Source organism: Scyliorhinus canicula, chromosome 6 (genome assembly GCF_902713615.1).
Source record: "Scyliorhinus canicula chromosome 6, sScyCan1.1, whole genome shotgun sequence".
NCBI classification, from domain to species: Eukaryota; Metazoa; Chordata; class Chondrichthyes; order Carcharhiniformes; family Scyliorhinidae; genus Scyliorhinus; species Scyliorhinus canicula.
The window spans coordinates 21,321,439-21,382,386 of NC_052151.1; the positions used below are offsets into that span (position 1 = coordinate 21,321,439).

Consider the following 60,948-nt stretch of genomic DNA (forward strand, 5'->3'; position numbering starts at 1 on the left):
TTGGAAGGTTCTCCACTGTTCCTCAACTGTTCCACCATGAAGTCTTTGCTCCCAGTCTACTTTAGCTAGTTGTTTTCTTATCCCATTGTAATCTCCTTTGTTTAAACCCAAAACACTAGCATTTGATTTTACCTTCTCACCCTCGATCTGTATTTTAAATTCCACCATATTGTGATCGCTCCTTCCGAGAGGATCCCTAACTATGAGATCATGAATCAATCCTGTCTCATTACACAGGACAAGATCTAGGACCTCTTGTTCCCTCGTAGGTTCCATTACATACTGTTCTAGGAAACTATCGCGGATACATTCTATAAACTCCTCCTCAAGGTTGCCTTGACCGACCTGGTTAAACCAATTGACATGTAGATTAAAATCCCCCATTTCTACATGCATCAGTTATTTCTTTGTTTATTGCCTGCCCCACCATAACGTTACTATTTGGTGGCTGATAGACTACTCCTATCAGTGACTTTTTCGCCTTGCTATTCCTGATTTCCATCCAAATGGATTCAACCTTATCCTCCATAGCACTGATGTCTTCCCTTACTATTGCCCGGATGTCATCCTTAAATAACAGAGCTACACCACCTCCCTTACCATCCACTCTGTTCTTCCGAATAGTTTGATACCCTTGGATATTTAACTCCCAGTCGTGACCATCCTTCAACCATGTTTCAGTAATGGCCACTAAATCATAGTCATTCACGATGATTTGCGCCATCAACTCATTTACTTTATTCTGAACACTACGAGCATTCAGGTAAAGTACACTAATGTTGTTTTTTTTATGTTTTGAATCTTAACATCTCTAGTTTTATTCCTTTTAGTATTACTGGGCCTATTCACTGAGCTCCCCTCAGTTACTGTACCTTGTACTGTCGCCCTTTTTGATTTTTGACTATGTCATCTCTGCCTTGCACTTTCCCCCTTACTTCCTTTTGCTTCTGTCCCTGTTTTACTACCTTCCAACTTCCTGCATCGGTTCCCATCCCCCTGCCACATTAGTTTAAACCCTCCCCAACAGCTCTAGCAAACACCCCCCCAGTACATCGGTTCCAGTCCTGCCCAGGTGCAGACAGCTCCCCCAGAACCGGTCCCAATGCCCCACAAATTTGAATCCCTCCCTCTTGCACCATCTCTCGAGCCACGCATTCATCCTATCTATCCTGACATTCCGACTCTGACTAGCTCGTGGCACTGGTAGCAATCCTGAGATTACTACCTTTGAGGTCCTACTTTTTAGTTTAACTCCTAACTCCCTGAATTCAGCTTGTAGGACCTCATCCCATTTTCTACCTATATCGTTGGTGCCTATGTGCACCACGACAGCTGGCCGTTCACCCCCCCCCCCCCCCCCCCCCCCCCAGAATGTCCTGCAGCCCCTCGGAGACATCCTTGACCCTTGCACCAGGGAGGCAACATACCATCCTGGAGTCTCGATTGCATCCACAGAACCGCCTGTCTATTCCCCTTACGATTGAGTCCCCTCTCACTATAGCCCTGCTATTTTTCTTCCTGCCCTGCTGCGCAGCAGAGCCAGCCACGGTGCCATGAACCTTGCTGCTGCTGCCTTCCCCTGGTGAGCCATCTCCCTCAACAGTATCCAAAGCGGTATATCTGTTTTGCAGGGAGATGACCGCAGGGGACACCTGCACTGCCTTCCTACTCTTGCCCTGTCTTTTGGTCACCCATTTTCTATCTCCCTCAGTAACTTTCACCTGCGGTGTGACCAACTCACTAAACGTGCTATCCACGAACTCCTCAGCATCACGGATGCTCCAAAGTGAGTCCATCCGCAGCTCCAGAGCCGTCAAGCGGTCTAACAAGAGCTGCAACTGAACACACTTCTTGCACGTGAAGGAGCCAGGGACAGTAGACGTGTCCCTGAGCTCCCACATCGCACACGAGGATCATGACACAGGTTTGGGATCTCCTGCCATGTCTTAAACCTTAGGTAAACTTATACAACTACAATTTCAAAATATAAATAGATAAATTAGACAATGAAAAGAAAGACTACTTACCAGTCACTTATCAGGGTTAAAAACAGGGCAGGGAAGTTGGTGGTAGCTCCGGATCAGATTAATTGGGTGTTTGAGGAGTTCTACAAGAGATTTTATAGGTCGGAGGATCAGGAGATGCAGGAATTCCTGGATGGTTTGGAATACCCAAAGTTGGGGGAGGAGGATAGGGCTATATTGGAGGGGGCGATAGTGGAGCAAGAGATAAAAGATGCAGCTGATGGTGGGGATTTTTGAGGAGGCAATAGGGAAAGGGTGGTTGCCACAGACTTTGGGACAGGCATCAATCTCCCTGTTGCTCAAGAAGGATCATGATCCGACAGAACGTAGGTCGTATAGGTGCATATCACTTTTGAATGTGGACGCAAAGGTGCTGGCAAAGGTATTGGCGGGTAGGTTGGAAGAATGCCTCCCAAAGGGGGGAGCTGAAGATCAGACGGGGTTTGTGAAGGGGAGGCAGCTCTTTCCGAACATTCGAACGGTGTGGAACATGGTTATGGCACCGGCGGAGGGGAGTGAGACAGAGGTGGTTGTTGCATTGGACGCCGAGAAGGCATTTGACCAAGTAGAGTGCGGGTATTTGCTGGCAGTTCTGGAGCGATTTGGGATTGAGCCACGATTTGTGGATTGGGTAAAGCTGCTGTACAGGGAGCAGAGGGCGAGTGTCCACACGGATAACATGAATTCGGGATATTTTGCTCTGCATCGAGGGACCAGGCAGGGATGTCCTATTTCCCCCCCTGTTGATCACGCTTGCGATTGAGCTGTCGGACATCGCGTTGAAGAATTTGGAGGTGTGGAAAGGGATAGTGGGGGGGCTGGGTGGAGCATAAGGTATCTTTGTTTACTGACGAATTGTTGTTGTATATATATCGGAACTGATATATATTTAGTTAGGGTACTAAAGGATTTGTTTTTGAGGTGCCGATTTGCAGGACTGGAGGAGCTGGGGGTAAAATACGGGGGAGGCAGGGGGAGATGTATATGTATAGGTAGGTCCGAGTATTCACTGGGAAGGAGATAGAGAGCATTCCGGTGGCACCGGCCCCCCCACTGTTGGAGGTGCTGAAGACAGGGAGAATAGAGAGGGGGCTGGTATCGGCGATTTATGGGCCGATTCTGGGAGAAGAGAAGGCAGCGTTGGAGGGGATTAAGTCAAAGTGGGAAGAAGAGTTGGGGGTCAGCATAGAGGAGGGGTTGTGGTGTGAGATGCTCTGGAGGGTGAATGCTTCTACTTTGTGTACGAGGTTGGGACTGATACAACTGAAGATGGTGTATAGGGCGCACCTCACAAAGGCGAGGATAATTGGATTGGATTGGATTGGATTTGTTTAATGTCACATGTACCGAGATACAGTGAAAAGTATTTTTCTGCGAGCAGCTCAACAGATCATTAAGTACATGGGAAGAAAAGAGAATAAAAGAAAATACATAATAGGGCAACACAAGGAATACAATGTAATTACATAAGCATTGGCATCGGGTGAAGCACACAGGGGTGTAGTGATAATAAGGTCAGTCCATAAGAGGGTCATTTAGGAGTCTGGTAACAGCAGGGAAGAAGTTGTTTTTGAGTCTGTGTTCTCAGACGTCTGTATCTCCTGCCCGATTGAAGAAGTTGGAAGAGTGAGTAAGCCGGGTGGGAGGGGTCTTTGATTCTGTTGCTCGCTTTCCCCAGGCAGCGGGAGGTGTAAATAGAATCAATGGATGGGAGGCAGGTTCGTGTGATGGATTGGGCAGTGTTCACAACTCTCTGAAGTTTCTTGCGGTCCTGGGCCGAGCAGTTGCCATACCAGGCTGTGATGCAGCCCGATAGGATGCTTTCTATGGTGCATCTTAAAAGTTGGTAAGAGTTAATGTGGATGTGCCGAATTTCCTTAGTTTCCTGAGGAAGTATAGGCGCTCTTGTGCTTTCTTGGTGGTAGTGTTGACGTGGGTGGACCAGGACAGATTTTTGGAGATGTGCACCCCTGGGAATTTGAAACTGCTAACCATCTCCACCTCAGCCCCGTTGATGCTGACAGGAGTGTGTACAGTACTTTGCTTCCTGAAGTCAATGACCAGCTCTTTAGTTTTGCTGGCATTGAGGGATAGATTGTTGTCGCTGCACCACTCCACTAGGTTATCAATCTCCCTCCTGTATTCTGACTCGTCGTTATTCGAGATCCGGCCCACTATGGTCGTATCGTCAGCAAACTTGTAGATGGATACTTGTAGATAACACTCAAGAAAGTGGAATTTGAGTTTAGAGGAAGGATGGAGGGGTTCTGCAACTCATAGGCTTTGTTTATTATGCACTTTCAAGAATTGGATGACATTGAACATTGGGGGGTGGTTGTGGGGGGTGAGGGGATGGGGCGGGGGGCGTATGCTGGTGACTATGAATGGGGTGAGGGTGGATTCCTGATTCTTTTTCTTTGATGTTTGCATTTAAAATTTTGAGGGTTGTTTTGGGGTTGGTGGGAGGAAGGGATTGTTGTCCAGGGGATTGGCATTATATTTGTTACTGTTGATTGTTTGTTGGTGGTAGTAAATTTGGGTGAAAATGTGAAAAAGGAGGAAAATAAAAATATAGATTTTTTAAATCTACAGGGAGAAAGGCTCCTGCAGGCTTTGGACGAAGTAACTGCGGGTATAATTAACACCAACAGAGCACAAGCAAAGGGAAAGCCTCTGATATCCTTGCTAGAGATTCGATATATTAAATGTTTTAAAAGTAATCTTTATTATCACAAGTAGGCTTACATTAACACTGCAATGAAGTTACCGCGAAAAGCCCCTAGTCGCAACATTCCGGCGCCTGTTCGGGTACACGGAGTAGGAATACCGAATATCTAAGTTATCTAACAGCACGTCTAGCGGGAATTGTGGGAGGAAACCGGAGCACCCGGAGGAAACCCACGCAGACGCAGGTAGAATGTGCAGACTCGGCACAGACAGTGACCCAAGCCGCGAATCGAACCTGGGACCCTGATGTCTTGAAACGGGCATTGAGGACTTGCGATCGGGACTATCCTGCGGCACTCATTCACCTTCCTATATAAAGTATACCTCCTTAACATAAAAAGAACAAAGAAAAGTACAGCACAGGAACAGGCCCTTCAGCCCTCCAAGCCTGCGCCGACCATGCTGCCCGTCTCAACTAAAATCTTCTACACTTCCGGGGTCCGTATCCCTCTATTCCCATCCTATTCATGTATTTACCCCTTGTCAAATACACAGGGACAGGCACGAACTTGTGGTCACCAGCCCAAGCGGCAGGCCAGTAGAGGGAGGGATAAACTTTGTTATGGCGGTCCCACAGGAAAACCCATCCAAAGGAACCTTTAGAGACAGTTGCAGATTTGAGTTGTTGGGAACAGTTCAAGAGGGCTGGGTTTACCGGACTGTGTCCAGGGGGGTACATAGCAAATCAAGGAGACCTGGCAGACAGAAACAGCGGCGTGCTGCTCGGAGTCAGCACATTACATAGTGTGTGCCTGTAGGACTCTTGAACCCTTGTTCTGCCATTGAAGGAAGCTTTTAAAACCATACAGGTAGGCCCTACCCAGTGCTGTGTTACCACACCAGAGACAGAGATAATTTCCGGGGGCCTACTTTGTGGCAGCAGTCACAGCTTCTGCCTGCAAGTGACAGACTCTTTAACAGTGGGAGAATTTCACCTCCCAGGAAGAATGGGTCCTGATGGGATGATTACCTGCATATTGATGAAACACCAGGCAATATAATCCATGGACAGAGCAACAGAACTCGCCCAGGGGTATGTCAGGCATTCTGAGGTATGGACAAGCAAGGGATGGATCCAGGTGAACCTGGCAATCCAGACCGCCACACGGCTGGGATTCTGCCGGACACACCATTGGTGTGTCTTACTCATTCCAGGGTCAGCAGGCCACCTCCTAGCAGACGGGTGGTGTGGTGAAATGCATCATTGTAAATACACAAGGGGTTAATGTAAATACATGTAGACACTAGAGGGAGCACCAGAGACATCACACACACACACTCAACCAATAGATCAGTTAGATAGGACACGACCAATGGACATCCACGATACTCACAGAAGTGGCACGACCAAAGGAGGGCATTACACCAACTCATATATAAAGGACACCACACACATGATCTGCCTCTTTCCAGTGGAGACAGTCAGTGAGTAGAGAAACAGGGTTGATTTGATATCACTCCCACCACGTGGATTGTAGCAGTCTGGTTAGTCAGTCTGAATAGCTATAGCAGGATTAACAGTCATGTCGAACCCAAGTTATAGAAGTGTCTATAGTTTAATAAACGTGTTGAAGTTATCTCCACGTCTGATCCTTCCTTTGTTGAGTGCTCCACAAGGAAGCCGCTTATGCTACACCTAGAGCATAACAAGGCATGATACCAGGAGTGAACTGTTTCAATCCATATAGCCATACCTCAGCGTGCAGTGACGACCAGCAACAATACCCAGGCAAGATGTTCGAGTTCCGCAGCGGCTCCAGTGTCACGGCGATCTCTGCGTAAACTGGCAGGCATTCCGACAAAGGTTTGAACTCTTCCTGGTGGCAGCCGACCTAGAAGACGTGTCCGATGCTGAAAAGACAGAGCTTCTGCTCACCATCGCCGGTGCCGGAGCAGAAGAAATCATTGAAAAATTAAAGTTCTCCAAAACGCAAAACAGGAGCAACTTCCATGCAGTCCTGGACAAATTCAGCAAATACTGTGAAGAAAATTCACTCCAACCAGCCAGAAAAGGTAAGAAAAGCGTTTGTACTTTCCACGAGGCCAAGATCCCGGAGCAGAGAACAATTTTGATGGGTGGCCATTTTTGTGAAGGAACTGCACATGCGCAGTTGCGCGTCGAACGAGAAGGTCCGTTTCCGCATGCGCGTGTCGTCGCGCATGCGAAATGGCGAATACCACCCGCAGTCCATGGACAGCGATTTGCGCATGCGCAAACGCTTCCTACGTCTGACGCCACATGCGTCATGACGTCAGAGGCCCTGGACCACGCCCATTTAAAGGGGAAACGTCCCAAATCGGGAAAAAAATCTCTTAAAACCGTAAAACGACCCTCTTTCACCTGGAGTAACTGCACAATGAACCAACACATGAAACTTCCATAAATTCAACACATGAAACTTACCTCCAAAGAACCCTGCAACAAGCCGTTACCTGCGCCCAAACCGATGATTCCGACCTGGAATACTTCAAAACCGACCTTAATATTTTCTCTGGACCTCGCGAGCCCAATACCAGCTCCGGGCAGACAGTGATGATCTGGTCCTAGAAGACGATGATGAACCGTTCACCTTGGGAGGCTACCCCCGTACTAAATCCAACGCAGACGCGGATTCATTCTTCGCATTTGAGGATCTTCAGCCCAGCATCTATGACATCCCAACTCTGAGTGCAAGATTATGCTGCGGCCTGAAGCCAAGAGACAGACAGCGGTACAAGCCCACAGAGAGCGACCTGCTGCCACACAGAGCGTGGTCCACGCACCGCTGAGGGTTCCCGACTCTACGAAAGCAGACACGCAAGACTCCACACTGCAGTCCTTGTCTGAACAAGAAGTGACTCCAGTGTCACAAGCCTCCACAGCGAGCTCATGGACAGATTCCACGATTGCAGAAACGCAAGACTCCAGAGCACAGTCCTTGCACGAACAGGAAGTGACTCCAGTGTCACACGCCTCCACAGCGAGCTCGTGAATAGACTCCACGATTGCAGAAACACAAGACTCCAGAGTACAGTCCTTACACACAAGACGTGACTCCAGTGTCACCAGCCTCCGCGGCGAGCTCGTGGACAGCCTCCACGACAGAAGCAACGCAAAACTCCAATGCGCAGTCCTTGCAGGAACAAGACCATGAGGGTCTAGCAACTTCCTCTGACCAGCTAGCAGCAGACGATGCAAGTCTGCCATGCTCCAGCAAACAGCAGGAAGACCATGACAGCCCACCACACTCCAACGCACAGCAGGATGACCATGACAGTCTATCATGCTCCAGTGCAGAACAAAGCGACGGTGATAGTCCAAGCCCAAGTGAACAACAGCAAGACAATGACGGTCCACCCACATTGTTTGCGCCACCAGATGAAGACTGACAATTTACCCAACCCAAGTGAACAGCAAGCAGCTACTGAGGCTCTACCCACGGTATGTGAGACGGGTGACGGGAGCATCCCACTTCCCATGCCAGATGTGCAAAGTGACAGACCTCACCTGGTGTGCACAGAGGCACTCGATGATCACAATGACACCACTGGTGACTCCAGTGACACCACGATACTTCCAACCTCATTCACTCGAGCCTCTCTACAAGTCAATGCATTCCTGCACGTTCCGACTCCAGACGTGCAGCTTCAAGAAATCTCAGCGCACTCCAGTGAACCTCCTAAGATTCCAGACAAGGAGCACCGACAAACTACACCTGACTCAGGTGACACAAACAAGACTCCAGACGGGGAGCACCAACGAACCAACACTGACTCGGTTAATACAGACCGGACTCCAGATGGGGAGCAACCAAACGCTGACTTTGATTCACGTAAGCTGGACTTTACTCCAGACAGGGAGTGCTGCAACCTCAGTGATGGCACGCTCAGGGTGACAGCAGATGCCACAACGAAAGGAGATGGATCACTTGACAGTTATACTGGGTCAGTAATAACAAGCAGTGACTACAGTCCGAGAGGCATTCACCAATATTCCTCACAGCCAATGACAGCTTTTGCTGGACAAACCCAGCATTCAGGCCTGCAGCAGCCAGCAGTCTATGCAGCATCTTCTCAACCAGGCCAGCATCACGGATTGCCCACGAGTGGAATCAAGACTAAAGGAGGACTACCACAGGCGCAATCTGCATCACAGACTGGATGCCTTAGTTACAGCCCAGGATTTGCTGCCCCCCAGCCTGGCCAAACGGCATGTTCCTATCGGATGCAAGGCTCTAGTTTCACGCCAACACCTTATCAGCTACAAGATGCCATCCAACATCACCATCACAAACATCGCAAAAAGAAGGGACTTCAAAACAGACAGTGACCACTTCTTGGTCCTATGGCACAGGAACGTTGATGGCATTCATAGCCAAGAGAGACATTTGACCATGCTGATTGATGGTTTTTGGACTCACACGAATAATTTGGACTTATTGTTTAATCACTGCTCTCATGATTTGTATATACCTTAACTTATCTACCTGTTTTGTGTTCAATTTTCTTAGTGTACAGAAAATATGTAACATATAAAAAAGGGGGGATGTGGTGATATGTAAATACACAAGGGGTTAATGTAAATACATGTAGACTAGCTAGACAGTAGAGGGAGCACCAGAGACATCACACACACACACACTCAACCAATAGATCAGTTAGATAGGACACGACCAATGGGCATCCGCGATACTCACAGAAGTGACACGACCACAGGAGGGCATTACACCAACTCATATATAAAGGACACCACACACATGATCTGCCTCTTTCCAGTGGAGACAGTCAGTGAGTAGAGAAACAGGGTTGATTTGATATCACTCCCACCACGTGGATTATAGCAGTCTGGTTAGTCAGTCTGAGTAGCTATAGTAGGATTAACAGTAGTGTCGAACCCAAGGTATAGAAGTGTAAATAGATTAATAAACGTGTTGAAGTCTCCACGTCTGATCCTTCCTTTGTCGAGTGCGCCACAAGGAAGCCGCTTATGCTACACCTGAAGCGTAACAAGACAGGTGGGAGGAGATTAGAATAGGGATGACCATTGGCATGGGCATAATGTTGGTATGGGCAACGGTTATGTGTTGTCAACGACAAAAAGTGGGAAAGACTCTGACTGCCCCTTGGCACATCCCAGTGGCATCCCTCCACACACGGGAAAGGGAGAAGGTAGCGGCTGATACTTCCAGCAGGGTGGTTTAGGGCACTTTCCGTGATCTGGAGGGCTGGAAGGATCCGGTACCGTGTCCTCAACACTAACCAAAAGGCAGGAGAGCATCCATGGGAACCGGTAAATGATATCCACAAGGTAGAGTCCTAATTAGTATAATGAGCACACGGACACCAACTGATGCCTGTTAGTGGCCACCTTGGGTTTGAGCAAGAGCCATCGGTGGGGGGAGGTTTGATGTGGGGCGAACCCAGGGAGTGTGGGCTGCAGCAGGAGAGGAATGAATGGAAAGGGTTAAACAGACAGCCTGACTGTAGTATTCACCCTCACTGTGGACAGACAGGATAAATTACCACATCCCAGACAGCAATACACAGGAGCAACCCAGGTGAGATCTTTCCGAGGCTACAGCTACAGTAGGAGAATCGATACCCCTTAACGAAGCCTCTGGAAACTAATCAAGTATCAGGGAAATGGGGACAATTAACACACCATCAAAACTGGCTTGGCAAACACATCACTGATATCGTAAACAGGTCGACAGGATAGGTCCAGAAAATGATTAAAGTTAAAGCTCACAGGCCAACGGATCTGCAAAATGTGATCAGAACAGAACTGTAACAAATTCAAAGTAACAAATATGATGACCTAATGTAAATGTAATGCTTTGTAACACAAAGGGTTTAAGAGGGCAAGATTCTTTGCGAACTGGCGGGGTGGGCAACTCCGATGCGAAGGAGTGGTGTGAACCACTCCGGCATTGAGCCGCCCCGAAGGTGCGGAATCCTCCGTACCATCAGGGGCTCGGCCTGCACCGGAGTTGTTTGCGCCCCGCCGTCCGGCGCGGAAGGGGCTTGGCGCCACGCCAACCGGCGCCGAAGGGCCTCCGCCAGCCGGCGTAAGTTGGCGCATGTGTGTTCGATCCCAGGTAACAGTTTTGCATAACCTCAAATTTATGTACTGTGGAAGATAAAAGATAGTGAATGCTTCAGAAGTGTCATGGTATATGCTGTACTTGTCTGGATAGGTACAGCTCCAACAACACTCAGGAAGCTCAAATGGCTCCATGCCCTAATATCCAGAAATAAGGCCTGATCTGACAGGTTCCCGGGTCATGAGTTTAAACAGCCATTTCCTACAACAGTGGTAGCTAGTGTGCACAGTTTACAGGACACATCACAACAAATCACCAATCTGCTTCCTCAGTAGCTCCCAAACCCACAACTACCGTTGTCCAGAAGGACAGAGCAACTGGTCCACAGGAGTAGCGCCCAGTGCTCAACAAAGATACACAATTGACATTTATTCATCTTCACTTGGTCAAGCTCCTGGATATTCCCAGTAAACTGTTGTATCTTTGGGATACCAAAATAAATAGATTGCCAAAGCATGTGGGGTTGATTCAAGGATAACAGAGGTTTATTGAATATGTCGACATTGTATAATGTTTGGTACTAGGCTCCCCAAAGGCATGCGGAGCAGTCAATTACCTCATGTAAGCCCCCTGACTCCTTTCACAAAGAGACCTTGCCCACAATGACAATAACCAATAACACCTTCATAGTCCAGACTGCAGCAGTTCAACAATGTGACTCACCGCCAACTTCACAAGGGCACCGAGGGACGGGCAATTCTATCAATGATGTTCACATCTCAAGAAGGAACAAACAATGAGAACACAATCCGTAATTATCCAGCCAAATTTGTTCCTTTTAACTTACTGGATATATTGACAAGAAAAAATTTTCAACTTAAAAATCAGCTCCACCTATTCCTCTGAAATGTGGATCCTGTGAATGTCCCGATGGACAATGGAAATGAGGTTTCAGATCTGCCTTTGGAGGCAGCTTTACTTCAGTGGTCATTGGGTGGTCCAGATCTCACCGACATTTCCAATGACCTTGTTTTGAGTGAGGCACTCAGCTGATTTGATTACTTTGCATTGACAGAGCCACACACCATCTCTTGGCCTCTCTTCACAGTAACATTTACATGGTGCTTTGCATCTTTTGATGCTGAATTCCTGGGAGATGAAGAAAAACATTGTCACAAGATCAAAGTGACTTCATCTGCACCTGGACAAACCAAATTCCTGAATTTTACTAACTTGAAATTTTCTAACCTGATATTCAAAATGTACCTTTCCTTTTATTTGTTCATGTGATGTGGGCATCGCTGGCTGGACCAGCATTTATTGCCCATCCCCAAGGACATTTAAGAGTCAACCACATTGCTGTGGATCTGGAGTCACATGTAGGCCAGACCAGGTAAGGACAGCAGATTTCCTTCCCTAAAGGACATCAGTGAACCAGATGGGTTTTTACGACAATCAACAATAGTTTCATGATCACCTTTAGACTTTTAATTCCAGATTTTTATTGAATTCACATTTCACCATCTGCCCTGTGGGATTCGAACCCATCACCCCAGAGCATTACCCTGGGTCTGTGGATTACTAGTCCAGCGACAATACCTGCAATTCTCTCTGACTCTTTCTTCCATGGCCTTATTTTCAGTTTGAAATGTAAGTTCCACGAAATCCCATTAGTTTAAAGTTATGTATCGGTAGAAAAAAAAATATTGGTGAATTTTAAATAAATGAAAGTCAACACATCCCTTCGACCTGATGGGCTGCATCCCAGGATTCTCAGCGAGGGAATTACTGAGATCGTGAATACACTGGTTATGATTTGTCAAAACTTCCATAAATTCTAGAATCACCCCAATGGTCTGAAGTGAGCTAATTTTACACCACTATTAAAGAAAGTGAGGAGAAAATAAAACAGTTAGCATGACATCAGTCGTCAGGAAATGTTGGAATGTATTATTAAGGAAATATTGCTGGAAACACAGACATGCTGTCGAAAGCTTTTCATTTTATTATTTTTTTCTTTTCTTTGTCCCGGGTTCGATCACATCCCTGGTCACTGTCCGTGTGGAGTTTGCACATTCTCCCCCACAACCCAGAGATGTGCAGGTTAGGTGGATTGGCCACACTAATTTGCCCCTTAATTGGAAAAAATAATAATAATTGTGTATCTAAATGAAGGTGGCATGGTCACAGTGGTTAGCACTGTTGCTTTACAGCACCAGGAACTCGGGTTCGATTCCCGGCTTGGGTCACTGTCTGTGCAGAGTCAGCACGTTCTCCCATGTCTGCGTGGGATTCCTATGGGCACTCTGGTTTCCTCCCACAATCCAAAGACATTTGGGTTAGGAGGATTGGTCGCGCTAAAGTGCCCCGTAGTGTCCAATGTTAGGTAGAGTTGCTGGGTTAAGGTTGCTTTCTCAGGTACAACTATAGAAATTGGTAATAGTCAATGTGGACATGCCAAATTTCCACAGTTTCCTGAGGAAGTATAGGCGCTGTTGTGCTTTCTTGGTCATAGCGTCTATTTGGGTGAACCAGGACATGTTTTTGGTGATGTGCACAACTTGGAATTTGAAGCATCTCCACCTCGGCACCATTGATGTAGACTGGGGTGTGTACGATACTTCACTCCCTGTATTCAATGGCCTGCTCCTTTGTTTTTCTGATGTTGAGCGAGAGATTGTTGTCGTTACACCACAACACTAGATTCTCTATCTCCCTCTTGTACTCTGACTCATCCATGTTCGAGATCTGACCTATTTCGCTCAGATCGTCAGCAAACTTGTAGATGGAGTTGGAGCCAAATTTTGCCACACAGTCGTGTGTGTGTGTAGGGAGTATGGTAGGGGGATAAGTACGCAGCCTTGCGGGCACCAGTATTGAGAACTATCGTGGAGGAGGTGTTGTTGTTTATCCTTACTGATTGTGGTCTATGGGATAGGAAGGTGAGGATCAAATTGCAGAGAGAGGAGCCAAGTCCTAGGTTTTGGAATTATGATGAGTTTGGCTGGGATTATGGTGTTAAAGGCAGAGCTGTGGTCACGAATAAGAGTCTGACACAGGAGTCCTTGTGTTGAGATGCTCCAGAGATGAGTGTAGGGCCAGGGAGATGGTGTCTGCTGCGGACCGGTTGTGGCAGTATGTGAATTGCACTGGATCAAGGCATTCTGGGAGTAGTGATTTGAAATGTCTCATGACCAACCTTTCAAGGCACTTCATTACGATTGAAGTCAGGACCACCAGACGGTCATCGTTGAGGCACGTCACCTGATTCTTTTTTGGCACCGGTGTGATGGTGGTCTTCTTGAAGCAGGTGGGAAGCTTGGAATGAAGTAGGGAATGGTTGAAGTTATCCGCGAACACACCCGCCAATTGGTCAATGCAGGATCGGAGTGAATGAGTAGGGATCCATTGCTTTCCGAGGGTTCACTTTCAAGAAGGCCGATCTGACTTTGGATGCTGTGGTGGTAGGTGTGGATGTGTGCGAGGCTGCTAGTGCAGTTGACAATGGTTTGATGGTTTCTTGCTCGAAATGAGCACAGGGGTGTGGTGTTTGACATTGTAAAGGTGAATGAAGGGATTTAGTAAAAGGGTCAATAGATCTAACACCCCTGCATTACAGTATAAACACATGATAGTCAAATGCTCCACCTCAAGGACTAAAGACCAGCAGAACTCACCAGCAAGGTTGATCACTCATTAGAATGACAGTGGCTAACTGGGAAATAGCAGTTAAGCTTTTGGGTGAAAGGATTGATAATACAAGATTGAAATTAAACAATGTTCTGTGTGCTGACTAATAATAATAATAATACTCTTTCAGACTTATTTCTGACAGTCTCTGTTTTGTGGATCTTCACTCCAGCTCCTCTCTGTGAAGCCTCTTTTGCTGCTCGCTACACTGACATGGCAATTTCTACTGCTGATTCCAGGGTTCACACGTGTCCTGTCAGCAGCTTCCTCTGAAATGCTTCACTGCTGATTTCACATCCTATCCAGCGACAATATCATTGTACCACTGCCTCCCCTATTGCCTGGGATGGAGCATCTGAGCTGGAAGGAGCGACTGGTTAGCCTTGGATTGATTCATCAATTCATAGAACATACAGTGCAGAAGGAGGCCATTCGGCCCGTTGAGTCTGCACTGACCCACTTAAGCCCTCACTTCCATCCTATCCCCGTAACTCAATAACCCGTCCTAACCTTTTTGGTCGCTAAGGGGCAATTTAGCATGGCCAATCCACCTAACCTGTACGTCTTTAGACTGTGGGAGGAAACCGGAGCACCCGGAGGAAACCCACGCAGACATGGGGAGAATGTGCAGATTCCGCACAGACAGTAACCCAGCAGGGAATCGAACCTGGGACTCTTGCGCTGTGAAGCCACAGTGCTATCCACTTGTGCTACCGTGCTGCCCAAATTGCTTTCGTTAGAGCAGAGAAGGCTGGGGCTGGTGGGGGAGGGGGATATGATTGAGGTATATAAGATTATGAGGATGTTTGGCCACGTACATAAAAAGACGCTGTTCACATGGTTGAGGGGGTCAATCACAAGGGGGCATTGTTTTAGGTTGAGGGGAAGGAGATTCCAAGGGGATTTAAGAAACATATTTTCACTCAGAGGGTGGTGAGAATTTGGAATGCACGGCCTGGATAGATAGTGGAGGCTGGAAACCTCACAACCTTTAAAAAGCATTTGGATGGGCACTTGAAATACTGTCAAATTCAGGGGTATGGGACAAGTGCTGGGTAGTTATTGTCAAGTAGAGTCGATGGGCTGAAGGGCCTTTTCTGGGCTGTACGGCTCTATGAGTATTACTGGAGGCAGTTTCACTCGGCTGGGTTTTGGTGTTTAGGGGGTGCCTTGTGAGAAACACTTGAGAAGGTTGGGCCTATACACATTGGAGTTTGGAAGAATGAGACCTTATAGCAACCTATAAAATACTGAGAGGATTTGACAAGGTAGATCGTGATAGGAAATGCATGTTTTTAATGGTTTGAAAGTTTCCCAGTGTGCAGAGGGCAAGAGTGGACCCGTTGTCCCATAGAGTCTGTCCCTCCATTCAGACCCGAGAGTCTATCTGAGCGCCAATCAAGGACCCACTCAAAACTGTTGCCTACTTCTTGGCACCGGCCTCTCTCTCTTCATCTTTCTCAGGTGCATTCTGTCTGAAAACTTTCCCTCACCAGTTCCCAATATCAGGTATCATCCCTCCTGCCTCAGGTAGTGTCCTCACGCTGTGTGGAATCACACTCACACCCACCACCCACCTCCTCATTCCTGTTAGGTTCTGGTTTGATAACAAGCTGTGTAACTAATCCAGGTAATTAAGAGTCAAGGAGAATTACAGGTACTTTTTGAATATCATGTCAGAAAATCTCAAGTTAGTAAAATTCAGGAATTTGGTTTGTCCAGGTGCAAATGAAGTTATTTAGATCTTGTGACAATGTTTTTCTTCATCTCTCCTGAGATCAACATCAAAGATGCAAAGCACCATGTGAATGTTACTGGGAAGAGAGGCTAAGTGATGGTGTGTGGCTCTGTCAATGCAAAGTTATCACATCAGCTGAGTGCCTTTTGTCGACCACAAAGGAGACCGGTGTAGTTAAAAGAAATAAAGGTTCATTCCAATAACTATTATATTTAAAATTTTATTATTTGTTTATAGGATGTGGGCGTCGCTGGCTGGACCAGCATTTATTGCCCATCCCTGGGGACATTTAAGATTCAATCACATTGCTGTGGATCTGGAGTCACATGTAGGCCAGACCAGGTAACGATGGCAGATTTCCTTCCCTAAAGGACATTAGCGAACCATTTGGGTTTTTACGATAATCGACAATGGTTTCATGGTCATCATTAGACTTTTATTGAATTCAAATTCCACCAACTGTCCTGGTAGGGATTCGAACCCAGGTCCCGAGAGCATGACCTTGAGTCTCTGGATTACTAGCCCAGTGACAATACCACAATGCCACTGTCGCCCCCATTTACACAACACGAAAGGATTCTGAGCTGAATTCTCCATCGGCTGACACCAAAATCGGAAACGCAATTGGGTAGAGAATTGGTTCGGATGCCAAAATCGTGGCGGGCGCCGATTTGTTGCCAAATCGCAATTCTCCGTCATCTCGACAGCATCATCAATGCCTTCCGGAACGTAAATACCATAAACACCGTTTGCATATCATTCGCGGGCCTGACCGGGTATTCTCCGCAGCTTCCGTGATGCTCCGCCTCCTATGGGCCAAGTTCCCGATGATGCGGTTCACTTGTGCTTTTACAAATCGTGAAACCGGCAGCATGGCTAATGTGGGAGAGAAAGAATCATAGTATCTACAGTGCAGAAGGAGGCCATTCAGCCTATCTAGTCTACACTGGCCTTTGGAAAGAGCACCCTATTGAAGCCCATGCCTCCACCCTATCCCCATAACCCTGTAACCTCACCTCACCTTTTGGACACTAAGGGGCACATCTTGAGCGGGAATCGGAGCAGCCGGAGGGAACCCACGCAGACACAGGGAGAACGTGCAGACTCCACACAGACAGGAAACCAAGGCCAGAATTGAACCCGGGTCCCTGGAGCTGTGAGGCAGCAGTGCTAACCACGGTGCCACCTGGTCGCGGTAGAGGTAGGACACAAAGAGTTAGGACACAAAGAGGCACGACTCACAGCTCCAGGGTCCCAGGTGCGATCCCCGGCTTGGATCACTGTCTGTGCTGAGCCTACAGTGCCAACCGGGGCCACCGTGTATCCCATTGGACCTGGTTAAGCTTGCGGGTACACACCATGCTAGCATGTTGGCTTTCAGCCCCTGCAGACAATGAATATTGGAATTCAGTCAGCAATGGCAGCCTTCTTGCTGGTCGCTGCAGCTCTGGGGGCTGTCCTGCAGCTCGGTGAGCTGGACCTGCTCGAGGAGGAGGAACTGCAGCAGCGGAGCATGCAGCAGCAGAGCGTGCAGCAGCGGAGCATGCAGCAGCAGAGCGTGCAGCAGCGGAGTGTGCAGCAGCGGAGCATGCATCAACGGAACGTGCAGCAGCGGAGCATGCAGCAGCGGAGCGTGCAGCAGCGAGTGTACAGCAGCGGAGCGTGCAGCAGCGGGGTGTACAGCAGCGGAGTGTGCAGCAGCGGAGGGTGCAGCAGCGGAGTGTGCAGCAGCGGAGCGGCAGCAGTGGAGTGTAAAGCAGCAGAGCGTGCAGCAGCGGAGTGTACAGCAGTGGAGTGTACAGCAGCGGGGTGTACAGCAGCGGGGTGTACAGCAGCAGAGCGTGCATCAGCGGAGCGTGCAACAGCGGAGCGTGCAGCAGCGGAGCGTGCAACAGCAGAGCGTGCAGCAGCGGAGCGGCAGCAGAGGAGCGTGCAACAGCGGAGTGTGCAGCAGGTGGAGCATGCAGCAGGTGGAGCGTGCAGCAGCGGAGCGTGCAGCAGCAGAGCGTGCATCAGCGGAGCGTGCAACAGCGGAGCGTGCAGCAGCGGAGCGTGCAACAGCGGAGCGTGCAGCAGCAGAGCGTGCAGCAGCGGAGTGTGCAGCAGCGGAGCATACAGCAGCGGAGTGTGCAGCAGTGGAGAGTGCCACAGCGGAGCGTGCAGCAGCGGAGAGTGCCACAGCGGAGGGTGCAGCAGCGGAGTGTGCAGCAGCGGAGGGTGCAGCAGCAGAGTGTACAGCAGCGGAGCATACAGCAGCGGAGAGTGCCACAGCGGAGCGTGCAGCAGCGGAGAGTACCACAGCGGAGGGTGCAGCAGCGCACAGTGCAGCAGCGGAGAGTGCCACAGCGGAGGGTGCAGCAGCGGAGGCAGGTGGAGAGTGCAGCAGCGGAGGGTGCAGCAGCGTAGTGTGCAGCAGCGGGGTGTACAGCAGCGGGGTGTACAGCAGCGGGGTGTACAGCAGCGGGGTGTACAGCAGCGGGGTGTACAGCAGCGGGGTGTACAGCAGCGGGGTGTACAGCAGCGGGGTGTACAGCAGCGGGGTGTACAGCAGCGGGGTGTGCAGCAGCGGGGTGTGCAGCAGTGGAGTGTACAGCAGCGGAGCGTGTAGCAGTGGAGTGTACAGCAGCAGAGCGTGCATCAGCGGAGCGTGCAACAGCGGAGCGTGCAGCAGCGGAGTGTACAGCAGCAGAGCGTACAGCAGCGGGGTGTATAGCAGCGGAGTGTACAGCAGCGGGGTGTACAGCAGCGGAGTGTGCAGCAGCGGAGGGTGCAGCAGCGGAGCGTACAGCAGCGGGGTGTACAGCAGCGGGGTGTACAGCAGCGGGGTGTGCAGCAGCGGAGTGTGCAGCAGCGGGGTGTGCAGCAGCGGAGTGTGCAGCAGCGGGGTGTACAGCAGCGGGGTGTACAGCAGCGGGGTGTACAGCAGCGGAGTGTGCAGCAGCGGAGCGTGCAGCAGCAGAGTGTGCAGCAGCGGAGTGTACAGCAGTGGGGTGTACAGCAGCGGGGTGTACAGCAGCGGAGCGGCAGCAGCGGAGGGTGCAGCAGCGGAGCGTACAGCAACGGGGTGTGCAGCAGCGGAGCGTACAGCAGCGGGGTGTGCAGCAGTGGAGTGTACAGCAGCGGAGGGTGCAGCAGCGGAGTGTACAGCAGCAGAGCGTGCAGCAGCAGAGCGTGCAACAGCGGAGCATGCAGCAGCGGAGTGTACCGCAGCAGAGCGTGCAGCAGCAGAGCGTGCAGCAGTGGAGCGTGCAGTAGCGAAGCATGCAGCAGGTGGAGCGTGCAGCAGCGGAGCGTGCAGCAGCGGAGTGTGCAGCAGGTGGAGCGTGCAGCAGGTGGAGCGTGCAGCAGGTGAAGCGTGCAGCAGGTGGAGTGTGCAGCAGGTGGAGCGTGCAGCAGGTGGAGCGTGCAGCAGGTGGAGCGTGCAGCAGCGGAGTGTGCAGCAGGTGGAGCGTGCAGCAGGTGGAGCGTGCAGCAGGTGGAGCGTGCAGCAGGTGGAGCGTGCAGCAGGTGAAGCGTGCAGCAGGTGGAGCGTGCAGCAGGTGGAGCGTGCAGCAGGTGGAGCGTGCAGCAGGTGGAGCGTGCAGCAGGTGGAGCGTGCAGCAGCGGAGCGTGCAGCAGGTGGAGGGTGCAGTAGCGGAGCGTGCAGCAGGTGGAGCGTGCAGCAGCGGAACGTGCAGCAGCAGAGCGTGCAGCAGTGGAGCGTGCAGTAGCGGAGCATGCAGAAGGTGGAGCGTGCAGCAGCGGAGCGTGCAGCAGCGGAGTGTGCAGCAGGTGGAGCGTGCAGCAGGTGGAGCGTGCAGCAGGTGGAGTGTGCAGCAGGTGGAGCGTGCAGCAGGTGGAGCGTGCAGCAGCGGAGCGTGCAGCAGGTGGAGCGTGCAGCAGCGGAGCGTGCAGCAGGTGGAGCGTGCAGCAGCGGAGCGTGCAGCAGCGGAGTGTGCAGCAGGTGGAGCGTGCAGCAGGTGGAGCGTGCAGCAGGTGAAGCGTGCAGCAGGTGGAGTGTGCAGCAGGTGGAGCGTGCAGCAGGTGGAGCGTGCAGCAGCGGAGTGTGCAGCAGGTGGAGCGTGCAGCAGGGGGAGCGTGCAGCAGGTGGAGCGTGCAGCAGGTGAAGCGTGCAGCAGGTGGAGCGTGCAGCAGGTGGAGCGTGCAGCAGGTGGAGCGTGCAGCAGGTGGAGCGTGCAGCAGCGGAGCGTGCAGCAGGTGGAGGGTGCAGTAGCGAGCGTGCAGCAGGTGGAGCGTGCAGCAGCGGAGCGTGCAGTAGGTGGAGCATGCAGCAGGTGGAGCGTGCAGCAGCGGAGCGTGCAGCAGGTGGAGCGTGCAGCAGCGGAGCGTGCAGCAGCGGAGCGTGCAGCAGGTGGAGCGTGCAGCAGCGGAGCGTGCAGCAGCGGAGCGTGCAGCAGGTGGAGCATGCAGCAGGTGGAGCGTGCAGCAGCGGAGCGTGCAGCAGGTGAAGCGTGCAGCAGGTGGAGTGTGCAGCAGGTGGAGCGTGCAGCAGGTGAAGCGTGCAGCAGGTGGAGCGTGCAGCAGGTGGAGCGTGCAGCAGGTGGAGCGTGCAGCAGCGGAGCGTGCAGCAGGTGGAGGGTGCAGCAGCGGAGCGTGCAGCAGGTGGAGCGTGCAGGAGGTGGAGCGTGCAGCAGGTGGAGCGTGCAGCAGGTGGAGCGTGCAGCAGGGGGAGCGTGCAGCAGGGGGAGCGTGCAGCAGGTGGAGCGTGCAGCAGGTGGAGCGTGCAGCAGGTGGAGCGTGCAGCAGGTGGAGCGTGCAGCAGGGGGAGCGTGCAGCAGGGGGAGCGTGCAGCAGGTGGAGCGTGCAGCAGCGGAGCGTGCAGCAGGTGGAGCTTGCAGCAGCTGGAGCATGCAGCAGCGGAGCGTGCAGCAGGTGGAGCATGCAGCAGGTGGAGCGTGCAGCAGCGGAGCGTGCAGCAGGTGAAGCGTGCAGCAGGTGGAGTGTGCAGCAGGTGGAGCGTGCAGCAGGTGAAGCGTGCAGCAGGTGAAGCGTGCAGCAGGTGGAGCGTGCAGCAGGTGGAGCGTGCAGCAGCGGAGCGTGCAGCAGGTGGAGGGTGCAGCAGCGGAGCGTGCAGCAGGTGGAGCGTGCAGCAGGTGGAGCGTGCAGCAGGTGGAGCGTGCAGCAGGGGGAGCGTGCAGCAGCGGAGCGTGCAGCAGGTGGAGCTTGCAGCAGCTGGAGCATGCAGCAGCTGGAGCGTGCAGCAGCGGAGCGTGCAGCAGCGGAGTGTACAGCAGCGGAGCGCACAGCAGCGGGGTGTACAGCAGCGGAGTGTTCAGCAGCGGGGTGTACAGCAGCGGGGTGTTCCGCAGTGGGGTGTACAGCAGCAGAGTGTACAGCAGCGGGGTGTACAGCAGCGGGGTGTACAGCAGCGGGGTGTACAGCAGCGGAGTGTACAGCAGCGGGGTGTACAGCAGCGGGGTGTACAGCAGCGGGGTGTACAGCAGCGGAGTGTACAGCAGCGTGGTGTACAGCAGCGGGGTGTGCAGCAGCGGAGCGTACAGCAGCGGGGTGTACAGCAGCGGGGTGTACAGCAGCGGGGTGTTCAGCAGCGGAGGGTGCAGCAGCGGGGTGTACAGCAGTGGGGTGTACAGCAGCGGGGTGTACAGCAGCTGGGTGTACAGCAGCGGGGTGTACAGCAGCGGGGTGTACAGCAGTGGAGTGTACAGCAGCGGGGTGTACAGCAGCGGGGTGTGCAGCAGCGGAGTGTACAGCAGCGGAGGGTACAGCAGCGGGGTGTACAGCAGTGGAGTGTACAGCAGCGGGGTGTACAGCAGCGGGGTGTACAGCAGCGGGGTGTACAGCAGCGGGGTGTACAGCAGTGGAGCGTACAGCAGCGGGGTGTACAGCAGCGGGGTGTACAGCAGCGGGGTGTACAGCAGCGGGGTGTACAGCAGCAGAGTGTACAGCAGCGGGGTGTACAGCAGCGGGGTGTACAGCAGCGGGTTGTGCAGCAGCGGGGTGTGCAGCAGCGGGGTGTGCAGCAGCGGGGTTTACAGCAGCGGGGCGTACAGCAGCGGGGTGTACAGCAGCGGGGTGTACAGCAGCGGGGTGTGCAGCAGCGGGGTGTTCAGCAGCGGGGTGTGCAGCAGCGGGGTGTACAGCAGCGGTGTGTACAGCAGCGGGGTGTACAGCAGCGGGGTGTGCAGCAGCGGAGTGTACAGCAGCGGGGTGTGCAGCAGCGGAGTGTGCAGCAGCGGGGTGTACAGCAGCGGGGTGTACAGCAGCGGAGTGTACAGCAGCGGAGTGTGCAGCAGCGGGGTGTACAGCAGCGGGGTGTACAGCAGCGGAGCGCACAGCAGCGGGGTGTACAGCAGCGGAGTGTTCAACAGCGGGGTGTACAGCAGCGGGGTGTTCCGCAGTGGGGTGTACAGCAGCAGAGTGTACAGCAGCGGGGTGTACAGCAGCGGGGTGTACAGCAGCGGGGTGTACAGCAGCAGAGTGTACAGCAGCGGGGTGTACAGCAGCGGGGTGTACAGCAGCGGGGTGTGCAGCAGCGGGGTGTGCAGCAGCGGGGTGTGCAGCAGCGGGGTGTACAGCAGCGGGGCGTACAGCAGCGGGGTGTACAGCAGCGGGGTGTACAGCAGCGGGGTGTGCAGCAGCGGGGTGTTCAGCAGCGGGGTGTGCAGCAGCGGGGTGTACAGCAGCGGGGTGTACAGCAGCGGGGTGTACAGCAGCGGGGTGTACAGCAGCGGGGTGTACAGCAGCGGGGTGTGCAGCAGCGGGGTGTACAGCAGCGGGGTGTACAGCAGCGGGGTGTACAGCAGTGGGGTGTACAGCAGCGGGGTGTACAGCAGCGGAGTGTGCAGCAGCGGAGCGTGCAGCAGGTGGAGCATGCAGCAGCGGAGTGTACAGCAGCGGGGTGTACAGCAGCGGGGTGTACAGCAGCGGGGCGTACAGCAGCGGGGTGTACAGCAGCGGGGCGTACAGCAGCGGGGTGTACAGCAGCGGGGTGTACAGCAGCGGAGTGTGCAGCAGCGGAGTGTGCAGCAGCGGGGTGTACAGCAGCGGGGTGTACAGCAGCGGAGTGTGCAGCAGCGGGGTGTACAGCAGCGGGTTGTACAGCAGCGGGGTGTACAGCAGCGGGGTGTACAGCAGCGGGGTGTACAGCAGCGGAGTGTACAGCAGCGGGGTGTACAGCAGCGGGGTGTACAGCAGCGGAGTGTGCAGCAGCGGAGTGTGCAGCAGCGGAGTGTACAGCAGCGGAGTGTGCAGCAGCGGAGTGTGCAGCAGCGGAGTGTACAGCAGCGGAGTGTACAGCAGCGGAGTGTGCAGCAGCGGAGTGTACAGCAGCGGAGTGTACAGCAGCGGAGTGTGCAGCAGCGGAGTGTGCAGCAGCGGAGTGTACAGCAGCGGAGTGTACAGCAGCGGAGTGTGCAGCAGCGGAGTGTACAGCAGCGGAGTGTACAGCAGCGGAGTGTGCAGCAGCGGAGTGTGCCCCAGACAAATTGGAGGCAGCGGCCCAAGATGGAGAGCTGGCCCTACAAACCAAAGAAGAGGAGGATGAAGTGCCAGGGGAAGCCGCAGGAGGTCTCATGTGTACTGGCACCGCCTGTAATTTGAGGACCTGCCAGACCGGACATGCCGTCAAAGACTCCAGCTGAGCAAAGAGCCAGTGCGACATATCTGCCAGATCATGGCACAACTGTCATCACGGGGGTATGGGGGAGGACACCTGCTCCCTGTGGCCAGCAAGTGATGGTCATTTATGACATTATGGCAACCTTTATGCCACAGAGACCCTCCAGACAAGTGGGGACCTCTCCGGGACCTCACAGACCTCGGTGTACAGGTGCATCCGTGAGGTCACGGAAGCCCTATATGCCCAGGCTGCTCAATACATCCATTTCAATGTGGACTGAGCCCACCAGGATGCCGGGGCAGCGGTGAAAGCCACCATTGCCGGCATGCCCTGGGTGCAAGGGGTGAGTTATCCCCGACAATCACCTGCAGATGATAGGCCGCAGATGACAGGGGTTATCCACGGTTATCCGCAGATGACGCCTATCCGTAGGCCACATATCAATGCAGAGACCTGCTACAATGACACCCATACAATGACCAGGTCCATGATTGAGTGGCGCTTCGGCATCCTGAAGTTGTGGTTCAGGTGCCTGGATCACCTGGAGGGGCCCTCCAGTATGAAGCTGAGAGGGTCACCCGCATCGTGGCGACCTGCTGCATCCTCCACAACATCGCGCAGCAGGGAGTTGGATTGGATTTGTTTATTGCCATGTGTACCGAGGTACAGTGAAAAGTATTTTTCTGCGAGCAGCTCAAACAGATCGTTTAGTACATAAAAATAAAAGAAAAGAAAAAGAAAATACATAATAAGGCAATACAAGGTACACAATGTAAATACATAGACACCGGCATCGGGTGGAGCATACAGGGGTGTAGTATTTACAGATCAGTCCATAAGAGAGTCTGTTTTTGAATCTGTTTGTGCGTGTTCTCAGACTTTTGTACCTCCTGCCCGATGGAAGAGGTTGGAAGAGTGAATAAGCTGGGTGGGAGGGGTCTTTGATTATGCTGCCCGCTTTCCCCAGGCAGTGGGAGGTGTCGACAGAGTTTATATAGGAGGCAGGTTCATGTGATGGACTGGGCTGTGTTCACGACTCTCTGAAGTTTCTTGCGATCTTGGGCCGAGCAGGTGCCATACCAGGCTGTGATGCAGCCAGATAGGATGCTTTCTATGGTGCATCTGTAAAAGTACAGTGAGAGTCAGTGTGGACGTGCTGAATTTTCTTAGTTTGGTGAGGAAGTATTGGCGCTGCTGTGCCTTCTTGGTGGTGGTGTCGACGTGCGTGGACAGCTTTTTGTTGAGGTACACTCTCCTTTTTACCTCCCATCAGATCTCCTTTACCTCTACCACTTGAGCATTTCTCTTTTCCCCAGTTTCTATCCATCAGAGGCTGAAACTGATTTTGGAAACCAAACTTTGATTTATGAACTAATTCATAATCATCTGCCACTTCTGCTGCTAACCTCGCAATTTTAACCTTCTGCTCTTCCACATGATTTCTCACTACATCAAGAATTGAATTTGTAAACTCCAAAATTATAATTTGTCTGAGAGCTTCATATGTTTGGTCTATTTTCAAAGCCCTTATCCACCTATCAAAATTACTCTGTTTGATCCTTTCAAACTCCATGTACGTTTGACCAGGTTCTTTCCTTAAATTTCCAAACCTTTGCCAGTAGGCTTCAGGCACCAGTTCATATGCACCTAAGATGGATTTTTTCACCTCCTCATACCTCCTCTGATAGTGATGCAAACACTTCACTCGCTCTACCTACCAACTTTATTTGAATCAGTAATACCCACATGTCCTGTGGCCATTTCATTTGTTTAGCTATCTTCTCAAATGAAATGAAAAAGGCTTCTACCCCCTTCTCATCGAACCTTGACAATGTGTGGACATATTTAAATACATCCCCACCAAGCCTTCGACTATGACGCTCATGCTCACTATCCTCATCACCATCCTCAGATTGTATGTTTCTCTTTACATCCACCAATTTTAACTGACTGTCATGTTTACTGGCAATTTTCTGAAGTTCAAAGAATCTCCTTTCTTCCCTTTCTTCTCTCTCTTTTTCCCTGATCTGTACCTCCCTTTCATTTTCTTTTTGTTTTGCTAGGGCTATTCTTTCTTTTTCTTTCTTTTCTCTCTCCTTTTCTTTTCCCCTCACTTCATATTCAAACTGTTTTCATGTTCAAGTTGCTTGATCTGTAATTGAAATTCTTGCCATTTCCAATGATTTTGACTGTGTCTCAGGCAATTTTAAATGCTCAGCTACCGCCACAATTCCTCTTCTTTTCATATTTTGTCAGGTAATGTTAACTGCAATGTTTTTGCCAAATCCAAAAGCTTTTTTTTAGTCTCTGTTTGTAAGGTACTGAGTGTGACCTTCTCCACCCTCAAAAACCCCTGAGTCTCTGAAAGAGCCATTGTCAACAACACATTCCCGACTTAAACTGGAATACCACATCCGAAAAGCAAACACAAATATGCTCACCCATCACTGTCTTTAACTTCACTAAGCCAACCCAATCACAAAAGATAGACTTTTATCCCAGACGAGGCCCCAATTTGTTATGGGCCAGGGTGTAGAAAATCCAAAGTATATTATGGACTTCACCTAACCTACAACTGTTTATAGATTTTGGTTATGAGGAGCATAAGGGCCTACCTTTCAGGTGTTATTCCACAGAGGCCAGAAGTACTTTTAAGCAAAAACAAAGTTTATTCTACAAATTCAGTTAACTTTTCTATAAACACACACAGTAGGCATTTTTATCAATTACAAACATAAATACCCCACACAGCTACAGTTCTCTCTCTCTATATATATATATAACACCATTAATAACTTCCCTTTTAACGTTCTCAATTTGATAGCAACAGCCAATAAACAAGACAAACCCCTTTACCAAAACAATAGGTTTGAATTCTTTCCAGAAAACAGTTATCACTTTTAAACCATCAAGTGATCTGGACACCTTTTAACATACAGAGTGCGAGACAAGAGCGGGGGTGCGGTGGAAACTCATAACGACGCAGGCAGCCCAGGGGTTGGGTCGATGGCTGCGTCAGTGGCCAGGGCACCCGGGCCATGGCGGACGGCATGGGTGCTGATATGTGGGGCAGGGTTTGGGGTTCGGTCGTCCTCGTGGGGAGGGGCCAGGTTCCGAGGGTGAGGGGGGGCGGGGTTAGTGCCGGGGGATGGATCAGCAAACTCATCTTCTCTGCCCTGAGAAGGTCCCGATCTTTGTGGCGGCACTGCATGCCAGTCCGGGCAATATTGCCCACGGTGCTGACCACCTCTATCACATGCGCCCAGCCATGGCGAACAGCAGGGCCTCGCAGCCTTCCTCCCACGCCATGGTCATCCCCCTCTCCTCCACCGCGTCCAGCTCAGCGTCCCTGAACCGTGGTGCTGCTGTCCTTCCAGCCATCATGTTGGCTGGGACGGTGTGTGTGGGGGAAGGACCGTTTAAGTGCGGTTGCAGCATGTGAGCCTCATGAATGCCAATCACGGACCCGGCGCATGCGACAGTGTGGCGCTGGTTCTAGTCTATTTAAATTAGCTGGATCGGTGCAGGTGTTGCGCCGATTTCTTGTCGTAAAACTCCACACATCCTTTGCTGGCCTCAACACTTAGTCTCAGAAACGGTGAATCCAGCCCATTACCATTGTATCATGATCAAAACAGCAATGATTAAACTCCCTGTGAACCTCGCCGAATATTACCTCCCCCGTTAAGGGGACGCGGAACCCGAAACGATGTATAGTTATGGTCTGTATAAGGTCGGCCAGTTCTGGTACCGACGGGAGAGACTCGGTTAGGGGACTGGATTCTCAGTTTCTGAGACTAAATGTTGACGCCGGTGCACGATTCGTGGAGTTTCCCCGACAGCAAATCTGGCACCGCACCTGGACCGATTCTGCTGCTGGACTTCTGCTGAGGGACTTTCCGGTTTCGTGATTGACACTCAGGAAGCTGACAAGCTGCAGCCGCAGATACACACTGCACTCCCCACACACACCATCCCAGCCAACAAGGTGGCAGCAAGGAGAGTAACTCCACACTTCATTGACTCCGAGCTGGAGATCCTCTGGACACGGTGGAGGAGAAACGGATGAGCCTGTGCCTCGGCCCGGGGAGGAGGCTGCCAGCCACCGCCATTCACCGTGCCTGGGCGCAGGTGGCAGAGATGGTCAGCGCCTTGGGCAACACGGTCCATACCAGACAGCATTGCCGGAAAAAACCTCCTCATGGCAGTCAGAGTGAGTAGGGAAGACTGTTCTCCTGGCAGTAACCCCCTTCCCACACACCCATTACCGATCCCCCCCCCCAACCCAGAGCCCCCACCCTGCACCACATGCCGGCACTCATAGCACTGAGGCCACCGGCTACCCACCCCCTGGGCAGCATGCGTCGGAATGTCTAACACTAGTTTTCCATTTGCCCCCCCCACCCCAAGGAAAACTCCATCCATAACTGCCGGGAGTGGAGGAAAACTGCAGGGGTCCACTGGACCTGCGGCTCCTGACCGTGGCAGAGCAGAGGACCCTGGTTGTGGTCGGTGGCCCGGAGGAAAGGAAGGTTACCGGGGTGGAGTTCGGCCGCGGGCGAGGAAGTGAGACACCCCTGAGTTCCAGTTCCCAGTGACTTGAGTTAAACCACACACTCCCAACACCACCCCCTCACCCCCCCCCAACACCATCCCCTCACCCCCCCCAATACCACACCCACACCACCCTCACCCTCACCCCACCATCCCTTGGGTGGGGGAGAGCAAGCGGGGGTTGTGGTTGGGGGAGTGCAAGCGGGGAGGTGGGTGTGGTGGGGTGGGAAGCGAAGGGTTTGGGATGTGGTGTCCGTGCCCTTGGTCAGCACCCCCTTCCCCAGTCGGTGAACCTGGACGCGATCAGAGCGTCCCATGCGCGTTGGTCCTGGCGCACAAGTCATGAAGCTTCTCCTGCCTTCCTGGGCCCCATGTCCTGCTCATTGCCAATCCCCCTCACATCCTCCTCATCGGACGAGGCCTGCCCTTCCTCCTCATCCTTCTCCAGCACGTCGCCCCTCTGCTGCACGGTGTTGTGAAGAACGCAGCAGGCCACAACAATGCGGGCGACACTCTCAGCCTCGTACTGGAGGGTCCCTCCACAGTGGTCCAGGCACCTGAACCGCATCTTCAGGACGGCAAAGCACCGTGCGACCACACCCCTCGTCGCTGTAGGGGTGGCATTGTAGCTGGTCTGCGCGTCGGTCTATGGCCTCTGGATAGGTGTCATGAGCCATGGAGCAGCGGGTAACCCCTGTCCCCCAGGAGCCAGCCCCTCAGCCAGTGAGGAGGTGGGGGGGGGGGGGCACTGACATGTCTGGAATCATCGGGTATACCAGGATGAAGCAATCATGCACACTGCCTGGATATCGGCCCTCCGGCTGCACGGCCTGTTCCCCTGGAAGTGGGTCCCACCACCCCGGCCAGCACGGCCAGCGTCCAGGCCAGCAGTCTCCACTCACCCCACTCTGTGTCCTACCTCTTCTCCCTCTCTCTCAGCAGCCACAACGCCGGGTTCATGATTTTTGAGACCACAAGTAAACCGCGCCTTTGGGAGCTCGGCCCATTGGAGGTGGTGAATCGCGGAGGCCCCGGAGAATAGAGGCTCAAGACTGCTAAAGATATGCCAACTATGTTTAAACTCGGCGAGCGATGCCCCATGTACCTCAGCCAGTCTTGGAAAAGGGGAGATGAAAGAGAAACAATGTGAAATGTGGGAGGCACAGCAGCCTGACCAACGCACTGAGGAAATAGTGGTCTGTGCCGTGGTTGGAGTGCAGCATGGTCACTCTGTTCACAGTTGCTGCCGGTGCAGGAAACCCAGCAAATAAAATTGAGCGGATATGAAACCCAAATGTGAAATTGTTTTCTGCTGGGTCACTAACACCAGAATCTTCCATTCCACTCACCTTGCAAATAGGGAGGTCAATCCTGAGTATGTGAATTGGAACTAATAATGAAATAGCTGCCGCGGACAGTGCAGACTTCCCAGCAACCAGCACTCACATAGTTAATGATTTCTAAATTCAAGGCTGGGACGAAGAAATATTTCCATAGTTGATTAGCTGGGGCATTTCTTCAATGCATGATGTTCATGCCTGTAGCTAAACTTTATTCTAAATCATCTCCCTAAAACTGTATAAAAATCTCTGAGCTCGCTGCTCAAACTGCAGATCGAGCTGAAGGTGCTGAGAGTCATTCAGTGGCTTCACCAGTGATCTGAGCCGACACCAAGATGCTGAGAATCTTCTTAACCGTGTCTGTCCTCTTCTGGAACCAACTCGCTGCACAGAATGCGGTAGACAAGGTGCTCGACCTCTGTGAAGAGGTTCACTGCGTTCAACCTGAATTCATCATTCAGGGCGAGGTGAGTATAGTTCAGAGTTTACCGCATTCTCTATTGTTTGGACCAGTGGAAATTATTTAATGCCTGTTTTTTGGGGTACACTTGCGGCGCTGCGACAGCTCACACGCCAACCCTGAGACATGAGACTGGACTGGAATCGGTCCTCGGCTCTTATTAACATTTTATACAGGAGCTGCCATCGCCTGATTGGTCTTCACTACCAGGTAGAGTAGTAAGGAAAATATCAGGGATTACTTCTCCAGCACCGGATCAAGAGAGGGGTCGGTATGGGAACTGGGATGAGTTAGTGGGGCAATGTGAAGGAATGTACACTTGGGGATCGTTCCAGGTCCTCCTGTATTCACTGAATCAAAGTTTCTGAAAATAAACTTATAACAGAGAAAAGGTCACACAAGTTACATCTTCTCAATTTGTGCATAATTGCCCTCTGTGTCAGCCAGTATGCGGGACGCGAATGTGATAGGCTGTTCCGATCCGTCACACATTCGATTAACTTAGAAGGTTAAGGGGTGATCTGATCGAGGTCCTCAAGATATTAACAGGAGAAGACAAGATAGTTAAAGACAAACTGTTTGGGCGGCACGTAGCACAGTGGTTAGCACTGGGACTACAGCGCTAAGGACCTAGGTTCAGATCACGGCCCTGGCTCACTGTCTGTGTGGAATTTACATATTCTCCCCGTGTCTGTGTGGATTTCACCCCCACAACCCAAAGATGTGCAGGTTAGGTCGATTGGCCACGCTAATTTGCCCCTTAATTGGAAAAAAATAATTGGGCACTCTAAATGTATATTTTTTTTTAAAAACTGTTTCCACTGGTTGGAGATTCTAACACTAAGGGGCGGTCTGAAATTTAGGGCCAGACCATTCAGGAGAGATGTTAGGAAGAACGACCACACACAAAGGGTGGTCGAGGGTTAGGTTTCTCTTCCACAAATGACAATTGAAACTGGAACAGTTGTTCATTTTAAACCTGAGATTGATATATTTTTGTTGAGCAAAGGTATTAAAGGATATAGGGCAAAGGCATATTAAAGTAAGGCCACAGACCAGCCATGACCTCATTGAATGATGGGACAGGCTCGAGTGGCTGATGGCCTACTCCTGTTCCTGTGAGTGATTCAAGTGGGGGAACAAAAGAGAAATGTAGATGTAATCGAGGATTGAATAGTTAGGGGAAATAGACACTTCTCTGTCGCCAGAATCAAGAGTCCTAAAGGCTGTGTTGCCTACCTGGTGCCAGGGTTAATTATGTCTCATCTGGGCTGCAGAGGGACCTGAGTGGGAGGGGGAAGATCCTGTTGTCGTGGTCCATGTAGGCACCAATGATACAGGTAGAACGAGAAAAGAGGTTCTACGGAGGGAATACGGGCATCCAGGCGCAAAATTAAAAAGCAGAACCACAAAGATAATAATCTCCAGATTATCATGTGAACCATTATCTGATTGGCACAGGGTCAGCAAGATTAAAGAGGCAATTGTGTGGCTGAAAGATTGGTGTGGGAGCAATAGAGGTGAGGTGGTAGGACATTGGCACCTGTACTGGGAAAAGAGAGAGCTGTTCCATTGGTATGGGGCTCTACTTGAATCACGTTGGGACCAGTGTCCTGGGGCTTTAATCTCAGTTTTAAATCAAATGGGGGTGGGGGGGGGGGGGGGGGGGGGGGGGGGAGGGGGTGGGGGGTTTGCTGAGAGGTTCAGTTGCATGAAAAAAATTTATAATCCAAAGTGTATGGAGAATCTAGGAGTAAAGGTTAATGCTGAAGTTAATTGTTACCAATGTTACGATCCAAGTTGATGTTATAACTGGACGGGAAGATTCCAGAATGGAAACCTGGCTTAATAGATATGGGGCATGATTCTCCTTCGGCAAACACCAAAGTCAGGAAACGCGATTGGGCGGAGAATAGGTTCAACGTCGAAATTGAGGTTGCCGCCGATTTGAAGCCAAGTTGCGATCTCCGTCGCTTCGTCAGCGGCGTCAATGCGTTCTGGAATGCATGTACAGTAATCGCCATTTGCACATGTATCGCTAGCGGACCCGACCTGGTATTCTCTGGGGCCTCCTCAATTCCCCACCTCCGATGGGCCGAATTTCCGATGATGAGGTTCATTTGTGCTTTTGAACATCATGAAACCGGCATCGTGGCTGATGAGGGAGAGAGAGAGAGAGAGGAGGTAGGACACAGAGAGGCACAACTGTGGGCTGCTGGGCCAATCACTGGCCGGACCTGCTGGAGTGGGGGGGGGGTCATGATGGGGAAACAAGACGTATGGCCGGGGTGACCCCCCACCACAGGATTCAGGAGATGTCCAGTCACGGATCACCATTACCGTGGCCTGCAAGGCAGCCATCTTGCTGTGCACGCCACTGACCACCCCACCTTGGCCCCTGGTTCTGCAGTGACACCGGCCATAGGGGTGCCCCCCCCCCAACCCGGTGCCCCCCCGCCATACCCCCCAACACCAAACTGGCTACCTCCTGCCAATGGGGCATCAGGCAGCCCACCCAGGGCAATGCCCACTGGAGTGTACTACTGGCAAGGGCAGCACTAGCCGATGGTACACCTGGCAGTAGAGATTGGGCGCCAGTGCTAGAATCCTCACGGTGCCAGGCATCGACGGGGCCAGAGGTGTGGGAATGTGGAGGGGGTGTATGCAGGGCCAGAACCTGCAGTGCCAACCGGGGCCACCATATTAGGCACGGGGGAGACACCATGCCAACATGTCGACCTTTCACCCCCCTGCAGACAATGGATATTGGAATACAACCAGCAATGGAGTCATATTATACCAGGGAATCATACAAGAGTTAGGAAAATTAATAACAGGACAAATGTAAAGGTTTTATTTTGACTCTGCGTAGGATTTGGAATAAAATTGAGTTAAAGGCGTAAATGGAGTCAACAGGGTGTGACTTGGTGGTGACTACTGAGACATGCTTACAATGAGACCAGGTTTAAAAGTTAAATATCCAATGGTTCTTAGTGTTTCAGAAGATAGAAAGGAAAGGACAGGGTCAGTACTGTGGTGAGAAATTATATTGGCACTGGAGATCAAGATGTAGACTCAGTCTGGGTGCAAGTAAGAAATAGTAAGGGAAATAAGTCCCTGCTGGAGGTAATCCATAGGTCCAATGTTCCACAGTTATGAACCAGGAAATACTGGGGCATATAAGAAAGGTACAACAATAATCATCGGTGATTTTAGTACGCATATAGACTGGGTTAATCAAATTGCCAAGGGTAATCTCAAGGGAAAGTTCATAGAATTTATTAGATTGTTTCTTGGAACAATATGTTGTCAATCCAACATGGGAACAGGCTGTTTTGGATCATTGTGTAATGATATGGGATTAATTAATGAATGTGTAGATTTTCGAAAATGGATAACCTCACATTTATCTACATTAATCTTAATCTGCAAAATTGAGGCCCACTCACCACACCTATTCATATCCATTTTTACATCTTTTTCCTTCATCGCAATTTGCGCTCCCACCTATTTCAGTGTTGTGTGCAAATTTGGCTCCAGTAACTTCTATCCGTGTATACAAGTCATCAATATAGATTGTAAATAGTTGGGGCCTGAGGACCGAATCCTACAGCAGATCACTTGTTACAGCTTGCCAACCAAAGAAAGATCCCTTTATCTCCACTGTCTACTTTCCGGTGATGAGCGAATCCTCTTTTCAAGCAAATTTATCATCTCTAGCCCCGTGTAATCTTACCTTGTATGTTAACCTTTTGTGCGGCACCTTATCAAATGCCAACTGGAAATCCAGACACACGACATCTGCAGGACACTACCTGAACAGGAACCCCATTATCCACTTTGCTTGTTACCTGGAATCATAGAATTTACAGTGCAGAAGGAGGCCATTCAGCCCATCGAGGCTGCACTGGCTCTTGGAAAGAGCACCCTACTTAAGCCCATGCCTCCACCCTATGCCCGTAACCCCATCTTTGAAGAACTCGAGCAAATTAGTCAAGCATGATTTATAATAATAATAATAATAATTGCTTATTGTCACAAGTAGGCTTCAATGAAGTTACTGTCGCCACATTCCGACGCCTGTTCGGGGAGGCCGGTGATTTACCCTTCATAAAACCATTCTGAGTCTTATGGATTGCGTTTTGACTTTCCAAATGTACTGTTACTATTTTCTTAATGATGGATTCCTACAATCTCCCAATGACAGATGTTAAACTAATATGATATTGAAGAAAACAAATACGAGAAACTAATAGGACCAAAAGCTGACAAACTGCCCGTACCTGATAATATTCATCCTTGGGATCTAAAAGTGGTGGTCTCAGGTATACTGGATGGATTGACTTGTGATCTTCCAAAATTCCCTCGGTTCCAGACAGCACCAGCGAATGTAACATCGCTATTCAAGAAGGAGGAAGAGAGAAAAACAGGGATCAACAGGCCAGGTAGCCTAACATCAATTGTCAGAAACATGAAGTGCAGGGTGGATGTACAAAGCGAGCATGGCACTCTGGTGGGTCATTCCGGTGGGGATGGTGAGAAAGGAAATGGTCTCGTGTTCAGGGATAGTACAATCCAGTGGAGAGACCGGGTGTTGTCTGCCCTGTGTTTTGCTTAGGGATATCTCATCGCAATTGGAAAGGACATTGGAGTGCGAGACTAATGGGTCCTTTCAGCAATGCCATGTATCAATTACATGGGTGGACCTGAGAATGAGATCCTACTGGGAGTTTGAGGAGCTTGGGTTTCAACAGAAATCAGAGATTAGGGATAAACAGGATATTTAACGGTTGACAGGCTATAACTAGGGGCGTATCACAAGGATCCGGCAATGTGTTGTCCGTTTATCCAGCCTGCCTGTACCTCTGAGCTTCTTTGTGTCCTGCTTACAGCTTACATTCCCAGCTAGATTTGTATCATCAGTAAACATGGGTATATTCTACTCAGCTCCTTCAGCTAAGCTAAGTGAAGGGCACAGCTCGTCCCAGCCAGGACCATCTGAAGAAGCCGGTTTCTTCCTAGGCCGCCTTTTATCTGATTAAATTAATGGGCCTCCACCCCTCACCGGGCGAGCTCATAATCCACGTGCCCCACAGGTAGATTGGGCGGGTTGTCCCCATGGGTCTCGTGGGGGTTACAAAACTGGGAATGTGTTCATTGTATTGATTCAGTGTAGAAAAACGTCAACAAACTTTTCACTATGTATGTTTATTGTTTTTTAAAAATGGGGAAGGGACAAGGCCCAGAGTGCAGGACAACACTAAAGTTGACAAAGTGAGAGAGGAATCAAAATTAATCTGGAAGTGCTGATGCCAACAATTCCATCAAAACTCCGAAATATTTTACATGGTCAGTCCATCCAGGACATGAATACTGCGACCACACCTTGGAACTGAGGACAATCCTCTCAACACTGATCTATTTTGGTGTTAGTTCAGTTGTCATATCGTAATCGATTTTCTCTTCTAATCTTAGAGTTATGACTTAATGAAATTCCCAAGCCACCAATGGGTTCAAACGGAGGTTTTTGGAATGGATATGGAAAGTGCACTGGAGGTCGGCCTGGAGAAACTTTTCAATTATTCACAGCTTATGAATACTGCAGGTATGTCAGATGTTCCTTCAAAGTAACAGAAGGATATAAACCAACTATTCACTCTTTAACCTGACTCGTTTGAAACTTTCTGTACAGACTGACACACTGACCAAAGAATTCCACAATTGTCAATCCCAGAGTGTTCCTCGTTCACATGTGACTAGTGGGTTGAAGGGCCATTTGGGCTACTTCTTTGATACCTGCAGGATTTATGTTCCCAGAATCTGGGTAGGTTTCCCACGTGTGCTGGGAGTAAGATTCCAAACTCATGTTCTGACTCCAGCTGTGGCTGTTGAATTTTCCGAGTATGCATCTCTCTCAGCTTACTGGATGCTGCGGGAATGCTGGCTCCTGACTGAGACTCAGTGCAGGAAATTCTGCCTTGTTAAAGAGAAATTGTGTTTGACTAACTTCATCCAGATATTTATTGGTAGATGGGGATTGATAAACAAAATTAAAATTGCTTATTGTCACAAGTAGGCTTCAATGAAGTTACTGTGAAAAGCCCCTAGTCGCCACATTCCGGTGCCTGTTCGGGGAGGCTGGTACGGGAATTGAACCGTGCTGCTGGCCTGCCTTGGTCTACTTTAAAAGCCAGCAATTTAGCCCAGTGTGCTAAACCAGCCCCTGTAAACAGTACAGCTGTTGTGTTTATACACCTTCAGAAGGTGTTTGTGAAATTACAATATGATAGCGACATTTAAACGCATGGGTTGAAAGTGATTGGCAGCATTGATACAGAATTATCTCAGTGACAGAAACCAGAGAGTCGCGGTGAACAGTTGTTTTTCAGACTGCGAGAAGTAAACATTGACGTTCCCCAGGGGTCTGTAATAGTATAATTACACTTTGGATAAATATCAATAACATGGATTTGGGAATGCAAGGCATCATTTCAACTTTTGCAGGTGGTAAAATAATTAGGAGCATGCTAACAGGAAAACTGATATGAACTAAATCCAATAGTTTTACTGGAGTGGAAAAACAGAGGTGGTGTCTGTGCATGAATCATTAAATGTGACATTTCACGTTCAATTCACATTTACTCAAATCACCCCAAACCTCTCCTGTTCTCACACACCTTCCCGTGCAAGCGGAGAAGATAAAACACCTGCCCTTCAACTTTTTCCCTTCCTAACTTCTTAACATGGGGGGGCAATGCCGGAGTGGTATTGTCACTGGGCGAGTTATCAAAGACCCAGAGCAATGTTCTGGGCACCCAGATTTCAATCCTGCCATGGAAGATGGTGAAATTTGAAATAAAAATGCCTGGAATTAAAAAGTCAAATGATGATTAATGAAACCGTTGTTAGTTATTGTAAAAACCCATCTGATTTACTGATGTCCTTTAGAGAAGGAAATCTGCCAAACTTAGCTGGCTGTTGTGTGACTCCAGACTCTTAACTTCCCTCTGAAATGACCTGACAAGCCACTCAGTTAAAGGGCAATATGGGGATGGGCAATAAACACTGTTCTAGCCAACGATGTCCACACCCAATCAATAAAGAAACAAACACTCTTTCCAAAGTACTTCGATCAATTTTGTACACTTTTTTCACTGCCATCCATGCAACCTTTTTCCCTTGCCTTCCTTTTAGAATCATAGAATTTACAGTGCAGAAGGAGGCCATTCAGCCCATCGAGTCTGCATCAGCCCTTGGAAAGAGCACCCTACTTAGGCCCACCCTATCCCCGTAACCCAGTAACACCATCTAACCTTTTGGACACTAAGGGGTAATTTAGCATGGCCAATTCACCTAACCTGCACATCTTTGGACTGTGGGAGGAAACCGGAGCACCCGGAGGAAACCCACGCAGACATGGGGAGAACACACAGATTCCACACAGACAGTCATCCGAGGCCGGAATTGAACCGGAGACCCTGGAGCTGTGAGGCAGCAGTGCTAACCACTGTGCCGCCCCAAGATAATTATCCACTTGCCTCTTTAATGGCTCAATTAAATCTGCCTCCACCACACTCAGGCAGTGCTTTCAGATCTTAACCATGAACTGCATTAAAACATTTTACCTTGTCTGACGATTGCATCTTTTGGCATTGAGCTTAGAACTGTGCCCTCTAGATTTTATTCCTTCGACCAGTGGGAAAATTCCTCTCTCTTCTCTCTCCAGATCCCACGTCATTTTGAAGGCCATTGTCAAATTATTCTCTTGGAAAATGGTGGTGCAGAGGTTCTACTAACAGACCAGCTTCACCCATTCCCTGTGACTGCGGAAATCCCTCCCAATGTGCTGGAGGAGCATCGCGTGCAGGTTTCCCTCCCTCCAATCACAATCCTTCCTCCCCCTCTAATCCTTCATCCTTTCCTGCAATAGTCATGGATGTCCCTGTCCTAGTCCCTGGAAACTTTTGATGTTGAAGTCTCGATGAAGATCTGCCCGACCACCCCCCCCCCCCCCCCCCCCCTCCCCCCCCCCCCCCCCCCCCCCCCCCCCCCCCCCCCCCCCCCCCCCCCCCCCCCCCCATCCTGAGGCCTACAGCACTGTAACCTACCGACACCTCACCCTACCACCTCCGGCCCTCTGCCCACCATGAGACCATCGAGTGCCTGTCCCCTATATTAGCTCTTTCCCATCTACCTCTTGCAATATGAAGCCAAAAACCCACAGAACTGGCTTGTGTGAGGGGCTGACTGATCCTTGCGTACACCATGCTGGGCACGACTGTCATACAACTAACAGGCACTCCCCCTCCCTGACTGGGTCAAGGGCAGTCAAGGGCAGAAACATTTATATGTACATTTATATGAACATTTATAAATGTTTCTGGAACATACCTCTCCATTCACCTGAGGAAGGAGCAGTGCTCCGAAAGCTCGTGTTTGAAACAAACCTGTTGGATTTACCCGGGGGTTGTAAGACTTCTTACTGTGCTCACCCCAGTCCAACGCCGGCATCTCCACATCATGGTTAACACTCAGTGTGAGGATACGGGGTTGACCATTTAGGAGTAAGATGAGGAGAAATTTGTTCACCCAGAGAGTGGTAAACCTGTGGAATTCGCTACCACAAGAATGTGTTGAGGACAAAACATTTCATGTTTTCCAGGAGTTAGATACAGCACTAGGGGCTAAAGAGATCAAAGGATTTGGGGGGGAAAGGGAACAGGTAACTGAGCCATGATCATATTAAATGTCGGAACAGATTCGAAGGGCCGGAAGGCCTACTCCTGCTTCTATTTTCCATGTTTCTGTGTGCAACCTTACCCAGTCTGTCCTCTCCACAATTGTGTGCCTCTGTGAACCCCTCCCCTGTCTTCCCACCCCACAGAAAAAGGTTGGCCCTCCTGCCTCTTCCCTTGCCCATGACTTGACTCATAAAGCACTCTCCCCTCACTGCCGCAACCCCCCCCGCCTTGTACTCAAGTCTTTGCCGTCTGGCCCCTTCCACCCCCACCAGCCCCATCTTACCATCTGTCTGAAATGGAGAAACTTGTCTCTGAATCCCCCAACCCTGCTTGACCTCCCCCTGGTCTTGCCTGCGGAGCCTGGCACAGAGTCGGAGCATCCGCAAACTCAGCGCTCTGAAAGGCAGGTGACCGTACTGTGAGGTCACAAAGGAACTGCCATTCACCAGCTGCTTATATACTTCCAGCTGGTGATGATTCCCGCTGCTCTAATTAGCCACTGGGCTGGGCTTTTGATTTGGAGTGGGGGAAGGGGGGGATGCAGGTGAGCTGCCGTTTTAAGACGACCCAACCCACCAGGAAACTCTGGAGAGGACAACTGCCGTCTATTTGAAAAATGAAAAATATGAAAATTGTTTATTGTCACAAGTAGGCTTCAAATGAAGTTCCTGTGAAAAGCCCCGAGTCGCCACATTCCGGCGCCTGTTCCAGGAGGCTGGTACGGGAATTTTTTAGCTCAGAGGGAAACTGATTCTTGGCCAACTGCCAAATTTCCTGACCAGCCTGCCACGACACCTGCCACTAATAGGACTGAAAAAACGCCCATTCACTCCTGTCTCTCCTCTAATGCTGCCAAACCTGCAGAATATTTCCAGAATTTTCTGGCTTTATTTTCAATGTGGCAGGGCGATTTGAGAAGGTGGATTTTATAAGTTATAGAGTCACAGAGATCTCCAGCACAGAAAGATGCGTCAGCCCACCGTGTCTGCACCAGTCAAAAACAACCAGCTAACTATTCTAATCTCATTTTTCAGCACTTGGCCCACAGCCTTGTTTGCCCTGGGATCGCAATTGCACATCTAAATACTTCAATGTTAGGAGGGTCTCTGCCTCCACCACCCTTTCAGGCAGCGAGTTCCAGACTCCGACCAGCCTCTGGGTGAAAATGTTTTTCCTCACATCCCCTCCAAACCTCCTGCCCCTTACCATAAATCTCTGCCCCCTGGTTATCCATCTCTCCACCAAGAGAAAAGGTTTATCTTGTCTACTCTAACTATACCCCTCATAATTTTGTACATCTCAATCATGTCCCTCATCAGTCTCCTCTGCTCCAAGGAAAACAATCTCAGTCTATCCAATCTCTCTTCATAACTAAAACTCTCCAGCCTAGGCAACATCTTGGTAAGTCCACTCTGCACCCTTTCCACTACTATCACATCCCTTCTATAATTTGGATTCCAAAACTGCACACCATACTTCAGCTGTGTCCTAACCAACATCTTATACAGTTCCAGCAGAACCTCCCTGCTCTTAAACTCTATGCCTCGGCTAATAATGGCAAGTATACCATATGCCTTTTTAGCTATTGTCCACTTGCTCTGCTAATTTAAGGGATTAATGTACATGCCCATCAAGGTCCCTCTGATCCTCAGTGCTTCCCAGGGTCCTGTCGTTTATCATGCATTCCCATGCCTTGTTTGTCCTGCCCAAGTGCATCACCTCACATTGATCCAGATTGAATTCCGTTTGTCACTGATCAGCCCATCTGACCAGCCTGTCTATATCCTCCCGTAATCTAAGGCTATCCGCCTCACCATTTACCACCCCACCAATTTTTGTATCATCTAAGAACTTACGGATCAATCCTCCTACATTAATGTCTGAAAGATTTGTGTAAACCACAAACAGTAAGGGCCCCAACACTGATGCCTGTGGAACCCACTAGACACAGGCTTCCAGACTAAAAAGCGCCCCTTTACCATCACCCTCTGCTTCCTGCCACTCAGACAATTCTGGATCCAATTTGCCAAAATTCCCTGTATCCCAGAGGCTCTTACCTTCGCTATCAGTCTCCCATTGGGGACCTTATCAAAAGTCTTGCTGAAGTCCAAAGAGCCGATGTAAAATACATGTCCCTCATCTACACGCTCAGTCACCTGTTAAAAAGATTCAATCAAGTTGGTCAGATGTGACCTTCCCTTAACAAAACCATGCTGACTGTTCTTGATGAAATCTGCCTCTCCAATTGCAGATTAATTTGGCCTCTCAGAATTATTTTCAATAGTTTCCCCACCACTGAGGTTAGACTGACTGGTCTGTAATTTCCTGGCTGATTCCTTCTTCCCTTCTTGAATAATGGTATCACCCTGGCTTTCTACAGTCCTGTGGCACCTCCCTATGGCCAGGGAAGAATTGAAAATTATTGCCAGCGCCCCTGCTATTTCCTCCCTTGCCTCACTCAGCAGCCTGGGGTACATTTCATCTGGCCCTGGAGATTTGTCTACTTATAAGCCTTCCAGACCACTCAGAACCTCCTCTCTGTCTACGGTAATCTCTGTGTTAATTAATTTTATCAGATTTTGTCCCTCATTTCAATACCCACACCCTCCCTCTCACTAGTGAACATGACATAAAGTTTCATTTGGAACCCTACCTACATCCTCCGACTCCACACACAAATTAGCATTGTGGTCCTGAATGGGCCCCACTCTTTCCCCAGTTATTCTTTTACCCTGAACGTACTTGTAAAACAATTTAGGATTTTCCTTTATTTGTTCTGCCACTATCCATTCATCTCCCCTTTTTACCCTCCTAATTTCCTTTTTAAATTCCCTTTTGCACATTCTATACCTCTCTCGGGCTCCTGCTCTTTTTAAGCCCTCGATATCTGCCAGAAACCTCCTTTTTTGTCTTTATTCAAAGCTGTATATCCCTTGATACCCAGGGTTCACTGGATTTGTTGGTCCCACTCTTTTTCTTGATTGGAATTGTTGGCCCTGTATTCTCCCGGTTTCCTTCTTGAATGTATCACACTGTTCCGTCACAGATTTATCTAAAACTATCTGTTCCCAGTCCACTCTGTCCAAATCATATCTGATCTTATTAAAATCGGCCTTCCCCCAGTTTAGGACTTTGATTCCAGGCCCATCCTTGCCCTTTTACATAACAGTCTTGAATCTGATTGAGTTACGAACACTGTCTGCAAAATGTTCACAAATTGATCCTTCAACCACTTGCTCAATTATGTTACCTAAAATTAAGACCAGGACCGCTCCCTCTCTTGTAGGGCCTTCTCCTTACTGGATTAAAGTATTCTGCTCCCTCTAAACCTTTCAGAGTATGACTACACCAGTCAATATTGATGAAGTTGAAATGCCCACTGTCACTGCCCTATTACTTTTACACTTCTTTGAGATTTGCCCACATACCTGCTATTCTATTTCTCTCGGTCTGCTTGTGGGCCTGGAGAACACTCCCAGCAATCTGATTGCTCCTTCTCGGTTTTTAAGTTCTATCCATCTGGCTTCAGTTGAAGCGCCTTCTAAGATGTTGTCCCTCCTTACTGCTGTATTTGATTCCCTGATCACAATTGCCACACCCCCTCCTCTTTTACCTTCTTCCCTATCTCACTTGAAAATCCTGTATCCTGGAATATTGAGCTGTCAATCTCGCCCCTCTCTCAACCATATCTCAGTGACAGCAATGGAATCATACCTCCATGTTTTAACTTGTTCCCTCATTTCATCTGCCTTGTTGGTCAGACTCCTGGCATTGAATTAAATACCATGCAATTGTAGCAAACTCCCTTGTGACTTAACTAGTCTAGACATTCTATGCCTTCCTTACTCACTTGATGTCTCTTCTAATTTTGGCTGCGCTGAATCTTCTCTCATAATCCCACCCCGCTGACAAATTAGTTTATACCCTCCCCAAAGTACCAGCAAACCTCCATGCAAAACACTGGTTCTATTTTGGTTCAGGTACAAACTGTCTGCCTTTTCCAGGTCCCACCAATCCCAAAAGTGGTCCCAATGTCCCAGAAATCTGAAGCCCTCCATCCTGCACCATTTCTCCAGCCATGCCGTCATCTTGACCAATATTCTATTTTTATACTCACTCTCACGTGGCACCGGAAGTAATCCAGAGATTACTGCCTTCTGGCTCCTGTTTTTAAATCTACTTCCTAGCTCCCTCAATTCTGCATGCAGGACTTCTTTTTTTTTACATTTCTTTTTATTCGAAATTTTAAAATAATTTTTACAAACCACTACAAAAAGGAAACAACGAAAAAGCATAGTAATAATACAGAAAGCAACTTAACCATTTAACAAATTAACAATTTGACAAAACAAGGTGGGGTATCTGCCCTTTACAAATGAAATCCATCCACCACCTATACCACCGCCCCCCCCCCCCACCAACCTCCCCCTCCTATGGTTTGCTGCTGCTGCTGCTGACCTCCACTTAACGTTCTGTGAGAAAGCCAAGGAACGGTTGCCAACGCCTGGAGAATCCCTGCAAGGACCCTCGCAAGGTAAACTTTATCCTCTCCAACCTGAGAAATCCTGCATGTCACTGACGCAAGCTTATACGTTTGGGAGTTTTGCGTCCCTCCACATTAACAAGAGCCGCCTCCGGGCTACCAAAGAGGCAAAGGCCCGAACTCCAGCCTCTTTCGATTCCTGCCCTCCTAGATCGTCTGACACCCCAAACATCGCTTTCTCCCAGCTCGGTTTTACCCGATTGTCCAAGACCTTGGACATAGCCTTTGCAAAGCCTTTCCAAAATTCCAAACATATGGGCGTGGTTTGCTGGGCTTCCTGAACACCTCACACACCTGTCCTCCACCCCAAAGAACTTGCTCATTCTCGCCACTGTTATATGCGCCCGGTGCACCACCTAAAACTGAATCAGGCTAAGCCTGGCGCAAGATGAGGAGGAATTGACCCTGCCCAGGGTGTCAGCCCACAGGCCCTCACCCAGCTCCTCACCCAGCTCCTCCTCCCACTTGCCCTTCAGCTCTTCCACTGAGGCGTCCTCCACCTCCTGCAGCTCCTGGTATATTTGCGATATCTTGCCATCCCCTACCCACACGCCCAAGACCACCCTGTCCTGTATTCCTCCGGGCAGGTAGCAGCGGGAATTCCCCCACCTGCTTTTTCACGAACTCCCGAACCTGCACGTACCTAAAGGTATTCCCTGAGGGCAACCCAAATTTCTCCTCCAGCGCCCTCAGACTAGCAGAAGTCCCATCAATAAACAAGTCCCCCATCCTTTTGATACCCGCTCTGTGCCAGCTTAGGAACCCACCATCTATTCTACCTGGGACAAACCTGTGATTGTTCTGCATCGGGATCCAGACTGAAGCCCGTGCCTCCCCCTGTGCCGTCTCGACTGACCCCAGATCCTCAATGTCGCCGCCACCACCGGGCTCGTGGTGTACCGTGTCGGCGGGAGTGGCAGCGGAGCCGTTATCAATGCACCCAGGCTAGTATCCTTACAAGACGCCGCTTCCAACCGTTTCCACGCCGCCCCCTCTCCCTCCATTACCCATTTCCAAACCATGGATATATTGGCTGCCCAGTAATAGCTGCAAAAGTTCGGCAGTGCCAGACCACTCCCCCCCCCCCCACAGTGAAACACGATGCTCCTCACCCCCGCCCCATCCCCCGAACCAGCCCCCTCCAGTTTCTGGACTCCCTCAATGGCATGGCCAGCGGCTCAATCGCCAGGGCAAACAGCAGGGGGGACAGGGGGCACCCCTGCCCCGTTCCTCGATGCAATTCTTCTCCAAATCCAAATCTGCCTAACACTTCCCATAGGTACTCCCACTCCACCCAATCAAAGGTTTTCTCCGCGTCCATTGCTGCTACCACTTCTGCCTCCCACCCCTCCGAGGGCATCATGATCACATTCAGGAGCCTCCGCACATTCTTGTTCAACTGCCTGCCCTTCACAAACCCCGTCTGATGCTCATTAATAACTCCCGGGACACAGCCCTCGATCCTAGTAGCTAAAATCTTGGCCAACAGGTTGGCATCCACATTAAGGAGCGAAATCGGCCTATAGGAGCCACATTGCAACGGGTCCTTATCTCGCTTGAGGATAAGCAAGATCAGAGCCTCAACATCATTGGGGGAAGGGCTCCCTTTTCCTTAGCCTCATTAAAAGTTCTCAACAATAACGGACCCAGCAGCTCTGAGAATTTCATGTAAAACTCTATGGGTTACCCATCGGGTCCCGGGGCCTTGCCCGCCTGCATACCCTCCAACCCATTAACCACATCCTCCATCTCAATCGGGGCCCCCAATCCCTCTACCCGCCCCTCCTCCACCTGTGGGAATCTCAGTTGGTCCAGGAATTGCTTCATCCCCTCCCCCTCCTCCGGGGGTTCTGACTCGTACAATTTGCCATAAAACTCCTTAAAGACCTCGTTGATCCTTGCCGAACTCAGCACCGTGTTACCCCCCATCCCTAATTCCCCCATCTCCCTGGTCGCCTCTCTCTTCCGCAGCTGATGCGCCAACATCCTACTTGCCTTCTCCCCATACTCGTACACTGCTCCTTGTACCTTCCTCAACTGAGCCTCAGCATTCCCTGTGGTACGCAGGTCAAACTCCGCCTGCAGACTCCGGCGCTCCTTTAACAACCCCTCCTCGGGGGATTCCGCATACCTCCTGTCCACCCTAAGTATCTCCTCCACATACCTCTCCCTCTCCATCTTATCCCGCTTCTCTCTGTGGGCCCTGACTGAAATTAGCTCCCCTGTGATAACTGCCTTCAGCGCCTCCCAGACCACACTCACTGAAACCTCCCCAGTATCATTGTTCCCTCTGAATACGCCTCTGAACCCGCCCACAGACCTCCTGGTCCGCCAATAGTCCCATGTCCATTCTCCACAGAGGGCGTTGGCCTCTCTCCTCCCCCAGCCCCAACTCCACCCAGTGGGGGGCATGGTCCGAGATCGCAATGGCCGAATACTCCTCCCCATCCACTCTTGGGATTAGCACCCTACTTACCACGAAAACAAAAATCAATCCGCGTCTACCCCTTGTGCACATGGGAGAAGAAGGAAAACTTCTTCGCCCTTGGCCTGGCAAACCTTCATGGGTCCACTCCCCCCATCTGGTCCATGCACACCCTCAAGACCGTGGCCGCTGCCGGCCTCTTACCCGACCTCGACCTGGACCGGTCCAGTGCCGGGTCCAGGACCGTGGTAAAGTCCCCCCCCCCCCCAAGTTACCAAACTGCATGACTCCAAATCCGGCATCCTACTCAACATCAGCTTCATGAACCCTGCATCATCCCAGTTCAGAGCATACACATTCACTAGCACCACCCGGGCCCCCTGCAACCTACCACTCACCATAATATATCTACTCCCTTTATCTGCCACCATACTCACCGCCTCAAATGCCACCTGCTTGTTCACCAAAATTGCAACCCCCCCCGGCCTTTGCATCGAGCCCTGCCCCACCCATCCCTTCCTCAGCCTCAGCCTGGTTTGATCCGCGATCTTCAGATGCATTTCTGTAGCATGGCTACGTCTGCCTTTAGCCCCCTTAAGTGCGAAAACACACAGGCCCTCTTGACCGGCCCATTCAGGCCTCTCACGTTCCACATGATCCGCCTGGTCGGGGGCTACTCACCTCCCCCGCTGCCGACTAGCCATCTCCATTTTTAGGCCAGCCACGTGCCCGCGCCTCCCGCACACTCCAGCCCCCCAGACGGAGGCTCCCCGTCCTGACTCTCCCCTTTAACATCGATTCTCCTTCAGTCAGCAAAGCAGCATCCCAGCCCCCCATCCTCCCTTAACCCCCCCCCCGCCCAGTCAAGCATCTGCTTAACCCCCCCCCCCCCCCCCCCCCATTGCACTGCCGTAAGTCAGCTGACTCATGCTGACCCCGGCCGCTTCCGCCTCACCCTCCAATTCCACTGTTGGCACCCCCTACGAGTCCCCAACCCCCCCCCCCCACCTAAGTGGGGTAAAGAGAGACCCCCCCCCCGCACCCCGTGTGAACAGAGAAGGAAAAACAAAACAAAGTACTGCACTCAAACCCCCAGCTTCAGGTGCCACCCCCACCATTTGGTGGGTAAAGCGCTCTCCCTGTCTGGGCCGACCCCACCCCCTGTGATGCAGCTCTTCCCAACTGCGACAGCGCACAAAGCCTTGAGGGCCTAGGACAAAGGGCCAACAAAACACAAGAAAACACAGGGAAAACCCCAACATAACACCGCCCCCTCCCCCCACAGCCCCCACCACTCCACCAGCATCCCCCACAACATACTGCAGTCCATTAACTTGAGTCCAGCTTCTCATTCTTGATAAAAGTCCACGCCTCGTCCGGCATATCGAAATAGTGGTGCCGGTCCTCATATGTAACCCACAGCCTTGCTGGTTGTAACAGCCCGAACTTCACCCCCTTTCTGTGGAGGACGGCCAAGGCCCGGTTGAATCTCGCAAGCTTCTTGGCCAGCTCTACACCCCAGTCCTGAAAGATATGGATCTCGGTGTTCTCCCACCTGCTGCTCCGCTCCTTCTTCGGCCATCGCAGGACCCACTCCTTGTCGGTGAAGCGGTGGAATCTTACCACAATAGCTCTCGGCGGCTCGTTCACCCTAGGTTTTCTTGCCAGGACTCTGTGCGCCCCATCCAGCTCCAGGGGCCGCTGGAAAGCCCCCGCGCCCATCAGCGTACCCAGCATCGTGGTCACATACGCCCCAGCATCCGACCCCTCCACACCTTCAGGGAGACCCAGAATCCGCAGGTTCTGCCTCCTTGACCTATTCTCTAGGTCTTCCAGCCTCTCCTGCCATTTTTTGTGCAGCACCTCATGCGCCTCCACTCTAACCACCAGGCCCAAAATCTCATCCTCGTTATCAGAGGCCTTCTGCTGCACCTCCTTAATCGCCATCCCCTGCATCTTCTGGGTCTCCACCAACCTTTCAATCGACGACTTCATAGGGGCCAGCATCTCTGCCTTTAACTTGGCGAAGCAGCTTCTGAGAAACTCCTGCTGCTCCCGTGACCACTGGGCCCACGCAGTCCCCGTTAGCCGCCATCTTGCTTTTTCACGCCCATTCTCCTCTCTTCTCCAAAGCCGCTTTTTTGATCGCCCCGCTCCTGGTCCACTCCATACAGCGCTGGGAGACCCTCACTGCTTCCTTCCCACACCGGGAATCATCGTCAAAGTACCGCTGGAGCTCCGTAAAAGGGCCCAAAAGTCCATTATCGGCGGGAGCTGCCGCCCTAGGCTTAACCGCAACCGGAAGTCTCTGCTTGCAGGACTTCTGCCTATGTCGTTAGTAACAATGTGTACTTCATATCTGCCTGTTTGTCCTCCCCCTTCAGTATGCCCTGCAGTCGTTCAGTGATGTTCGACACCAGGGAGGCAACATTCTATTCTGGAGTCACTTTTGTAGCTACAGAAACACCTGCCTGATCCCATTACAGAATTTACAGTGCAGGAGGCCATTCGGCCCATCGAGTCTGCACCAGCCCTTGGAGAGAGCACCCTAGTTAAGCCCATGCCTCCACCCTATCCCCGTAACCCAGTAACCTCAACTAACCTTTTTTGGATATTTAAGGGCAATTTATCATGGCCAGTCCATCTAAACTGCACATCTTTGGACTGTAGGAGGAAACTGGAGTATCCGGAGGAAACCCACACAGATATGAGGAGAACGTGTAGACTCCACACAGACAGTGACCCAAGCCTGGAATCGAACCCGGGACCCTGGAGCTGTGATGCACCAGTGCTACTGTGCTGCCACTACAATTGAATCTCCCTACCACTGTAGCCCTGACGTTATTCCTCCTCCCCTACTGTGTACCCATGGTGCCATGGAGTTGGCTGCCACAGCTTTTCCCTATACAGTCATCTCACCCAACATTATCTAAAAGAGTATGTTGTTAGAAAGAGAGATGGCCACAGGGGACTCCTGCACCACCTGCCTTCCTGTACTCTGCCTGGTGGCCCTTTCTGCCTGTTCAATCCTCACCTGCGGTGTGACCACCTCACTGAACGTACTATCCACGACTTGCTCAGTGTCGCAGATGCTCCACAGAGAATCCACCCTCAGCTCCAGCTCTGAAATGCGGTTCACCAGTAGCTGCAGTTGGACACAACTCCTGCAGACGCGGTCACCAGGGACAACCAGCTTCCATGATTTGTCACAATGTACAGAATCCTTGGTGTTATTAGAAGAATAGAAGAGAAAAGTGAAAAAATTCTGTTGAACGTTCATGCAACACTGGTTATGCCTCAGCTGGAGTATTGTGTTTAATCCTGGGCTCGTACACCTCAGGGCCTCCAATGGGGAAGTCCTGAATGAAATGGTTCCTTGATGGACTGGACATATCAGTCGTGGGGGACGGTAGAAAACGGGGCCTGGAAGTACCACAGCACTGGGAGAGATCATGGACAGCATTTGCTCCATGCAGGCGGGGAAGGCGCCGGGACCAGACGGAGCCCAGGGCCTTGGAGAGGTTGCACAAGAGATTTGTGAGAATTATGTGAGTGTTGATGGGCCTCAGCTACTTGGAGAGACTGGGGAAGTTGGAGGGAATTTCCTTTGAGCAGATAAAGTTACCAGGAGATTTGAGAGATTTTCAAACCTAGAAGGGTTTTGACAGAGTAAATGTGGCGAAATTGTTTCCAGTGCAGAGGAGTTAATAACCGGAGGACATAGAATTAATATGATTGGCAAAAGAACAGAGGAAACTTTCATTTAAACAATGAATCATTGTGATCTGGAATGCTCTTTCTGAAATGGTGATGGAAGAAAATTCAATCCCGTCATTCAAGAGGTAAATGTTGAACTAACGGGGAACATTTAAGTGGGTCAGTGGGGAAAGAGGTCAGTGTGATTAATTGGATAACTCCAGCAAAAGGCACAGGAAAAGCATCATTCTGTGTGTCTATAATTCAATGTATCCACATCAGTGTTTTCCACATCTCAGCAAAGTCACCCAGTCCCCTTACCTGGAACTGCTGTGTTTCTTTATCCACAGGTACAATTGTTCCTATCTCTGCACCTTGGGGAGTTCTTGGTTCTTTGGAAAACGGCGCAATACAAGAGACATTTGTCATATTTCTTCTGCTCGTTCCTGAACTCTCTGAGGCACCGGAACCAACAGATGAAGAACTTCAACTAGGAAGCACATCTGATACGTGGCTCTATGTCAGGTGAGTTTAGTTGCTGATATATTTGATATCAAAATAAAAACAGGAAAAGCTGGATAAACTCACCAGGTCTGGCAGCATTTGTGGAAAGAAGCAATCAATGGTTTGAGTCCAAATGACCCTTCAACGTATCAGCTCTTGAGCCAACATCATAGAAGATCATAGGTCGTCAGTGCAGAAGGAGGCCATTTGGCCCATTCAGTCTGCACCGGCCCTGGGAAAGAGCACCGTACTTAATCCCACACCTCCACCCTATCCTCATAACCCATAACCCCACCTAACTTATTTGAGTACTGAGGGGCAATTTAGCATGGCCAATCCACATAAATGCACATCATTGGACTGCGGATGGCACCCGGAGTAAACCCACGCAGACATGGGGAGAAAGTGCAAATGTCACAAAGTCCGTCACCCAAGGCTGGAATTTGGGCAGCACGGGAGCACAGTGATTCGCACAGTCACTTCACAGCTCCAGAGTCCCAGGTTCGATTCCCGGCTTGGGTTACTGTCTGTGCAGAGTCTGCACGTTCTCCCCGTGTCTGCGTGGGTTTCCTCCGGGTGCTCCGGTTTCCTCCCACAGTCCAAAGATGTGCAGGTTAGGTGGATTGGCCATGCTAAAAATGCCCTTAATGCCCAAAAAGGTTAAGTGGGGTTACTGGGTTACGGGGATAGGGTGGATGCATGGGCTTGTGTAGGGTGCTCTTTCCAAGGGCCGTGCAGACTCGATGGGCCGAATGGTCTCCTTCTGATTGTAACATTTACGTTTTTTAGAAAACGTGCAGGAACAGTCACTGGATTGCTCATTAGTTTTTAATAATATGAAGGAAAATATTTATTAAACATGGAAAGTTGATTATAATTCAATGCTCCTTTACTCCCCCTGAGGTTCATAAATGTATATACAGTTTTCAAAAATTTTACTCCACTCCGAAACCAAATGGCCGATGTCGATCAACTGATCTTCCGTGAATTTCTCTCACAATCCCCCCAATGGTTGTCACATGAGGGTTTCCTAACTCCACTCCCAAAAAAAATGCTTTAAAACATTTTTTCACGCAACGCTTTCCATCAGCTGTTTGTATTAAAAATATACTCCAGATTTTCCAACTATCCTGTCAAACAAAGCTTCCACTTCACTTTTAATAAGGAATCCAGAACCAGGTTTTCCACCTCTCCTTTCAAACTTCTTTATCTTGAATTGCAACATGCTTCCAAAATGCTACACAAACTCGGGTACACAGTCCTCAACAGAATACTATCATTTTCAAGACTGGAAAGAAGGACAACAAACCTTCCAATTGCTTCAGAATTGTTGTTTGTATGTAGCGAACCTTATCAGCTCTTCGCTTCCCAGCTCTGACTTTAACGTCCGTGAACATTATCTTGTTCAACAGGCGGTTCTTTCTTTGTTAATGTAGCTTCAGACCTCTTGGAAACTTATCTCCATTTCTCTAGTCTCCTTAATTTTTTTTTTATAAATTTAGATTATCCAATTATTTTTTCCAATTAAGGGGCAATTTAGCGTGGCCAATCCACCTACTCTGCACATTTTTGGGTTGTGGGGGCGAAACCCACGCAGACACGGGGAGAATGTGCAAACTCCACACAGTCTAGTTTCCTTAATGAGCTGATCTTTAAGTTTCTTGCAATTGTTTTCTTTTTTTAATATAAATTCAGAGTACCCAATTCAGTTTTCCAATTAAGCGGCAATTTAGCGTGGCCAATCCACCTAACCTGCACACTTTTGGGTTGTGGAGACGAAATCCACCCAAACACGGGGAGAATGTGCAAACTCCACATGGACAGTGACCCAGAGCCGGGATCGAACCTGGGACCTTGGCACCGTGAGGCAGCATTGCTAACCACTGCGCCAACGTGCTGCCTTGCAATTGTTTTCTTAACCATTACATCATGATATAGCTTTTCTTCTAGCAAATCTGAAGAGATGTTTCCTCTCTTCTAAAACCAACTGCTATATTCAGCAAAATCTACACTCAGAAAGCATTCCTACGCTATTGGTGTCGCTGGTTATTAAGCTTGTTTATGTTTCATGCCACAACCCTCTCGAAGCACAAAACAAGAGTTTGAGTTGACCAGTCCCTACAGATACAAGCACTTCTGTCTAGCCTGAATCTAACCATTGGTTTACACTTCCTGACACGCCAACACTTAATTAAACCCTCTTAAAGTTATAACATATTCCTAATATTTAACTCTGCAACTATAGATCACTTAAAACTACCTCTGCTTTCCTTGCACAGTTACAATGTTACTCGCCACCCACCCATAACCTGTGCGGTGCGGGGGTGGGACATTGTGTCTGGATGATGAATGTCAGTTTAATTTACTGTAACAAGAGTAACAGAGCTAGGCCCATCCCCAGTATCGCACCAATAGTGAGGGTCACTACACAGCACAATCCCAATGTGGACATTATTCTCCTGTTGTAATGAACTGTGATGCTATTTCTCATCTGTAGTCTTGATGGTAGACATTGCTGAAGTGGCAGAAATTATGGGCTGGTTTTTAATCTGTTTAAATCATTGGCAGAAATTCATGGACTTGGGGCCTGTGAATTTCCAGCCAGTCATGCCTGTGAACAACAGTTCACTCCGGGAATTCCTGATCAGGGATTCAGGTTTCATGAACAATCAGAAAAAATGGAAGTTCTCCCTTGAAAAGTACAGAAGGTGATGGAGAAGGAGTTTCTGAGATATCGGCTGGGTGTGGGCAGTATGTGTTGGAGTTGTAGCACAGGAAACTCTGCAGGCAATCTTTACACAGAAAAATCACACAAACATAAGAGCATATTTGGAGCTAGAGTTGGTGAATCTGACCCTGGAGCCTCTTCGGCCAAACAGACAGAACTGTGCAGCTCAATACCGTGTGTCCATAAGGACAGACCATTGAGCGTATGTCTCTTCCACAACGTTTAAATACAACATTTAAAAACTGTCATACCATTAAGCCTATCGAGTCTGCTCCACCATTAAATGTGAGATGATAATCCTCAACTCCACTTCCCCACCTTATCCAAATAATCTTTGATTGCCTTACCGATTAAATATCTGCCTACCTCAGCCTTGGACATACTTAATGTCCCAGCCTCCACAGCCCCAGGTAAAGAATTCCAAAGATTCTCCCCTCGGACAGAACAGAAGAACATCAGGACTAAGAGCAGGGTTAGGCCACCTGACCCCTAGAGCCTGCTCTGCCGTTCAATAAGATCATGGCTGATCTTTTTGTGGACTCAGCCCCACTTACCCACCTGCTCATCATATCCCTTAATTCCTTTACTATTCAAAATCTATCTATCTTTGCCTTAAAAACAATTAATGAAGTGGCCTCAACTACTTCACTGGGAAGGGAATTCCTCAGATTCACAGCCCTTTGGGTGAAGAAATTCCTCCTCAACTGAGTCCTAAACCTGCTCCCCTTATTTTGAGACTGTGCCCCCGAGTTCTATTTTCACCCAAAGAGAGAAAAATCCTCATTATCTCTGTCTTAAATGGACCACCTCTTACTTTGCGATTGTGCCCTCTGATCCTTGACACGCCCCCTTTAAATATATAAAAGGGAGAGGGGGACCTTAGACAATGGGACTGGGAAAATAATAATTGCAAACGAGGAAATGGCAGAGGGGTTCGATCAATACATTGCATCAGTCTTCACAGCAGAACACATGAATAGTGTTGCAAAACTACTAAATAATCAAGAGGCACAAGTTGCGGAGGAAATAAATACAATAATCACCAGAGAAAATCACCTGACATTGTTGGATGCCATGGAGAAGAAGCGAGACCTCCTGTTCCCCATCCCACACACCCACCCCCACACGCATAACCCCTCCCCTCCCCCAGCTTCCTCCATGCAGCCACCACCATGCGGACTGATGGGCAGCTCTGGGTGAGGCCAACCAGGACGAGCCACCTCCACCATGCCCCTGGTACCAGTCCCGGTCCCACACACCCGGAGAACTCCCCCTCCCCTTAGAGGGTGATCGAATCGCATCCAGAGGAATTCAGTGTGCACCCCACCCAGCACCACCCGCCATGGTCGGGTGCCCTGCATACACAGGCAACCAGCCACAGACACCTGATGCTGCCCACATCGGCAGGGAGCGAGAGAAAACCAGAGGGGCCCTGCCAGACCAGCAGCTCCTCACCACAGAGGGCGTTGGACCTGGTCAGTGGACCCGGAGAGCGGGCAGTCGCCAAGGCAGAGGTCGGCATTGGGGAAGTAAGTCAGCCCCGATGGATTGCGCTGGCTCTAAGGCACATGTGGCACCCCCACCCACCACCACCACCACCCCAACACACAACCTAACCATGCGCCTTGTCTTTTGTCTAGCAGGATCACCCAGCAATGAGGCAGGGCCATCAGGCATGCCCCGCAACCCCAAGACAAATCTGGCAATGAGGTGGGACCTGCTAGTAATGCCAGCCCCCAGGCACAGCCCAGTGACACGCCGGATGACCAGTCCGGGGACGACAATGACTTCATATCAGTGCTGTCACCGGCACCCTCCACCACCCCAGAGGGACATTTTAGTGAAGAGGCTCCTGGGGCACTATCTGGTGTGCACCACACAAATGCTGGGGCACATGAGATGGAGAAGGGAACCCGCAAGGGGTGGACAGTCAGAGCATGGCCCGACCCCAAGGACTAGCTTCTTTCCAGATGGGTCTCGGGCTTCTGGAAACAGGGGTCTTATCAATGTTGGAGGCACAGGCGCAGAGCCAGGGACTAATTGCAGGAGTGTCAAAAACCATCCAGCACCTCCAGGTACAGTTGGAGGAGTCCAACCGCCTGCAGAGGCAGGAGGTGATGTTGACTATACGTGTTACTCAGGCCAACACGACATGGTTGGCACCTCGATGGAGGCCTTGGATGCGACGGTATCGACCGTATGTCACAATCTCCAAGACCTGGGTCACTCTGTGTGGGTGGTTGCCGAGGCTCAGGATGGGGAAGCCATGTCACAGGCAGCCATGTACCAGGGCCACCTCGACGCTCCAGAGCGTGGCCCAGTCACAACAGGACATGGCTGCATGGTCTCAGAGGAACGTGGCAAACTCCCTGTGCTCCATGGCCGTGAACATAGAGACGCTGTTTGATGCGAAAGCGAGCCTCCAGGACTGGCAGTCACAGATGACGGTGGAACCCCCGGAGCATGCTCCGGCCGCCCCCCCCGTCCCAAGGAGTAGGGCCATCAGGCACCCCGAGGGAGGAGGTAGTGATTGGAAAGGTGTCAGTGACTCCCATAAGGGAGGGGCCAGAACACTGCAGCACCTCCGTATCCCCCCCCCCCCCCCAACCTGTCGCTGGAGCATTCGATGGGCAGTGGGCAGAGCAGGGTAGCACCACGCCTTCCGTGACACCCGGAACATAGCCGGGTCCATCCAGGCCAGGTCGCTCCAGATGATGGCTGTCAAAGGGGACCCAAGTCACAGGACGGGAACCACAGCAGGCTGCCTCCACTTCTGATGTACTACCTCGGGAACTGCCTAGACAGCGCATTAGGGCCTGTAAGTCCAGAAAGGTACACATCATTTAAGTTGGCACAGATGAAGCACATAGGTTAGCGATAGGGGCGAGAGCACAATATCTGTAAATAGCACAATAAACAACTATTCATCAACGTTCCAAACCGCCTTGGTGTTCTGTCTGAAGGGTGTAAGGGATGGATAGGGCTGGGATCAAAGGGTATGCCGATTGGTGGTGTGGGGGGGGCGGATCCCACTGGTTTGGGGCACAGGCATTGGAGGTGGACATGGGCCCCCTAGGCCAGCCACCACCCCATTACCCGGTCCCCCACCCTAAACGACCCCGTCCCTGCTTCCATGGGATCATGAGATGGACTGGCCAGCAAGCATGCAGGGATCACCCGAGCGGATGGTGGAGAGTGCTGCTGAGGGCAGGAGTCAGACTGCATCCAGCAATGCGGAACACCAAGGCTCATCACGGAGCGGGTCATCATTATCCTTCATCCCATGCACCAAACCCGCTGATACTACCAGCCCAGGACCCGCACCCTGTCGTGCAGCAGGTAGGAAGCACCAAGGGGGTTTCAGGTGCCGGAGGGGTGGTGCAGAGAGGGTGCACAGGGGGATGGGGCAATTGGACATGGGGGAGAGGTGTGTGGTGAACTGGTGGCAGTTAGTGTCCCGTGCGTGGTGGCCCAGGTGCAAAATTGTGCGGCCGCCAGTGGCTGCCCTGGCCTCATGCCCTGCTTTCCTAGCCCTCCTCTGCCTACTCCTTGTTGGACGAGGTCTGGCATACTTCCTCCTCCTCCAGCAATTCGTCCCTCTGCTGCGCGATATTGTGGAGGATGCAGCAGGCCACCACAATGTGGGAGACTCCCCTAGTGTTATACTGGAAGGCCCCAACAGAGTGGTCTAGGCACCTGAATCGCACCTTCAGTGTTCCGAAGCATTGCTCGATCATGCCCCTGGTCACTGCCTGGGCATCATTGTAGCGGGTCTCTGCTTCGGCCTGTGACTTCCAGATAGGCCTCATCAGCCACGGCCGCAGTGGATAACTCCTGTTGCCCAGGAGCCAACCCCTCACCCAAGGGAGTGCCTCAAATGTGTCAGGAAACATCCAAGTGTGCCAGGATGAAGGCGTTGAGCTTGCTGTCTGGCTATTAGTGGAGATGTGCAGCTGGTGGTCAGCTGCATGTTCATGGAGTGGTACCCCTTTCGGTTTATGAAGGCCAACCCGTCATGCGGGGACGTGTCTCGTCGATCATCGCCTGGACCTGCGGCATCTCAGCGATGGCTGCGAATCCCGCTGCCTGGCATCCTGGTGGGCTTGGTCCATATTGAGATTGATGTCTTGCGGTGCCTGGGTATGCAGGGCCTCTGTAACGGCACGGATGCACCTTTGCACAAATGTCTGGGATATCCCCGACAGCTCCCCTCTCGGAACATGGAAAGACTCCGTTACATAGAAGTTCAAGGTGACCGTCACCTTGATGGCCTTAAGGAGCAGGTGTCCTTCCCACCTCCACCTCCGCCTGCTGGATGGCCGGCTCTCCGTTCCCACCCGCTGGCTCCTCCTCCTCTGGGGCAGACTCCTGTTCGGCAGGGTATTCCCGGAGCAGCTCCAGCTTGTACAGCCGCAGTGTATCCGTCAGGGCTGCGTCAGCCAGGCAGATTCCAGCCATTCCCGGTTGGAAACCAAAATCCATTCTCTGCTGGGGGTGAAAAGCGGACATGTTAGAATGGTACACCTGAGCCCCTCCAGGTCCAACGGGCTACACGGTGGCCCCAGTCTGCATTGCTGCCTGTCTGCATGCCCCCATCTGCACCACACCCCTTGCTCCCCAGGCCCCTGGCACCGGGGAAGGGGGGGGGGGCCTCTGACCCCTCCACCCCCATCCCTACCAGTAGGGGTACCGGTTGCTCCACTACCGAAGTCAACAGTACGCTCTGCAACCCTTGTCCTGTGCCCCTCTGTGGGATCTACTGTGGGCTTACCCCTTCGGTGGACCACGTGGTGCCCCAGCAGCAGTGTGGCGCCAGGTTGTGTGTGGGGGCTGTTGGGGTCAGTGGGTTCCTCAGGGGGGCAGCCTTACGGGACACACACTCGTACGACCAGTGGTGCTCTGTGCAACTAAGAGCCGCAGTGGGCGATCGGTGGGATGCGCTGCAGGACCCCATGCACCATCCCCTGCTGCACCCCCTGCCTCGTGACTGTTCCCGGCCAGCGACAGGACTGGCAGCCCACGGCTGTGCCTTTGGGAACATATCTTACCAACTCTACCTCCCTCAGCAGCCATGGTGATTGTTTCCCCATTTGAAATACCACAAGTGAATCGCGCCGTTGGTAATTTCTCCGCGCCGGCCTCGATTACAGCTGACACACGATTCTCCGCCCGATTGTGATTCATGATCCCGGTGTCACTGAACGCTGGACAGAGAATCCCGAGGGGTCTGTTTTATGAAGACAGATTGAGCAGATTAGGTCTATACGTTTAGAAGAATGAAGGGGATAAAATTAAGGTAAATAAAATGATATGGGAACCAGTTCAGCTCACTTGGCGGGACAGCTGGTTCGTGATGCAGAGCAAGGCCAGCAGTGGGGGTTCAAAGCCCCTACTGGCTGAGATTATTGATGAAGACCCCACCCTTGCCCACCCCTCCTGAGGTGTGGTGACCCTCAGGTTAAATCACCACCAGGCAGCTCTCCCCCTCAAAAGGACTATTGTGACTTTAATAAAATGATGAAAGGTATGGATAAAGTGGTCATGTAGCGGATGCTGCGTCTTGTGGAGCATTCTAGAACAAGAGGTCACAGTCTCAGGACAAGCGGCAGCCAAAAACAGATGAGGAGAAACTTCTTCTCCCAAAGAGTCATAATAGGTTTCAGGGTCAGTGAGAATGGGAGAGTTGAGGCCATGATGAAATCAGCCATGATTATATTGAACGGTGGAGCAGGCTGGAGAGGTTAAATTGCCTATTTCTGCTCCTAGTTCTTATGTTCTAGAAAAAAATGATTCTGCTAATTCCACCTTCCAGCCCTGTAGGTTACAGCACTTGAAGCACAAATCAGGGGTTCTCGATTAATAAGGGAATTTATGGATCAATAAGGGGGTCAAGGGTTAGGGGAGAAGGCAGAGAGAATGGAAATGAAGAACGAATCAGCCATGATCGAATCGTGGACCAGACCTGATGGGCCGAATAGCCTAATTTTTCTCCGATATCTTATGGTCATTTTTTCGGGCCTTGGGAAGTTTAGCCCACACTTCGACATGTTTTCATCAATGGGGAGCTGAACATGCCGGCGAGACCGGCTCCTCAGAGATTGTGGCGCCATTTTGAAAGGGTACCCTGATCTCTAAGTGAGCTTCAGGCCCACCCACCCCCACCACCCATGGACAATGCCACCCATATAAGAGATTGGTGTCTTCATATCATCACAACCTATATGACAGGGAAACCAGGTGCCTATGTGCTTTATCGACAACTTTCTCAATATCTGCTGCCATCTTCAAAGAGCAATACATCCTGAGGTCCCCTGGCCCGGTACACTCTGTAGAATTGGGACATAAAGTCTGTATTGACTCTCCCTTTTACCTCCTTCTAAAATGCATCACCTCACATTTCTCTGTATTAAACTCTATCTGTCACTTGTCTGTCCATTTGGTGAGATTCTCTATGTTGTCACTACAGCTGTGGATTAACTGAATGGTGGAGGCGGCTCAATGGGCTGAATGGTCAATTCCTGTTCATGTTGTCCTGACAACTGACTTGGTTTCCAAACTGGTTTTGTCAGGAAGAATAAAAATTAAATTCCTCTATTAATTCTGTTCCAGGGCTTTTGACGAGGAAGCTGATGAAGACGAAATTGAAGATCGCGTGGCTCAATTCCAGAATGACTTGGAAGAAGACGATCAAAACTTTGGAGAATTATTTCGTATGGCTTGGTATAACACACGTGGGCTCATGTTCATTGCTTTTGAAAGAACTGATGAACCTGAAAACTAGGTTTCGTTCCCTTTGTGGACACTGAACAGTGAGATGTTGCTTAACTCTGGGCGGGATTCTCCGGGCCTCTAGCCAAGTGTTTTTTCGGCAGCAGGAGGCGGAGCGCCATTCACTGGAGGCGGGATTATCTGCTCCCACCGGAGTCAATGGGAATTCCCATTGAAGCCAGCCCACAACACTGGTACCCTGCCAGTGGGACCAGAGAAGCCTGCAGCCAGTGAATGGCCGGAGAATTCCGACCTCTATTCTAAAACTGTTTTCATTTTCCACAAAGTACACATTGAGTTTAATCTGGAATATTCAGCATAGATTTACGCTCCTTACGCATGACAGGATATATTTACCTCAGAGTGAGTGCAATGTCTGTTCATTCATAATAAAATGCATGAATTATTTGCGCAGATAGATGTAGAGGGATATGATATAATTGGGATTACGGAGACATGGCTCCAAGATGACCAAGGGTGGGAATTAAAACATCGAAACATTGAGGGCTATACAGTTTTTGGGAAGGACAGACAGAAAGGAAAAGGTGGTGGAGTTGCCTTGTTCATTAAAGGCGATATTGAAACAATACTGAGGAAATATATTAGTACAGATGATGTGGAATCTGTTTGGGTCGAGTTAAGAAACATCAAGGGGCAAAAAACATTCATAGGGGATATACAGACCACCAAACTGCAGTGGTGATGTTGGGACTAGCATTAGACAGGAAATCAGAGACATATGTGATAAAGGAACATCTGTGATTATGGGTGACTTTAATCTGCATATCGATTGGGTGACTCAAATTAGTCACAGTACAATAGAGGAGGAATTTCTGGAATGTAGAGGATGGCTTTCTGGACTAATATGTTGAGGAACTAACAAGGTCATCTTGGTCATCAACAAGGTCAACCCCAGGCCATCTTGGACTGGGTGTTGTGCAATGGAAAGGATTAGTTGGCAATCTAATTGAGAGACCCCCTGGGGATGAGTGACCATAATAAGGTAGATTTCTTTATCAAGGTGAATAGTGAGGTAGTTGATTCTGTGAGCAGGGTCCTGAACCTCAGTAAAGGTAACTATGATGGTATGAGGCACGAGCTGACCATGATGGAAACATTACTGAAAGGTAGGACAGCAGACAGGCAATGGCAGGTATTCAAGGATCAAATAGGTGAGACGAGCTTGTTGTATCTGCACATTTACCTTTCTATCGTTCATGTGGAATGACATTCTGGCCCTTCCGAATAACAACATTTTCCAGTGCAAATTATTCAACTTTTATCCTTTTTCTCGCAACAATACATAATATTGCAGCCTCCATGATCTTACCCAGTCACTTAACCAACCAAATATGGAGAAATCACATGGTTTCCAACCACATTAACCAGACTGAGCCTCAAGCCTGGA

The 60,948-nt window shown here is 50.6% G+C and overlaps 1 protein-coding gene across 1 annotated transcript; it reads left to right on the forward strand.

Moving 5' to 3' along the window:
- Positions 1-29,919: 29,919 nt before the first annotated feature.
- Positions 29,920-60,218, forward strand: LOC119967030. Its single transcript, XM_038799032.1, has 4 exons — positions 29,920-30,142; positions 35,611-35,740; positions 49,891-50,065; positions 59,382-60,218. Exons 1-4 carry the CDS (start codon positions 30,011-30,013, stop codon positions 59,551-59,553), a joined length of 609 nt encoding a protein of 202 aa, XP_038654960.1. The 5' UTR covers positions 29,920-30,010; the 3' UTR covers positions 59,554-60,218.
- Positions 60,219-60,948: the final 730 nt, after the last annotated feature.

Coding starts and splice junctions, on each gene's coding strand:
- LOC119967030 (XM_038799032.1), top strand. CDS start 30,011: ATGCTGAGAATCTTCTTAACCGTGTCTGTCCTCTTCTGGAACCAACTC. Junction 30,143..35,610: donor AATTCATCATTCAGGGCGAG/GTGAGTATAGTT, acceptor TTCTAATCTTAG/AGTTATGACTTAATGAAATT. Junction 35,741..49,890: donor ACAGCTTATGAATACTGCAG/GTATGTCAGATG, acceptor CTTTATCCACAG/GTACAATTGTTCCTATCTCT.